At 33.5% G+C, this 72,089-nt stretch overlaps 3 protein-coding genes, 2 long non-coding RNA genes and 1 pseudogene across 5 annotated transcripts; 2 read left to right on the top strand and 4 right to left on the bottom strand.

The window, feature by feature from the left end:
• Positions 1 to 12,451: 12,451 nt before the first annotated feature.
• LOC136062280 (protein NIM1-INTERACTING 1-like) lies at positions 12,452 to 12,790 on the bottom strand. Its single transcript, XM_065761145.1, has one exon. The coding sequence runs from the start codon at positions 12,788 to 12,790 to the stop codon at positions 12,452 to 12,454; it is 339 nt and encodes a 112-aa protein (XP_065617217.1).
• A 1,380-nt stretch (positions 12,791 to 14,170) lies between these two features.
• Positions 14,171 to 14,509, bottom strand: LOC112012586 (protein NIM1-INTERACTING 1). The gene has a single exon (XM_065761142.1). It carries the CDS (start codon positions 14,507 to 14,509, stop codon positions 14,171 to 14,173), a length of 339 nt encoding a protein of 112 aa, XP_065617214.1.
• A 3,134-nt stretch (positions 14,510 to 17,643) lies between these two features.
• On the top strand, positions 17,644 to 18,317 carry LOC136062369 (phytochrome A-associated F-box protein-like; annotated as a pseudogene).
• Positions 18,318 to 52,071: 33,754 nt separating this feature from the next.
• On the top strand, positions 52,072 to 53,151 carry LOC136062060 (uncharacterized). Its single transcript, XR_010623885.1, has 3 exons — positions 52,072 to 52,138; positions 52,232 to 52,298; positions 52,800 to 53,151. It is a non-coding gene; the product is annotated as an uncharacterized LOC136062060 (long non-coding RNA).
• A 92-nt stretch (positions 53,152 to 53,243) lies between these two features.
• On the bottom strand, positions 53,244 to 55,653 carry LOC111987288 (uncharacterized). Its single transcript, XR_002880267.2, has 2 exons — positions 54,952 to 55,653; positions 53,244 to 53,688 (listed from the first exon to the last, which is right to left on the bottom strand). It is a non-coding gene; the product is annotated as an uncharacterized LOC111987288 (long non-coding RNA).
• Positions 55,654 to 63,923: 8,270 nt separating this feature from the next.
• LOC111987529 (protein NIM1-INTERACTING 1) lies at positions 63,924 to 64,307 on the bottom strand. The gene has a single exon (XM_024019252.2). The coding sequence runs from the start codon at positions 64,305 to 64,307 to the stop codon at positions 63,924 to 63,926; it is 384 nt and encodes a 127-aa protein (XP_023875020.1).
• Between the last annotated feature and the right edge of the window lie 7,782 nt (positions 64,308 to 72,089).

Here is a 72,089-nt window from a genome sequence, read left to right as displayed (position 1 = left end):
AAATAATGTGATGTAAGGACTATGATTGTCTCACATTCCAACATTCACACTTTGTACACACCTACTAACAAAATGTGGACATCAGTTGGAAAACGTTGATATCTAATGTATACACATTCACACTTTGTACACACCTACTAACAAAATGTGGACATCAGTTGGAAAATGTGGATATCTAATGTATACACTTTGTGAGTGATGTACATGAGTGTGGATATTAGAGTGTGAAACAATAATATTTCCTTTGGTAATAATAATAATAATAATAATAATAATGTGGCATGTTAAGTGGTGGAAACAACTTTAACTTTTGTAGGGAACAATACCCCTAATTCCAATTTTTATTGTTAGCTTAGTGTAATCATTTTCTCCCCAAAAAAAAAAAAAAATGCTTAGCGTAATCAATTCTATTGATTTGGCACTACATGTGTTTAGCAAAGCACGTAATTAACTCCAATGATTTAACAATATAATTAATAAATAGAAAAACTTTACCTTCAAATTGGTTTGGAAGAAAATTCCTCCAACCCATTATATGGTGATTGATAAAACCGTTCACGTTTACTTTTAATTACTTGGCTTATTTAATTAGTGTAACTTATTTAAAGGCAAAAATGCAAAACTAACCCTCTAACTTTCATATTTTTTTCATTTCAATTCTCTAACTTTTAGTTTTGTAAATTCAGTCTTCTAACTTTCAATATTTGTCAATTTAAGGCTCCATTACAACTCAGTTACTACTACCGTTAAACACACTAAAACAACGCTATTTTGCATGTGGTTTTTTTTAACAAATGGTTGATAATAAAATTAAAATTTTATACTCCAAGAAAATCAACATATTGTGTAATCATCTTCAACAATTCCACCAGAACCTGGTGATTATGGGTGATGGACTCATTCTCATATTTAACCTCAATTGGATCTTCCACAATATTCTCAATAATTACCATCTCTTGATTTCTGTTATTACCTACAATCAACTCAATCTTCTTTTCTTTGACATCTTCATCAAACTTTTGGCAAGTGGCATCTTCAATCTTCAATTCAATAACTTATTGCAAGTCTTGATCTTTTTTAACTACTTCAAAATTTTCTTTAGAAATAGACAGCTTCTTCTCAGCCCTCAAACCCTTTCTTTACTTGACATGTGGACTTGACTATGATAATTTTGGTTTTATGGTTGACCTTTTATGTTTTGAACAAACTACTTTTCATATGAATATACAGATATATAATCAACACTTGTATAATCTATATTATCATAATAGTCATTAGGAAACCATAAATCAATTAATACATTTTTCATTCTTTGCCAAGAGCATATTAGATGCTTACCCTGCCACTTTCTATCGATTTGAATGTCTTCCCACCATTCCTCTGCTTCATCATCTAATTTATTAGATACAAACTGCACTTTTTCTTCATCACAAATCTTCCAAAAACTAAAATACTTTTCCAAACCAAGAAGTTAGTCAATAAAATCCAACATACACATATCTCCATCAAAGAATGAAATTTTCTTGTAATTAGGAGTGCGTCTTTGAATATATTGGTCATTGTTGTTATGAAGTGATTTCCTAGCAAGAAGAGTAGCGATCTTTTGCTCAATTTCGCCTATAATTTGTTGACTCTTTTCAAGAAATTGTCGATTCTCATCACAAGCCTTTTTACAAAACTTGAGGAACTCAGCCCTAGTGAAGACTATGTTGTCAACATTGTTGCCATTGTCATTGTTATGATGGTCACCATCTCACCAGTTAGCCATCTGTAAAGTTATGATTTACAACTATATTTTATGTAAGCTTTATTCCATGATAAAAAGTGTTGTAATTGCTTTAATTTATTTCCTTGTATTTTGTAGGATTTTATTGTATTGGGTTTAGTATTAAGTTGGTGAACAATCAAGCTTAATTGAAGATCAGTGCATTTCGCAACTAGCTCGTGAGAAGTTCGCAAGAAGAGTTCTCGCGAAAAGGGCATGTAAGGAGCACACGACTGGAAGCTGAAAAGTCGTGTCAAACTGTCGTTTTCGCAAGTGTCTCGCGGGTAAGGCCTTCCCGCGAGATAGTCACGAAACATTCTGCCTAGAGAATTTTTAATTGTGACTTTCTTACCTTTCACCCATACTATATATACTCTCATTACTCACAAATGTAAAGGAGGCCATTCAAAGAGAAAAACCATAAATAGGTTTTCTACAACACACACGCACCCATCTTTTAGAGAGAGAGCTACTAATCCTTAAGTGAGAAATCATTGTAGCCTCTTCTACTTCCCTCTCCCATTATCATACCTTGAGAGGAGATTTGTACCCAAACATAACCCACACATTTTCAAAGTGTAGAGAGTGTTTTGAACTTGAAAAGTTTTGGGGATTTACCAAAAGAAGTTGGTGAGGTTTGGCGGATGCAATCGGGAGTATTGCGAGATCAGGAGAGCTATACAAGACACGATTCCGAGAAGCCTTGCTGGAGTAGGAGCTTAGAGGGCTTAGGTGCATCGGGTAGATTAGGCTTGGAGGGTCTCTTACTAACCCATGTATCCCAACTGATTGTCTAGTGGATCAATTACCGCTTGGAGGGCGGCAGAAAGGTTTTTCGCCAAATTCTTCGGTTTCCTCTTCAGTAACACACTGGCGTGTTATCTTGTGTTTGCATTCATCTTCTCTACTCTTTTACCTTTCATTTTATTGTTGTGTTATTATGATTATGGGTTAGAGTAGTTTGTTTGTTTATCCACTCACATTTACTTTACTCCGCACTTAGTATTAAGTTAGAATAAAATCAATCGAGCCGTAATTTTAATTTTGGGAGTCTAAACAGCTCTTGTGTTTTAACACATTTTTTATCTTTCACCATTAAACCAGGGTATGTCAAAACTCTGATACCAACTGATATTGCAGAAGCTACAAAGAGATAAACTAGAATCCACTAGAAAAAAGTTTGAGAGAAATTATGCAATTTTATTAATAATAATCTATGAAAAAATGTCTACAGACTTAGGGGCCTATTCAAGGGCTCCGTAAAACTTGACTGATAAGAAAATATATTCTAAAATAACTCCTAATTAAAATATAATTATAACAAGAACTAAATTTGACCTAAAAAACATTAAAAACACCTAAGAACAAGAAAATAAATAACCTAAACCTAAAATAATGAATTTTAAATAAAAATACCAAAATTAAACCATTACAAAAATTAAAAAGTAAATTATGTCCTACATTAAAAATATAGCACTACTTACTTCCCTAGATATGATAAATAATATCACATTCTATCTTTTTTTTAAAACATCATCATTTTGAAAACATTGCAAAATAACGTAGAAGTGATTGGCTTTTACTTTATGCAAAACCCATCATACCCCACCTAATAATACCATGAACAATACAATGTAATGCCGCCGAAGAACCGTGTTAATCTTTTGTCTTTTTCTTTCCTTAATTTAAGTTTTTAAAAATACTTAATTAATGAGAAAAGCAGGAGCTTTTGCATAAAGTTACATACATAAGATACATAAATAAATCTTCTTAAAGGTTCACATATTATGATTCCTCTCTACTTTCTTGATCTACGCAAGCTTTTCTTTTCCCAGCTTTCTTTGTTAAAAAATAAATAAACAATATATATATATATATATATATATATATTATGTGTTTAATAAAGGTTGATATAGTTGGAGATTAGACAATGTAGACAAGTGGAAATGACATAAGCTAGATTCTCCTTGTCTTCCTCTTTTGATGTTTGATACTTTGATTCTCCCTTTTTCTTTTAACATAATCCCTTTCTTCAGTTTACAAGTCACTATTGAATGGGCTGAATAACCTAAGCCCAGAAACAATGGGCTGGCCGAAGCTTAGCAGTATTCTTTAATATCTTTATTGTTATTCTTCTACTTTTTTTCTTTTTTCTTTTTCTTTTTTAACTTTGAAAGCCTAGTAGCTATAGCATCATTAGATCAGGACACCAATTGATTTTTTAGTGTTCATGAAAAATTAAATCTCAAATCTCTTATTAAAAAACAAAAGATTTTATGAGTTGAGTTAACTGGAACTTACTACTTTATAGTAATAAGTTGTATTAATCTTGTGATAGTAGTAGACCACCTACTAATTGAGATTTTTTTTTTTTTTTTTGGTTCTTGGCAGTTAGCGTCGTTGAATATGCAATACGTAGAACATTATATATTCAAACATTACTTTTAAGTGTTATCAATTTATTTTTGATAATATAAATGCATTTTTAATTTACATACTCAACTAGATTTGTTAAATTTTATTGCTAAGCGGATGGAAAAAAATTTTATTATATGACATAAAATATGATACATGACACAAAAAATAAGAAATTCAATTCATAATATGATTCGTATTTTTCACAATTATATTTTAGAAATATTTAGAATATTTTTTTCTCATTATGGTGGTAAATTGTTGAATTTATTTTACTAGAATGATATAAACCACCTTCTTCCCAAAAAAAAAAAAAAACCTCATAATTAAAATATTTGACGCTTAATTAAGGTGAAAATACAATTTTAGTCTTTACATTTTAGGGTCATAATCAATTTGGTCCTTACATTTTGGCATTAGTCAATTTGATCCTTATTATTTTCAATTTGTAGTCAATTTGGTCCCTGCCTATGTGGCACACTTGAAACTAATGTAGCTAAAAAAAATAATAAAAAAAATTTAATTGACATTAAAAATTACACCTTGTCATTGAAATAAAAAAATAAAAATAAAAATCTTTTTTTTCTTTTAATCTTTCTTGCCCTTTCTTACTGTACCAAAAAGATCTTTAAATTCATTTGCTCCAATTCTTCTAACTCAGCCAAGAAACTAAGTTCATGGACCTTCACGAACTCATCCGTGCTTTCAATTTGCAATCTCAAATTTGGTCATAGAATGACATGCAAACTGGTTGGAATGGTGGAAAAGTGAAAGGATAGAAAATGATGAAAGGATAGAAAAGATTTTAATTTTCCTCCTTTTTGTTTGGTTGGGAGTGAAAAAGTGGAAGAATAAAAAAAATAAGTTTGTATAAATTTACACATATACCCTTGTTAAAAAATGATGCCCAATTAAAACCAAAAAAGGAATAAACAACCAAAAAAAAAGAATCAATCAACTAAATTTATTTAAAAAAAAATCATGTCTAAAAAAAATCAAATCTAAACAAAAACAAAATCACATAAAAAAAACAAATACAAAAAAAAAAAAACACAAAAAAAAAAAGGCAACGTCCAGGAGGAAAGAAAAAGAAAAAGATAAAAGATAAAAAATGAATAAGAGCAATGTAGAAAAGGCCATGTGCAATTGCATATTAGCATTTTTGTCTAAAAATGATGTCTAATTTTTCCCTTCAATTTTCTCTTTATTTTGAGGAGAAAATTTTTTTGGTGAGATCGGAGATAAAACACTTAGGTCAACGTCTAGGAGGAAATAAAAAGAAAAAGGAAAAAAAAATGAAAAAAAAAAAAAAATGAAGCAGAGCAACGTAGACAAGCCCATGTGCGATAACGTAGACAAGCCCATGTGCAATCGCACATGGGAATTTTTGTCCAAAAAAATGATGTCCAATTTTTCTTTTCAATTTTCTCCATTTTGGAGAGAAAACTTTTTGGTGAGCCCAGGAGGAAAACACCTGGGTTCCACCATTTATTTTTCTTCCTCTCCACTCAACCAAATACATTCAAAAAAGTTTTTCTTCTCATTTTCTCTTCATAGTTTTCCATCCACCATATTTCTCCTCCAAATAAACACACCCTAAATGTAACAAAGAATCTTCATTTCAAAAAATGCTAGATGAGATCTACTAAAAAGGAAAAAAGCGAAATTGTTTGCAACAAAAAAAATTTACTCCTCTGAAAGACATGGAAGAGAAATTTTAAAGTGCGTATAAAATACTGAAAAGAAAAGAAGAAGAAGAAATTTAATAAAATAAATCTGTTTTTCAGTGGTCTGGGATTTGGCTGGGAATCTCAAGTAATACTGGAGCTTTCAAACCAAAGCTATTCTTCCTGTGGTGATTTGTGTGATTATTTTTGTAAGAATTTGTGTGATTATTGGATCTACAGAAATATGGCAGCAAATGAATTTAGATTTGTTTGATTAGTAAGAAAGGGCAGGAAAAGAGAAGAAAATAAGTTTTTTTTTTTTTTTAGAAGAAGAAAATAAGGTTTTGAATATTTTAAAAAAAATAATGCTTTTTTTTTTACAAGGGAAAAAAAAAATAATGCTGAGGTGGAATTTAATAACATGAATTAATTATTATTTTTATAGTGATGTCATCTTCAAGTATAACACATGTGCACATTATTTGCTACGAAATCATTTTCCGTTAGTGAGTTGACAATATAGATCAAATTGATTTCAAGTTGAAAATAGCAAAAATTAAATTGACTGTGACTCCAAAATGTAGGACTAAAATGATATATTCACCTTTAATTAATTTATATATTAATAATTAATCTATTTTTAATGATGAAGAGAAAACAAGAGGAGTCCCGCGGGGTGGGCCAAACCAGAGCCGTTCCACCATACGTGTTAAAATAATGACCAATTTGAATCATGATAACAATGACCCAAACCTAATTGGATCAAATATGAACCGGACCCAATTGGACCTGTAGCTAGTTCTAACTAGACTGGCACTGCTAGGCTTATATGGGCCAATATTCAACCCAATGCACCAAGTTATGAGGTTCATGGGATGCCACCTCCTCATTGAGATTTGTCAAAAAATGACATTAGAGGGGTTCCACTAATTACTGCAAAGTTTATTGATGGTAATTTATATTTGCACTTTATTATATCTTACAAAGTGGACTATGAGATTGTCATTAGAGATTAATGTGTAATATTTTATACAAATTAAAGAAAGTTAAGTCCAATTGTCAAAGAAGAAAATTTTTATTTCAACTTTGGCTTTCGTATTTCTAATCTTTTACACACCTACCTTTCAAAAGATTATATGTGTCCCCTTCTTCTCAAAAAAAAAAAAAAAAAAAAAAAAAAAAAAAAAAAAAAAAAAAAAAAAAAAAAAAAAAAAAAAAAAAAAAAAAATTCCTTCTTTGACAAGTGGTAAAAAAAGAGAAAAGTAACCTAAATGTGAGTGTAGTGATATNCTAATTAGGACAAATTTTAAATCTCAGGGTTCAATAATATAAAATTGATAGTATAGAAATCAATTGGCAACAAACCCAAATCCTAGTGGGTCTTTTTGCATTTCACTTTTAATTATTTTTTGAAAGCTAATGATTTAATAATGTCGTTCGTACATGATTTCTGTTGCATTATACCCTTTTTTTTTGATAGAAGTCATTAATTATGGCCTTTTATGGGGAAACTCACAGTCCCAGATAGCTAGTTAGCTAGGTACTTTAGAAAACAGGAAAAGTGGTTTGGTTTGGTGGTTACGGAATCGATAGGCCCCAAAATGAAAGATATTATTATTATGAATGGTGTAGCATCATATTCCAGTTTTAATGATTTATATCATTCCAAAAACATTCCAGTCTGTCACATAGGCCCTCCAAACTTAAAAATAAGCAAACATGGCCACTTTTCTCTTTTTCTTAATTAATCTTTTGTTCTTATTATTTATTTTATTTTTTGATGGGAATCTTTTTGTTCTTATTATTTTAAATTTGACGTGTTTGACGAATTATGCAGAAAGTCTATGTTTATTGTTATGATTTTTCAACTTGCTGTACCATGGGCCATGGATTTGAACTTTGAAGTAATTTTTCCATTTCATCTGTTTACCTTATGGACCAAGATTTGGTTTGAGTATAAAGGGAAAACATGAAAAAACGGAAAAAGAGAAAATAGTGAAACTGATTGTTATTTTCTTTGTTTGGTAGAGAAGAAAACTTAGAAGAAAAAAAGAGATGTAGACGAGTATTTTTTTCCTTGCTAGGCTTACAAATTTTTTTCTCTCCAAGAATGTAAACACACACAATCAACCAAATAAAGTTAGATTCATTTTCTATCATCCAATGGGTCAAAAAAAAAGGGTATAATGCAACAGAAATCATGTACGAACGACATTATTAAATCATTAGCTTTCAAAAAATAATTAAAAGTGAAATGCAAAAAGACCCACTAGGATTTGGGTTTGTTGCCAATTGATTTCTATACTATCAATTTTATATTATTGAACCCTGAGATTTAAAATTTGTCCTAATTAGCTGCTTCATCGCAATTCCTTTAACTATAATTGATAGAAAAAATCACATAAAAAAAAATTGATAGATAAGGGTCATGAGTTAGTTATGTATTACTTTTAAAATAATTTTTTAATATAATAATATGATCACATGCTATCAGTTATTATTAACGAAAGTTGATATGGAGTGGTCAATTTGGATAATTGTTAAACCTCAAGGGTCAATAATACAAAATTAATAACTTAGGGAGTCAGTTTGCAACTGACTTAAACCCTAGGAGTTTTTTTTTTTTTTTTCATTAAAAAACACAAATAAAATGTTTGATTTGTCATAAACACTCACATCAAGATGTAATGTGACATTTGTAAAAACCATCCCTAAAAACAAAAGGCCCTAATTAGAATAAACAACTACAACACTTTTTTTATATTAAAAAAAAAAAAAATCTAAACAGGGCAGCTTAACCCTTTGTCCATTTAGGCCTAAGGCCCTAATACAATGGAATATATTATATCTATCTATCTCATAGTATAGCAAAATAATAATAATAATAATAATAATAAAAGTAAAGCCCTTTGCCTAGCAAAAAAGTATTAATCAAAGAGAAAACGTTCTATTAGGCTGTGGCGTAAAACTAGTGTTTTACGCTAGCCAATAAACTCCTGCCACGTGGACTCTCACTTAAATCCCTCTCCAAACGATGAAAGAAAACCACAGACTGAAGAAAGAAAACCACCTTCTTTCACAATCTTCATCTCCATCTCCATCACTCACTCTTCCTCTAAAGAAGACAAAGCCGGTCAACCACCCAGCACCGTCCACCCACCACACCCAAGACAAAAATTCCCACCTTTCTCAAACCCATAACCCAAATCAAAACACAAATCAAACTAGACCCACAACTCAGAACACCAAAAACCAAGCAAAATCACCAAGTCCCAAACCCAAGAGAAAACCAAAGTTAGAAGCCTTTTGTTGTGGTGGTTGATTGGCTGAACCCATGGTGTTCGGTCCTAGTGGTCTAGGCTAGGTGGGATTTAGGTTTAGAGAGCTAGAAAGAGCAGGGGTTTAATTTATGTGGTTTCTGTCTTTGTGATGGTTATGTGATGTCTGGCCATGGCCATGGAGCTCTAGCCATGGAGCTTTGGCTTTGTGATGGTGAAGAGAGAAGAGAGGTGAGAGGTGACAAATGAGAGAGAACGACTAAAAATTGCACTTGCTTACCACTAAATTGTCTCTCTCTCTCTCTCTCTCTCTCTCTCTCTCTCTCTCTCTCTCTCTCTCTCTCTCTCTCTCTCTCTCTCTCTCTCTCTCTCTCTCTCTCTCTCTCTCTCTCTCTCTCTCGACTGTAGAGTTAAAACTATGTCTCTCTCGTGCTCAGCTTTTTGATTTATACAAAAGTTCCTTTAAGCCTTTTTCATAATTCCCAAACATTGCCCCTTAAGGAGCTGTTTTTTTATTTTTAACATTTTGCTTGGTTTTTATAGGGAAGAAGATGATGGAGTAAAAAGGGAAAATGAGGGCTGTGTGAGGAATCTTTGAGGGGCTTAGAGCTTATTTAGTATCCCTAGTGGTGTGGTGAGTGAGGTACTAGGGGGAGTGTGCTGACAGGGTGAGTTTGTGGTTTTGATAAGCTTTCCCATAGTCTTTGATAGGATGGAAGACAAGTGCAAAAACCTGCATAATCTGGATCCCTACTTACCTATATATGTTTGCCTAAAATAAGCTTCCCACAGTTTTGAGAGGAGGGAAGCTATGGACTGTAAAATAATGCAAAGTTGATTTGATCACGTTAGATATAGATATAATGCATCAACTTGTATGGCTAGAATTTTCTGCTCCGGCAATCTGTGTGGCGATGGTGGAGGTTCGGCATGAAGGAAGCCGAGGAAGCACTGGTTTTATTTCTTCGTTCTCTGCTTGGAGAGGCTATGGTTTTCTTTCTTCGTTTGGAGAGGGCTTTAAGTGAGTGTCCACATGGCAGGAGTTTATTGGCTCGCATAAAACACTGGTTTTACGCCACAGCCTGATAGAACGTTTTCTCTTAATCAAATAGCTTTGTCTATCTCTCCTAAAGTTAAGAATCTTAATTAAGACACAAAATTTTTAATAATGATTAAAATTATTTTTGAAAAATTACCCTCTTTTCAAATAATGTGCACTATGTTAATACATTTTAAAATTATCTATCTTCCAAACACATGGATTGTGAATAATTTTTTTCAATGTCAAAATTAAAACCATGATTAATATTTTTATGGAAAAACTCATTATTGAACTCCAATGTTCAGTACCTGAAGTCTAATTTTCTAGAAAAACTATGATTAATAATTTTCTAGAAAAACTCATTATTCTGATGGATTTTTTTTTTTTTCTTTCTCATTTAGCCTAATTTTGCTAACTGTAGGGACTAGATTTGGGACACTTCTTCAGGTTGAGAGAGTAGACCCAAGCCCAGCTTGCCCTTCAATGAATTTTTAGAGAGTGGGCTCAAGAACTAGGCCCTAGTAAGGGATGCAACTGCCTTGCATGGTTGCATGTGGGCTTATCAACTTAAACGCGAATTGGGATGCACAAGGATACTCCTCGGGCATGTCTTCCGAGGCTTAGCGTTCTTATCATTTCTTTTAAAACTGATTATAAAGGTCCAGAGAACACAAGTCGCTACAGTATTCCCTCATGCAGATCTCTTGTCCTCCTTTCAGGAGAGACTCCTTACGTTATATACCTCTCTAAACTGATCATAATCCTCCATTTGTTGATCAGTCAGGCCACCACTTGAGAGCCTGCCCCATCAGCCGCATCCTCATTCCCACTGTGGGTTGCAGCACCCAAGGCAACACTGTTCAGGAGTCCTATCCTCATTAATGCGGCCAGGACTTTAGTTGAGAGCATTCAATATGGAGGTGACAGCTCGCCCAAGACTTGCTCCTTCACCGTGCTCCTGTCGCCAACGCGTGGCACTTGCCCTTCCCCTCCTCGGATATTCAAGAAGACCCCCCTTTGGTGGAGTGGTGCCCATGTACTTCCGAGGTCTCGGATGTCCGAGGATGGAGTCATCCTCGAATATGTTCCTCGGGGGGCGGACATCGCGCTTTCATCCTTGGACCCCTCATGCATCCTCTGCGCGGGCCTCTGGGCCTAGATTGAAGTGGGCCGAGGCTGCCTGATTTTTAGGCCCCACACTAACAATTTTGTGAATTGACAAGTTTTGCAATCATATTTGTTAAGCAGCATTTCGAGTCTCTAAGACTCGAGTTCTAAGGTGGCAAAATCTTTTGTTAAAAAAAAAAAAAAAACTCACATGAAACTCGAGTCTTTACCTTAAAATAAAACCAAGCCAATCATTCTTCTTCTGTCCTAATCCTTCTTCTTCTTCTCTCTAAACCTCTCTTTTTGGAACGATCTTTTCTCTTCTCTAGATCTGTATATGTGCTGCTTTGCTTTGCCCTTTGATCTAATCTCGCTTCCCATGTTTGTTTCTCTCTTCACTAGATCTGTAACTTGCTTTCGACTTTGTTCTTCTTCTCCAGATCTATAAGTCTACCTTGCTTTTTTGTGCTTTGGGCTTTTTATGGAACTCAAGTCTTAAAAACTCAATTTCCACGTGAATAAGCCTCCACCAACACTTGGAACTCGAGTTTTAAAAGCTCCAAATTTTTCACTGAACCCAAGTCTTAGAGACTCTACATGTTTAGTTTAGAATCGAGATATTAGTTTACAAAATAAATTCATAAACTAGTTTTAAAAACCTGACAACTAACGAAATTGTTAGCAAAATCGTGCTAAATAGCAAAAAAAATCCTTATTTCAATGCTCATGGTTAATATTTATTTTCAGAATTAAAAGTTTTAAAAGAAGTTTTACTTAAATGAAATACTCCACTAATTACCATCATACTAAATTATATAAATGCTAGATTCTTTTCTTTTTTTAATGCATAACTGCTACATGAGATTTCAGTAGTTGCAAGCAAGCGTAACAGAGAGTAGCCATGATGATATTGTATCCCTGGCAGAAAAGGCACTTTCGTGTGTCTCTAACTTAATAGTTTCTGATGGACAACGTCAAGTCTTTTAATAAAAAAATTTTACTGTTGTTGTACTCAAAATTAAAATCCGATCAACTATATCACAGAACTTGGATACAAAAACATAATTAGTAGGAATTATTATCTCAAAAAATAAAGAAAAAAAAATCAAAATATAAATATCATTAGACTAATATTTATATATAAGAGAAGATCACATTTAAATTGATTTGAATCTAGCTAGAGGGTGAGTCTGAGGTCTAAGCCACTGTCGTCTCGTTCTTCCTTGTCTTTCTCTTTGTTGTTGCATGGACTAGGAAAGATTAGAGGAGGCCTTACGAACTCAACTTCTTTAGTAAAATCCTCCCACTCAAATTTAGGAACCCAACTTGAGTGATCTCCACCTACCCTCTTCATCTTCTTCTTGTTATTCATCACCTGAGAATCGTTCATTAATTCCTTTCTTCTATAGTTACGTGCCTCACGAAAGCTTCGAATCAACGCGAAAAACTTCTCCATCTTAGCTTCTTCTTCTTCTTGCTCAGCTTCCCCATTTCTGAAACTCTTGTCATTTTCCATGGATGATCACAAACAAACAAAAACTAATTAAAAGGGTAGCTGGGAGAATTCAAAGAAGGGCAATTAACTCTCTTTTTCTTGAACAAATAAACAAGAGAATGACACGGAGCTGTAGTGTACAGCTTTTTCTACCCTTGATCGATGTCTTTACGAATTTTCCAAATGCTCAATTTATAGAGGTTTTCTGGGCAAGTCAAAAGACAAAACTGTCCCGCCGGTAAGCTGGCCAAAATTAGTCGAGTGTCAGGACTCAAGGGGCCCTTCGGCGTCGGCGACCAATTTATGATTTTTTTTTTTTAATGGACCAACTTATGATTTTATTACACTTCAACTATTTATTGATTTGATTTTTCTTCTTCTAAAAAAGAAAAAAGAAAACTATTTGTGATTATTAAAAAAAAAAAAAAAACTCACATGAAACTCGAGTCTTTACCTTAAAATAAAACCAAGCCAATCATTCTTCTTCTGTCCTAATCCTTCTTCTTCTTCTCTCTAAACCTCTCTTTTTGGAACGATCTTTTCTCTTCTCTAGATCTGTATATGTGCTGCTTTGCTTTGCCCTTTGATCTAATCTCGCTTCCCATGTTTGTTTCTCTCTTCACTAGATCTGTAACTTGCTTTCGACTTTGTTCTTCTTCTCCAGATCTATAAGTCTACCTTGCTTTTTTGTGCTTTGGGCTTTTTATGGAACTCAAGTCTTGAAAACTCAATTTCCACGTGAATAAGCCTCCACCAACACTTGGAACTCGAGTTTTAAAAGCTCCAAATTTTTCACTGAACCCAAGTCTTAGAGACTCTACATGTTTAGTTTAGAATCGAGATATTAGTTTACAAAATAAATTCATAAACTAGTTTTAAAAACCTGACAACTAACGAAATTGTTAGCAAAATCGTGCTAAATAGCAAAAAAAATCCTTATTTCAATGCTCATGGTTAATATTTATTTTCAGAATTAAAAGTTTTAAAAGAAGTTTTACTTAAATGAAATACTCCACTAATTACCATCATACTAAATTATATAAATGCTAGATTCTTTTCTTTTTTTAATGCATAACTGCTACATGAGATTTCAGTAGTTGCAAGCAAGCGTAACAGAGAGTAGCCATGATGATATTGTATCCCTGGCAGAAAAGGCACTTTCGTGTGTCTCTAACTTAATAGTTTCTGATGGACAACGTCAAGTCTTTTAATAAAAAAATTTTACTGTTGTTGTACTCAAAATTAAAATCCGATCAACTATATCACAGAACTTGGATACAAAAACATAATTAGTAGGAATTATTATCTCAAAAAATAAAGAAAAAAAAATCAAAATATAAATATCATTAGACTAATATTTATATATAAGAGAAGATCACATTTAAATTGATTTGAATCTAGCTAGAGGGTGAGTCTGAGGTCTAAGCCACTGTCGTCTCGTTCTTCCTTGTCTTTCTCTTTGTTGTTGCATGGACTAGGAAAGATTAGAGGAGGCCTTACGAACTCAACTTCTTTAGTAAAATCCTCCCACTCAAATTTAGGAACCCAACTTGAGTGATCTCCACCTACCCTCTTCATCTTCTTCTTGTTATTCATCACCTGAGAATCGTTCATTAATTCCTTTCTTCTATAGTTACGTGCCTCACGAAAGCTTCGAATCAACGCGAAAAACTTCTCCATCTTAGCTTCTTCTTCTTCTTGCTCAGCTTCCCCATTTCTGAAACTCTTGTCATTTTCCATGGATGATCACAAACAAACAAAAACTAATTAAAAGGGTAGCTGGGAGAATTCAAAGAAGGGCAATTAACTCTCTTTTTCTTGAACAAATAAACAAGAGAATGACACGGAGCTGTAGTGTACAGCTTTTTCTACCCTTGATCGATGTCTTTACGAATTTTCCAAATGCTCAATTTATAGAGGTTTTCTGGGCAAGTCAAAAGACAAAACTGTCCCGCCGGTAAGCTGGCCAAAATTAGTCGAGTGTCAGGACTCAAGGGGCCCTTCGGCGTCGGCGACCAATTTATGATTTTTTTTTTTTAATGGACCAACTTATGATTTTATTACACTTCAACTATTTATTGATTTGATTTTTCTTCTTCTAAAAAAGAAAAAAGAAAACTATTTGTGATTATTTGTACTGAATTTGATTTATTGATTTGTAGTTTAGAATGTTACATTTTATCTGCTTGATATTTACCTTCTTGGCTTAAAATAAGCTCAATATTATAAAACAAATCGCATGTTTAAATCATATTATTAAAAAATTTGATGAAAGTATATTAAAAATATACCTGCATTTTAAAAAGGTAAAAAAAAAAAAAAAAAGTAAGAAAAAGTAAGATTTTAAAAAGTTATACATAAAAATTAAAAAACTAAAACTTGGCTCCTAACAATATTCCTCACATGTGACCGTAAATTTCTCTTTAATGTCAAATAGGAGAGTAAACTATTTAGACAATATTCATACTCATACTCATTACCATCTACTCTAATATTATATCTATCTCAATAACTTAAACAATTAAAAGATGATACACTTAAGACACAGCTTTTGTTAGTGCACTGATACACTTTCAGACACATGTCCTAATCTCAATGTGTCCAATGCATTAATGCGCAAGACACAAGCTTAACCCATAAACTCAATCATTTATTATTTCTTTCTTAGGGGCATCATTTATTCATTATTGTAACAAAAAAAGTACTCATAATCAATCATAGAATAGGTAAAGCAAGATTGTTTAAATCACAAATGGATTCAACAAATTTAATACAAAGATTATGTAATAATATGTTAGCTTTGTATAACTTATTTTATTGATTTATTTAGTTTTAAAATAAAATCAGTTGAAAATTACATTTATGCCTAAACAACACAATTTTAAAAATTTAAATGTAATAAAATAATAAAAAATTTTCAGACACTTATTAATAAAAAGTCATGGTAATTGGTACCTTTAGAACAATTATTAATAAATTATTTTTGAAAAAATTTGACATTATTTTTTTTAATAAACTAATCACTTTTTTTTTCATGAAATGTTTAGGTAAATTTTGACACTTTCTTTAAAAAAAAAAAAAAAGTATTCTTTAACTTTTTTTTTCAATTTTTTTCATGAAATATTTAGGTAAATTTTGACACTTTCTTTTAAAAAAAAAAAAAGAAGTATTCTTTAACTTTTTTTTTCATTAATAAAAGTCATAACAAAAAAATGTAACTAAAAATTGTTAAAAAATGTAAAGGCCAGTTTAGTAAAGGAATATGAATAATATTATTTGTAAATTTTTTAAAACACGTGTGAGGTAAAAAAAAAAAATACGTGTAATGTTTTAAAAATTAAAACAGGGCCTAAAATTCTTAAAAGGTAAAATGTGACGTGCGGAAAGGGGAGGGACAAAAATGTAAATTAGCAGAGAGGGGGTGCGGAGCCTGGCGTTATTATTAATGCGTGTACTATAGTCCATTAACAAACGTAAAAGGTAAGGCTGTCAGTGACGCCAGTACCATGACGTAGTGAAATTGACTCCCTTACGTCTCTTGCTGATGCCAGCTCCTATTCACCCACCACCTCATATACCCAAAAAATCAGATATACTGGACACGTGTTGCGACCGCTTCCCCCTCTCTACATCGTAACACGGGAACCATTAAAAACTTCCAGCAGCACACTTGATTGGAATCCGGTGGAATAAATATCTCTCACATCAATTTTTGTTTTAAATTTTTTATTCCTTTTTAACTTCCTTCATTTAATGATTGGTATCAAAAGTTAATTTGAGATATTAAGAAGGTATCGCATGGTTACAATATTAGCCCTGCATCAATTCTCAATGCCTTTTTAACATGGAAAAATTTTAAGAACATAATAAATATCATAATTTTTTCTACAATTTATGACATGGTAAATTATGAATGGTATAGGGCAAATAGTGAGTTCACAACTATACCACTAACAACTTACCATATAATGAGTTGTAAAATTTGTTGTGTCACTATCATTGCTCTTTTAAACTATGTTGTCTTTTGCCATCACATTGACCCATCAATTTTTATCCTCAAGACCATGTCACTCAATTAATAACGTACAACATTTGTAACAAAATAGGTGTGAAAAATGTGTAGGAGTAAGATTTTAGCGAGTTTGATGTATCATTTTACTCTTTGAATAATTCTAACATGCTACCCAATTACAAAGCAATTCTTAAGAACAATAATATAATTGTACAAGCGAATATAATAGGAATCATAGTATTTTCATAACATTCCTATGTAGTAGATTGTGACTAATTGGTTGTCATTTTTACATAAACCTACTACTCTTTCCTTATCATTCATGATTTGTCATATCAAAATTATTGCAAAGGTGTAACACAAAAATGTATGATCCTAAATATTTTATTGTGCAAGATAGAGTATGCCAATAATTGAATAATACTAGGTACAAACCTTAATCAACACCTAAATTCACACATTGTTTAGTTTATGTGTGAACTCATAATTTGATTTCAAAAGTTTCACATGGGGTGTGTCTACTTGTATGAGCTAAAAGCCAAATAAATGGTAATTCTAATTCGTACACTACTGTCGGAGAATAACGAAAGGTACTAGGTTCACATGAAACAAGAGGCCAAAGCATAATATCAACTGTGGTAAAAATAAAAAGGGTAAATTCCACAAACCACCCCTGAGGTTTGTGATAATACCAACTTAATCCAAAACGTTTTAAAGCCTACCAATTTCGTCTTAAAAGACAATTTTGTCCTTGAACTTAAAAAAAAAAAAGAAACTCTTCTTCCTCTGTCTTTTGTCTCTTTCCTCTCCCCCTCTCTTCTCTGAGTTCTCCGACATTTTCACACCAAACCTATTTCACAGCTCTCTCTCTCTCTCAAATATGGAGGACAAGGTTTTCGCTAAGCTTTTAGACGATGTCGTTCTGAACATATTCTTCAAGCTCGAAGATGACCCACGAAACTGGGCTCAAGTTGCTTGTGTTTCCATCAAGTTCTCGTCTCTGATTCACTGTTTGCTGGCACAACAAGTGCACCACCACCATCCCCTCCATCGTCTCCAACCTCCTCTCCTCCGCCACTGCCACCTCTCCGCCTGGTGGCTAGGCCGCCCTTCACAAACTTGCCGTGTGCTGCCCTGGCCTCCTCCACTTCAGTGTCCTCGAAAACTCCGATTTCGGTCTCGAACGTGAGCTCAGCCCCGACGAAACTTTCCGAAACTCTTTCACCCTCAACAACAACAAAAATACTGATATTAATACTAATAATACATCTCAAACCCATGAAGCTAGTTTATCTAGCAATAGTTGTTCCTGGTCTCTCTTTAATGATCTTTACTTTGACACAGTTTACAATGTCTCAGGTTCGACAGAAGGTACGATGAATCCAGTTGATGCGGTTGACAATAGTAACAGCGTTGGTGTTAGGGTTGGGGTTGGGATTGTTAAGGTTGGGATTGAATATTCGGTGGTGTCGAAGAGGAGGAAGATATGTCCTTGAACTTATAAAAAATTAAAAATAAAAAAAAAATAATAAAAAAGAGTTCTGAGATTGAGAACTCAGAGAAGAAAGGGGGAGGGGAAAGAGAGAGAAGAGAGAGGAAGAAGAGAATAATAATAATAAAAAGTAACAGCGTATTTTTATTTTTTATTTTTTTTTTAAGTTCAAGGACAAAATTGTCTTTTAGGATGAATTTAATTGGTTTTAAAATGTTTTGGACTTAGTTGGTATTATCACAAATCTCAGGAGTGATTTGTGGAATTTACCCAAATAAAAATGCAAGCCAATGAATTCACAACATCCATTCATCTCCATAGCATTCCAACCTCCACAACACCAATTTACATAATCTCAACCAATGCCCACATACAGGGACAGACCCAGGTGGGGGTCCAAGGAAGCCCAGGCTCCTCGATTCCTCTTTTTTCTTTTTTAGTTATTATATATTTCATTTTTGTAGTTGGGTCTCTCCCTTTCAAAACCTTAGACCCCTTCTCCTCAATAATTCTAGCTAGTCTCATCCAAATAGTCACTATCCAACCTAATAACTTAACAAAAATAATAAAAATATTCACAATGGTGATTGTATTTTAGCCAAAAAAAAAAAAAATTACCCCCCCCCCCCCCCAACAGCTTGTTTTTTCAAATCGAGGACACAATTAGTAGTTAAGGACCATATTGAATTTTTTCCAATAATTGAAGCATAGAGGATTAGATTCGCACTTTAACCAATATTTTATTTGTATTTTATTTTAATTAATGTTTAAAAAATTGAATCACGATGATGTGCATATGATAATAATGAAATTTCAAAATTATTGATAATACAATAGAAATCATGTATGAATGACATTATTAAATCATTTTCAATTATTAGCTTTCAAAAAATAATTAAAGGTAAAATGCAAAAAGAGCCACTGGGATTTGGGTTTGTTGCCAATTGACTCCTATACCATCAAATTTCATCTTCATTTAAATTTTCATAAAATTAATCAATTTGGATAATTGAGCACATGTTAAAATGTTATGATGATGCTTATAAAAAAAATGTTATTATGAAAAGTGAAAACTTTCAAAATTAAATCAATTCCAACCATTAATTTCATTAAAATTTAAACAAAAAGAAGAACCAAGGATAACGATAACTTGTTTTTTAAAATCGAGGACACAATTAGTAGTTAAGGACCATATTGAATTTTTTCCAATAATTGAAGCATGGAGGAACAGATGTGTACTTTAACCAATATTTTATTTGTATTTTATTTTAATTAATGTTTAACAAATTGAGTCATGATGATATGCATATGATAATAATGAAATTTCAAAATTATTGATAATACAATAGAAATCATGTACGAACGACATTATTAAATCATTTTCAATTATTAGCTTTCAAAAAATAATTAAAGGTAAAATGCAAAAAGACCCACTGGGATTTGGGTTTGTTGCCAATCGATTCCTATACTATCAATTTTATATTATTGAACCCTGAGATTTAAAATTTGTCCTAATTAGCTACTTCAGCGCAATTCCTTTAACTATAATTGATTGAAAAAATCACATAAAATAATAATTGATAGATAATGGTTGTAAGGACCAAAAGATCTTGCGGTTCAAGCCCACTCAGAACAGTGAGTTGTATAGTTCAACCTAGACCCAAATCAATAATATTTGTAAGAGGGGGAAACGAACAACAAGAGGGGGCTCTGCCCAAGGATGGAGATAAAGAAGAAAAAGTTAATTTCATAGAATAGAAGAGCATATATCCCTCCACAAGCTTGCCCGAGGAGGCTAAGATTGTATAAAAAGTTACACTATTCATTCTCCTCTCTCCATCTTCTTCTTGTTTCTCTCTAGTACTTCTGTTAATTTAGTTTTTTTTTTTTTAAATCAATTAAAAATTACATTTATGCCGAAACAAAAAAATCATAAAATTATAAATGTAATAAAATAATAAAAATTTTCCAAACTCTTATTAATAAGAAGTCATGTTAATCGATGCCTTTAGAGCAATTGTTAATAAACTATTTATGAAAAATTTTGACATTATTTTTGTTAATAAACTAATTACTTTTTTTTCCATAAAAATGTTTAGGTAAATTTTGACACTTATTAAAAATATATTGATTAATATTTCTTAAAAGAAAAAAAAGTATTCGTTAACTTTTTTTCATTAATAAAAATCATTGAAAAAAAAAATGTAACTAAAAATCGTTGAAAAATGTAAAATTCTTAGAAGGAAAAATGTGATGTGAGGAGCGTGAGGGACAAAAATGTAAATTAGCAGTGAGTGTGGGGTGCGGGGGGGGTGTTGCGGGGCCTGGCGTTGCCATTAATGCGTGTACTGTTGTGTAGAATAAACGTAAAAGGTTTAACAACGCTGTCAGTGACGCTAGTACCATGACGTAGTGAAAGTGACTCCCTTACGTCTCTTGCTGATGCTAGCTACTCACCGATTCCTCATATTGTCATATACCCAAAAGATCAGATATACTAGACACGTGTTGCGACCGCTTCTCCTTCTCTACATCGTAACAGAGGAACCATTAAAACTTCCAGCGTCACACTTGATTGGAATCCGGTGGAATAAATATCTCTCACCTCATTTTTATTTTTTAAAATTTTAATTTTATTTTTAATTCTCAATTTTTTTACCTATTTAACTTTCTTAATTTATTGGTTGATGTCAAGAGTTAACTTCTTAAATTTTAATCTGAACTATTGAGAAGGTGTTGCATGGTTCAATATTCATCAATTCTCAATCTCTTTTTAACATAGTAAAATTTTAAGGATATAACAAATATCACAATTTTTACTACAATTTACCACATGGTAAATTATGAATAGTGTAGGGTAAATGGTGAGTTCACAACTATACCACTTACAACTTACTATATGATGAGTTGTGGAATTTGTTGTGTTCCTATCATTGCTCCTTTAACATATGTTGTCTTTCGCTATCACATTGTCATATACGACAGTTGTAACAAAATAGGTGTTAAAATGTGTAGGAATAGATTTTAGTGAGTTTAATGTATCATTGTACTCTTTGAATAATTATAATATGCTACCCAATCACAAAGTAATTCTTAAGAACAATAATACAATTGTACAAGGGGAAATTACAGGAATCATACTTTTTTCCATAACAATTCTACGTAGTAGATTGTGACTAGTTGTTTATCATTTTTACAAAAAAAACCTAGTATTCTTTCTTTATCATTCACAATTTGTCATATCAAAATTATTGCAAAGGTGTAGCACAAAAAAGTGTAGTCCTAAATATTTTATATATGCCAATAATTGAATAATGCTCGATACACACCTCAATCTACATCCAAATTCACGCATTGTTTAGTTTATGTGTGAACTTATAATTTGATTTCAAAAGTTTCACATGGGGTGTGTCTACTTGTATAGTTGTATGAGCTAAAAGCCAAATAAATGGTAATTCTAATTCTACACCACTGTCGGAGAATAACAAAAGGTACTAGGTTCACATGAAACAAGAAACAAAAGTGTAAAGTTTTTAGACCTCTTAACACAACCGGATTAACCTAGTTAATTAGCCAAGTGATTAACTTAATCAAATTATACAAATCTAGGTTATCACAATCAAACAATCATATCAAGTATATAGCAGCGGAAATATAAATAACACAAAGATATGATGACCTAGGAAAACCAAACCAATAAAAAACCTGGGGAGGATTTAACCTAGCTATCCTCAAGGTAAACTTGAATCCACTATCTTGAAAGAATCGAAGTTCATACAATAAGACTTACAAGCCCTCACGCTCGACTTCTTATTACTATCCACCAGTAGAACTTACTGACACGACCACGTGTAAGCTCCGAGACCACGGATTTCTTCTTTCTTGGATTCTCCAGCAAGTACAAGCACCCCCGCTTATGTATCTTTAAGCTCTTATGACAGCAACTGAATGATCATCAAGTTCTTGAAGAAATCTCCTCTTGATAATCCTAAACTTGTGTGAAGGAAAGCTCCTCACAGATCTCACAAGAGATTCACACAAACAGTAATATGAGCAATCTCTTAAACGTGGCTAGGGTTTGCCTTATATACCTAAGGAAAAAATATAAAACCCTAAACGTTTTAGGAGTTAAGGCTGAGTTGGAAATTCTACAGAAAAAACGCATCTGCCTGATTTTCGATTGATCGAGCCAGGCTAAGATGCACAGTGAATTCTGCATCAGCTCGATTCCAACTTTACATAAACAACACTACTTTGAGCAAGTCTAAACAAGACTAAAATAACTTGTTTTGATCATGGTTTGCCAACAATACATATTAGAGTTCTAAATACATTAAATCCTAAGTCTTTAAAACTTAACAAAAAGCATAATATCAACAACTGTGGTAAAAATAAAAAGGCAAACCAATGAATTCACAACATGTATTCATCTCCATAGCATTCCAACCTCCACAACACCAATTACATAATCTCAACCAATGCCAACATACAGGGATGAACCCAGGTGGAGGTCCAAGGGGCCCGAGCTCCTCAGGTCCTTTTCTTCTTCTTTTTTTTTTTTTTTTTTTTTTTTTTTTTCCGTTTTTAGATATTATATATTTCATTTTTGTAGTTGGGCCTCCCTTCCAAAACCTTAGACCCTTTCTCATCAAGAAGTCTAGCTAATCTGCCCAAATAGCCACTATCCAACCCAAAAACTTAACAAAAACAATAAAAATTTTCACAATGGTGATTGTATTTTAGCCAAAAAAAAAACACTATTTTACCACAAAAAAAAAAAAAAAATCATGTGTTATTGGAGAAACTAAAACTAAACTTTTTGCAACTACAGTAAACTGGTATTACTATAGCAAATTATTACAAATAAAATACAATATTTTATTAAATTACATCTCTTCCTTCAATTAAAAACTCAAATTCTCTCTCTTTCTTTATTATTTTAATGAGTTGTTTTTATTATTTTAAATGAAGTGATAAAAAAAAATAGAATATTTGATATTTGGTGTATTGTAAAATGAGGTGGTAAAATAAATAAAGTAGTTTTTTGAGGAATAAAAAAACTAAAATTTTTAGTATCATCATTGTGAATGCTCTAACTTCAAAACAATATATATATATATATATATAATTAAAAAAAAATTCTAGCTAGCCTAGATTAAAAAAAAAAAAATTATTTGTTTTTTTTTTGGTAAATGATTGCATCTTAATATATTTAAAAAATGATTTTGTGTATTTATAATTTTTTAATACTATATGGATGCCTATTTGGATATATATATATATATATATTTTTTTTTTATCCTCCGGCCCCCGCTACGTTAAAATCTTGGGTCTGTCTCTACACAAATATCACCCCCATGGGCAAAGTCACTAAAATTATTTCATGGAAAAGGTACAATTAAAGTTGCATAAAAATGCAATCAAATTTTCTCCTTTTTTTTTTTTTTTTTGAATATTGTAATTGAAGTTTTAAGATCACTCTTCTGCTAGGATTTTTGTTTTATTTTCAGGATCCTGAAATTTTTTGGCCCATAATATAGCTTTTTGGGCATCCTTATATAATTGGGATGGGCCTAACCATCTCCAACCTCCCTGCTTGGGTTTTCTGCTCAGATGGTAGAGAATGATGGCTTAGAGCATCCACACTGGAACTTCTAAATGGCATATGTAGGATAACATTACAATTTTTACACAAAAACCATGCTTCATCCGGAATTCTAAAACTCAACTATTGCAAAAAAATTTCCAATAGTGCTACAGTACAATTCTACCTTTAGAATTGTACTGTAACTCAATTCTAAAACGAAATATTAGTTCTTTATTCCATCAGTCCTCTCTCCCTCACTCCCACTCTGTCTCTCCGTCTTCCACTCCCTATTTCTCTCGGTGTGTAGTGGTGGCCTGTTTATGGTGGATCTTGGCGTGGCAAGGTCATGGCGGTGGTATTTTTTATTCTACAAAGTCCCTCTTCCTTTCAGTCCTCACTCTTTCTCGTTCAAGGCTTGCACCGGAGCTGGGTTGGGTTCGTGGTTTGATTTGGGCATGGTGGTGGGCTAGGATCGGTTGATGGTGAGTTTGGATCGGCATGGATCGGAGCTCTGATAGTGGGTTTGATGGTGGATCAGCCTGGATCGGTTGATGGTGGGTTTGACAAAGGTTTGAATCGAAGCTCCGATGTCTCCACTAGTGATTTTTTTTTACTAGGTTTGACCGCGGGTTGCTGTGTGTGTGTGTGTGTTTATTTATTTATTATTATTATTTTTTTTTTTTGGTGTTGACTGTAGATTATGGATTGCTGGTGGTGTTAGTGCTGGTGCTGGTGTCAGGTGTGTGTAGTGCAGCGGTGGTGGGCTTGTGTTGTATTGTAAATGAGGATGATTGTGAGATATATTATTTTATTGTGTAGAAATATTATTTTAATGAGTAGAATAGGAAAATAAAAGTTGAGATGCTGGGAGTATTGTAAAATTGATAAAGTGACTTTTTGGGATGGTAAAATGGGATAGAGTAGCAAATACTCTTAAGTCTTAAATATAAATGCAAATACTCTTAAGTCTTAATTATAAATAATTAAATAAATAATCAAATAAATTTCACAAACGCATGGCTCAAAGATATAAGAATGAAATACAAGATGAAAAAGACCTGTGCATTAATGGTATAATATGTAAAGGGAACGCCAATGAGCTGAGATACTCAAGAAAACTTCATAATTTTTATATGAAGTTTTAATAATGGTCTCCATGTGTCATATAAAATCTCTTGCTACGTTTGGTTGCTTTCTTTTTTCTTTTTTTCTTTTTTTGAGATGAATTTGGTTGCTTTCTATATTAGCTAGTTTACCAGCAATTGCATTGGCCTCTTGATAAATATGTTTAAGCAAGAGGGTCTATGTTGGTTGGCGCATTAGGTACCTAATTGTCTAAAGTTCCGCCACAATACTGATAGTAATCCCAACTTTAAGAGAGATTTTTATAAGAAGTTGAATGATACGTGATAATTTTTTAGATATTTTTATTAATATATTAAAGACAATGCAATACACAATCCTAAAAACAAATAAATACCATCTTGTTAAACTTCATCTCACGAAAGTTTTTTCAATTTATTTTTGTTCGTAAATAAAAATTGTAAGATGAAATTTGGGTATTCCTCCATAAGTACTTTAGTACTTTACCTTAAGTTGCCTAATTAAATTCAATCACACAATTGAATTAATCAATACAACACAAAATGTATTACCTTTTTTTTAAGAAATAAAAAATTAAGGTGTTATCCTCCATAAAAACAATCACATTATTGCAACCATAATTGAATTTAATCAAGGAACATAAGATATTACATATCCATCATTTGTCTAGTTGCGCTTGTGTATACTGCGAAGTTCTTGTGAGTTGTGTTTCAAACTTTCTATCTTCGAGTTTGGGGTAAAAAAACCACCTTTGAACTTTGAGCTAATACTAGATACTATCAAAAATTTAAAAAAATATTAAATCTGCTCCTAAGCACAAATGACCCATAACACAGTTTGAAAGTTTTTTTTGCTCCTCCAAGTTATTTGTTTCTTTCCAATAACTTGCCTTGAATTTCTTGACTGTATAAGCCTTACAATGATTACATATAAATAAATAGCAATTAGAGCATCTCCAGCAGATTCATCAAATTTCTGTACTGTTTGGAGAATGAACAGTGACTTTTACCTTTATCTACCCATTTTTTCAAATACATTTTCCAACAGATTCTCTATCTTATTCTCTATCTCATTTAAATATTATTTTTTCATTCATTATTTATTCTTTTTTTAACAACTACACATCTTCCAACATTTTTTTATTCAACACCAAATTATTATAATAGAAAAAAATGATTTGAATAATGAACAATGGCCCATCAGACTTGATGGACTACTGTTCATTAGCAAAAAAAAATTTTCGGATATAGAGAAGTTGCTGAAGCATGAACAGTAGTATATTCTCTATATTTTGGTTATGCAAGTAGGTAGAACCATGGTTCTCAGAACCGGATCGGACCGGGAGGTCGAACCGTGAGAATCGAGAACCGGGATGAAAACCGGTTTTTTAAGCCTAAAGACCCAGATTTTTTGTTAATTCTGTGAACCGTTAAAACCAGGGTTGGACCGCACGAATCGGTGAGAACCGTACGGTCCAACCCCTTAGTATTTTTTTTTTTTTTTTTTATAAAAATAACTGTGGGGCCAGAAAATCGGGTAGCGTTGGCCCACTCCAAGCCAGGCTCAAATGGCCCACGCCGAGAATGCATGATGGGTCCGAGGATGACCTTGTCCTCGGGCGTCCGAGACCTCAGAAAAATACGAGGACCACCCTACCAAAGGATTCCTGGAATATCCGAGGAGAAGAGGGCCCAACGCCACACGTTGGCAACAAAAGTACGGAGAAGGGGGAAGCCCTGGGCGAACTGTCACCTCGGCATTGAATACGCTCACCTAACCCTTTTGGCCGCATTAATGGGGATGTAACCCCTTAACAGGGCAACATCGATCAGGGTGAGCCACCTGAACACGGATATGACCTCTGACGGGACAGACGGTCAGAAGGGATGCCAATAGATGATCAATAGGAGGGGGAAAAGAGGGATATATAAGAAAGGAGAGCAAAGTGTGAAAAGAGTTTTTGGAGGGTTTTTGGAGAGGAAAAACCTCCTCGGCCATGGTCCGAGGAGCATCTCCCAGTTGTAAATTGGTCTTAGTATCTTTCAATAAAAAGAAAAGCAGTTTATGCCTAATGCACGCCGGTGAGCGCCTAAACCTTTAATCCACTCTCTACAAATTTATTGTTCTGGGTTCGTTGGGCCTGGGGGAACCCATATCTTTTGGGCTACGACAAAAACCGACCCTACAATTGGCGCCATCTGTGGGAAGGATTAGTGCGCTGACCGGCGCAACAGGCGATCGTTCCAAGTAATCATTCTACGGAAGATTGGTGGTGATTCAAAAAAAAAAAAAAAACCAAACAAACATTGCAGAAAAATAAAAGTTCGAAACAGAAGATTCGACAGAAACGGAAAGAAACTGCACATCACTTTATTGAACAAAAAGTTACAACGTACAAACAGAGGCTTAGGCAGGCGTGTTTTAAAACTACTCCTACAAGCTAACCCTACAAACAGAGGCCTAGGTGGACCCGTCCTAAGACTAGCTAGAGGGAAGTATCAACCCGTGCTTCTATTGGCATCAAGAGAATGGGAGAGCTTGACAATAGAAGGAGGGAAGGAGGCTGGCTTGCTTCAAGGCCACCAACAACTCCTTTCTCGGTGCAGTGGAGCTTGAACAAAGCGAGGAGCAGATGCAGGGGCATCGGGACGCCCTCCCCCGTGATATTCCCTTGTTTCTCTCCAATCCTCACGAGCGTTGGCCGTTGGAGACAGTAACACTCGAGCACCAGCCATGACATGAGTTCGCGCGTCTCCTCCGTCGGAGGTACGCTCCAGGGAGAGACATTAGGTACTTTAGCGACATCCCTCCTGGCCACCGTGCACGACACTGTCAGTGTTACGCCTAGACTCTGCCGTGCCGGAAGCCCAGTGGGGGCTGCGATTACAACGGCTCTTTTCACGAATGTCCTCACACCCGCCCAAAGCCGCCCCATATCTGCCAACTCCGGTCACAATTCTGGCGGGGTTATTAAAGGGGCTTGGGGAGCTGAAAGGGCGTGTTTCTGTTTGTGTTGGGAAGTTCATGGAGTATGGGGAAACCATCCCCCCGGAAAGTCTTATATAAAGGATGAAGGTTGGTGAGAATTAATCCACACAGAATTCGAAAGGAGAATTATCAGCAGTGCTAATCACGAAGCTACCAAATTCTAAGGGGGCCGTAGACCGCTGGATTTGTGTTAATTCACGAGGACATTAATAAAGGCGCGTCTCGCACACCGAAACGTCAAGCGCGGAGCGCGAACGGCCAAGGGACGCCTCGAAAATGAAAAAGACAGGGACTCGAGCTGGAGGCGAGGTTAACACCACGTGTAAGATCATAGTCTGACCCAAGGAGGAATCGTCTCCAATAAAGCGGTCCGAGGACAAACCCCTTCATACAGAGAAATAGAAGCGTTAGACAGAACCAAGGCATTGCATAGTCCTCGGACTCAAGCCTATGGGGAAACTAACTGCTCAGCTATGCCTGGGTACTAGACAGAACCAAGGTATTACATGGTCCTCGGACTCAAACCTATAGGGAAACTAGATACTTACAAAGAAATGGAGGCGTTAAACAGAACCAAGGCATTGCATGGTCCTCGGACTCAAGCCTATGGGGAAACTAACCGCTCAGCTATATCTGGGTACTAGACAGAACCAAGGTATTGCATGGTCCTCGGACTCAAACCTATGGGGAAACTGGATACTTACAGAGAAATGGAAGCGTTAGACAGAACTAAGGCATTGCATGGTCCTCGGACTCAAGCCTATGGGGAAACTAACTGCTCAGTTATGCTTGGGTACTAAACAGAACCAAGGTATTGCATGGTCCTCAGATTCAAACCTATGGGGAAACTAGATACTTAAAGAGAAATGGAGGCGTTAGACAGAACCAAGGCATTACATGGTCCTCGGACTCAAGCCTATGGGGAAACTAACCGCTTAGCTATGCCTAGGTACTAGACAGAACCAAGGTATTGCATGGTCCTCGGACTCAAACTGATGGGGAAACTAGATACTTACAGAGAAATGGAAGCGTTAGACAGAACCAAGGCATTGCGTGGTCCTCGGACTCAAGCCTATGGGGAAACTAACTGCTCAGCTATACCTGGGTATTAGACAGAACCAAGGTATTGCATGGTCCTCGGACACAACCTATAGAGAAACTAGATACTTACAGAGAAATGGAAGCGTTAGACAGAACCAAGGCATTGCATGGTCCTCGGACTCAAACGTATGGGGAAACTAACCGCTCAGCTATGCCTGGGTACTAGATAGAACCAAGGTATTGCATAGTCCTCGGACTCAAACCTATGGGGAAACTAGATACTTACAGAGAAATGAAAGCGTTAGACAGAACCAAGGCATTGCATGGTCCTCGGACTCAAGCCTATGGGGAAACTAACCGCTCAGCTATGCCTGGGTACTAGACAGAACCAAGGTATTGCATGGTCCTCAGACTCAAACCTATGGGAAAACTAGATACTTACAGAGAAATGGAAGCGTTAGACAGAACCAAGGCATTGCATGATCCTCGGACTCAAGCCTGTGGGAAAACTAACTGCTCAGCTATACCTAGATACTAGACAGAACCAAGGTATTGCATGGTCCTCGGACTCAAACCTCTGGGGAAACTAGATACTTACAGAGAAATGGAAGCGTTAGACAAAACCAAGGCATTGCATGGTCCTCGGACTCAAGCCTATGGGGAAACTAGCCGCTCAGCTATACTTGGGTACTAGACAGAACCAAGGTATTGCATGGTCCTCGGACTCAGGCCTACAGGGAGACTAACTATAAAATATCCTAAGTTAGGAAAGGATCAAGCCCCACCTAGCCCTTGAGACGTAAGAGCGCTGCCCATACATACGTTCTCTCTCCTTATCATCGTTACTGGCGCAATTGGCCAACATACAATTCAAGCTAAAATCGTGCAGACCAAAGGAAAAGAGGAAAATCAGGCAGCGTGCACACAAGTAAGCAATTGAAATAAATATAAAGAAAAATTAAATTCGCATTACAATAATGAGTCCGTAAAAGTTGCATGGCAAGAGCCACAGTACATAGAGGAGAAGCACAATAAAATAAAATGAAACAACGTGAAAGTAGGACGAGCCGAGACGCCGGGGAGTCTACTCCCTTTGCTCAGGCTGGACAGGGGCAACCCCTGACCCCCTCGAGCCCTGGCTTGAGGGGACGGCCTGTAAGGGTGCGGCGGGAGCAGTTGTTTCCTCGGTAGCGGGGGTTTGATCATCGGACGGGATCTCCACTATCTCTTAGGGCACCTCCTCGCTCGAATGCTCCCCTAGTTCAGCAGCCCCCACCGCTTCAGCAATCTCCCCAACCTTAGGGTCATCAGGGGCTACCTCGCGGATAGCAGGGGGGTAGTACACGTTCTCCGCCTTCCACAGGTCAGACGAAGCTTCCACCCCAACCTATTTGAGGGCCTCAACCCAGACCTGGGAGCAGTATCGCCTACATACCCCCGGGACTTGAACTTTGTAGAGGGCCTCTACCGTAGCCACCCTATCGGCGTAGGCTGCGGCCTCAGCGTCCTCCTTGGCAGTCTGGGCCATCTCCCTGCTTAGTCCTCCTCATTCTTAGCCCGCAGGGCCTGGTCTCTAGCCCATTCTGCCTCCCTCTAGGCCCCCTCGGGCTTTGTCACCTTAGCCTACAGATCTACGATCAGATCCCTCGAGGTCTGCAATTGCTCCTCCGCCTCGCCCAGGCGCCTTGTCTGCTCCTTGGCTTGGTTCTGGGCACCCTCAAGACCAGACAGGGCACTGTCCCACTCCCTGGTCACCGCCTTCAAATCCTCTCGGGCCTTGGCAAGGTCAGCCTCGGAATTCGTCAGAGCCCGGGTAGCCTGAAAGCGCCAATCACGCTCCTTGTTGAGAGCTTTCCTCTGGTCGTTCGCCGCCCCCTCCAACCTAAAGATAGCCTGGACAGCCTGCCAGAATGACCAATACACTATAAGCCCGATAAAAGAAAAAGAGTGGGCGAAAAGTCGAAGTTATAGCCCCTACCATCCCCACATATCGCTTGAGGCTGAGGAAAACTTGCTCGCTCGTCAAAGAGTTAAGCTCAGCCATGTCCGCCGAGAGCAGCAGGCTCTTCTCCAGTGTGTCAGCCACGCGCGCACCTTCGCCCTCACTGAAGTCCCTTAGGGAGGTGTTATCCCTCAAGGGCTCCCTACGGAGCATCGAGGCTGGGAGCCAAGCCTGAGCCTCGGAAGAGGTGGTGTCGACTACCTGTCTCTCTTGGCTCTTGTCGCCTATTTTGAGCTGCTTGAACGGCCGCAGAGTGGTGTCTTCCTCCTGCGAGGACACCGTCTTATCCTCCACAGGCCTTTTACCCTTATCCTTCTTCTTCTTGGGACCGTCAGGCACGAACCCAGAAGGTGAGCGCGTCTGAGAGGGAGAAGGAGGGAGCTTCTGCTGAGCGGAAGTCGACCTAGTCTTCAGAGGTGGAGTGGGAAGTTTCTACTGGGACTCCCCCGGTTGGCCCTCAATCAGGTCCAACAAGGTGGTGGTGGGCTTCCTCTTGTAACCCATTCTCGACCGAGGAGGGGCTTGTGAAGCAAGGAGGTCCGCTTCGGTCAAATTAGGATCACCCAAGTCCCCAGGAGGGTCCTCGGACTGATCAAGCTGAGCAAAAACGTCAAACTCGTCCCCTTCCCTCTCTAGATCTTCCTCGGCGGCCTCGGCGAGTGGTTGGGAAGAGGAGGGGACGGCTAGTGTGACAGCTTCCTGGTCGGAGGGCTCCTCGGGGAACGAAAATCCGTCCTCGGTCACAGTAATCCTCTGAAGCCGAGGATCGTTGGCTCAAATGACGTGCTTCGGAACCGGGAACGATTTATGGGTAGTTTTATACCCCAAAATTATGTGGGCGTCCCTAACTTGATTGTCGTCCTCGTTTATATACACCGACGCCCTCAGCGCCTTCTGCAAATCTTCCCGGTTGACCAGATGGAAGTGACGCTCAAAAGCGTGCGGGTCTGCAAATGGAAAGCACCACCGCGTTAGTAAAAAAAAAAAAAAAGGAGGGAGAAGAAAAAAGACGAGAACTTGAAACCCCTCTTGTTTCCCACTGCCCCACCTGGTATTCCCTCTGTTGTTGGGCAGTGAAGGCCATCGTCCCACTCCCCTGACATGATGAAGAAATCCTCGTTGAACCCCTTGCTGGACTCGGGGAGGCACTGAATGAGCCGCACCCTGTCGTCTTTCGTCTTCAGGTAATACGACTTGCCCTTAAGAAGCTGAAGGTTGTAACACCAGTTCACGTCGTGGTGGGTCAACCTCAACCCCATCTTCTCATTCAGGGCGTCCACACAGCCTAGAATCCTAAAGACGTTTATCCCACACTAGATGGGGGCCAACCGAAAGTGCATGAGGTAATCCCTCATCACCGGCCCCATGGGGATCATCATCCCCCCTTCAAGGAAGGCGACAATGGGAATTACCACCTCGCCCTCTTGTCTGTGTATGCGCCAACCCCCGTCCTCACAATATCTCAGACCTACATTGCCGAGAATTCGGTAGTCGGTGATGAATTTCTCCATCGCCTCCTCAGTATCGACGTATTTCTTAATCCTACCCATCCCGGTTGACGCCTAAAAGAACTAAGAAAGAACAGGCGAAGTAGAAGAAAGAGTAGAGAGAGAGCTCAGAGAGGAATAGAGCGACTTACTGAAAAGAGGAGGAGCTCCTCGGACAGGCTTTTTGTGCTGGAGGTGCTAGTGAGAGTGTGGCTGAACTCAGGAGGGGCGCACGAGGATTCTTGATTACAAATGGGAAACAGGAAGAAGCGGTTTGTACGGGTATTTATACCCTAAATCGAGGAACCGTGCGGGTTTTCCCGCCCATAAATGCGAGACGAACCTCCACCGTTGGATGGATAACGCCTCATTAGACGTGGGGAGCACAGAGCCGCCTGAATTTAATGATGGGCACGTTACGTGCCCCGAAACGTCAGCGACGTGCCCTGAGCAGATGAATAGACCCCAGTACTGACCGGGGGGGGGGGTAAGGCCGAGGATGTCAAAATCCTTCTCCCCGCCCGAGGATGCGTGCAGCAAGATTTTGAGGGGCTATTGTGGGGCCAGAAAATCAGGTAGCGTTGGCCCACTCCAAGCCAGGCCCAAATGGCCCACGCCGAGGATGCATGATGGGTCCGAGGATGACCTTGTCCTCGGGCGTCCGAGACCTCAGAAAAACACGAGGACCACCCTACCAAAGGATTCCTGGAATATTCGAGGAGAAGAGGGCCCAGCGCCACACGTTGGCAACAGAAGTACGGAGAAGGGGGAAGCCCTGGGCGAACTGTCACCTCGGCATTGAATACGCTCACCTAACCCTTTTGGCCGCATTAATGGGGATGTAACCCCTTGATAGGGCAACATCGATCAGGGTGAGCCACCTGAGCACGGATATGACCTCTGACGGGACAGACGATCAGAAGGGAGGCCAATAGATGATCAACAGGAGGGGGAAAAGAGGGATATATAAGAAAGGAGAGCAAAGTGTGAAAAGAGTTTTTGGAGGGTTTTTGGAGAGGAAAAACCTCCTTGGCCATGGTCCGAGGAGCATCCCCCAGTTGTAAATTGGTCTTAGTATCTTTCAATAAAAAGAAAAGTAGTTTATGCCTCATGCACGGCGGTGAGCGCCTAAACCTTCGATCCACTCTCTACAAATTTATTGTTCTGGGTTCATTGAGCCTGGGGGAACCCATATCTTTGGGCTACGACAAAAACCAACCCTACTATAACTTAACACAATTTTATTCTACTTAATTAAATTATCCATCTTTTTTACAAGGAATAAAAAAAAATTATAATTAAAATCCTTTAAAGATATTCAACTTTACTTCAAAAATTAATCATAAATTTTAATGTTTTCATGGTTATTATTTTATTTTGTTAACTTTCTTATTTAATTATTAAATATATGCTTGAAAATCATTAAATTTTTCTTACATATATAGATATATTAGTTAATTTTGCTAGTTTTATAAATTTAATATCTATATTTAGACTTTAAAATAATTATTAAATTAATTATGATGTCATCACGGTTCAACCCCAGTTCGACTTCAGTTCGACCTCAAAAATTTTAAACCTCTCCTTTTTACAGTTCAATGAACGGTCCAAGTCTGAAAACTTTAGGTAGAACTAGAAAACTTTCAAACAGTGTTAACTTTTAAAGTTACTTTTTTCTTTAGAGAACCAATTGGATATTTTTTGAGAAATTCTAATTGTACCTGCCACTTGGCAAGCATCACCCAATGGATTAATTTTTGGGTTTTACCCTTTGAGTTTTTATGTGGAGTCGGCAGTGGGGGCGAGTGACTTGAAAGAACACCTTACCTAAAGGTGATGAGAACCTATTAGAGCAAAAAGTTATGAAAAGCCAATTCAGAAGGAGAAGAAAACAAAAAAAAAAAGTCGCTTGCCTAATGAAAGGTCGGAATAATTGAGTAAATAGCTTTGCTGAATGATTTTGATTGGATAGTTAAACAAAATTTTCCATTTTTTTTAATATTAATAAACAAAAGTTTGGCATGGATTTAACGTCTCAGGAATCAGGACTGTAGTACCCCCATAAAAATGAAAAAACGTCTTAGGACTTTTTAGTTTTTAAGGTAAACTTATAGCCGAAGTTTAGATAGGACCCTCTAGCTAGGCTTATTCTTTTCTTTTAGAATTAGGCTATCCATCAAAATTCTCTGAAGTCTAAAGTAATTTATTATATCCACGTACGGTTGGTTTGGCAAAAGGTTAGAAAAGCATCATTGGATTATAACATCAGATTAGGTAAGGAAGTGAAAAATAGACCGTAATAATTTGGAGTTTGAACTGTTATTGTGAGTTTGGTATGAATTATTTTTATCAATTTATTTTATTATTCAGCTTATTTTTACTATTATTTATAAATTTTATTGTACTTTTTGATACTATTTATAAGTTTTATTGTACTATTTTATCTAATTTTTATCTTTATTTACAGTACTTTTAACAAAAAGTTCTCAGTTTTAGCAAAATAAGCAGACCCCAAACATAACCTTCTCCTTAAAAAAAAAAAGAAAAAATAAGAAGATTACTTCACTTATTCGGTGTGCCAAAACCATGTATATGTTTGGTATAACTTTTCTTTAGCGGTTTGTTTTACTTCAAAAAAGTTAAACAAAATTATTATTATTATTTATAGGTTTTATTGCACTTTTTGATACTATTCATAAGTTTTATTGTACTATTTTATCTAATTTTTACCTTTATCTATAGTACTTTTAACAAAAAGTTCTCAGTTTCAGCAAAATAAACAGACCCCAAACGTAACATTCTCCTTAAAAAAAAAGAAAAAAAATAAGAAGATTACTTCACTTATTCGGTGTGCCAAAACCATGTATATGTTTGGTATAACTTTTCTTTAGCGGTTTGTTTTACTTCAAAAAAGTTAAACAAAATTATTATTATAACTTTAAGAAAAAGATTTAAAAAAAAGATATATAAATAAATAAAATAAAATAAAATAAACCAATTAAGGCAAAACTTATTTAGCAAAAATAAGAAGATTACTTCACTTATTCGGTGTGCCAAAACCATGTATATGTTTGGTATAACTTTTCTTTAGCGGTTTGTTTTACTTCAAAAAAGTTAAACAAAATTATTATTATTATTTATAGGTTTTATTGCACTTTTTGATACTATTCATAAGTTTTATTGTACTATTTTATCTAATTTTTACCTTTATCTATAGTACTTTTAACAAAAAGTTCTCAGTTTCAGCAAAATAAGCAGACCCCAAACATAACATTCTCCTTAAAAAAAAAAGAAAAAAAATAAGAAGATTACTTCACTTATTCGGTGTGCCAAAACCATGTATATGTTTGGTATAACTTTTCTTTAGCGGTTTGTTTTACTTCAAAAAAGTTAAACAAAATTATTATTATTATAACTTTAAGAAAAAGATTTTAAAAAAAGATATATAAATAAATAAAATAAAATAAAATAAACCAATTAAGGCAAAACTTATTTAGCAGCACTTTCTCAAAAAACTACTATAGCAAAAACAAAAAACACACTCTCAAACTAAGGGTATATTTGGTAACTGTTTTTTCTCCTTATTTTTTGTTTTCAAAAACAATTTTTTATTTTTAAGACTAAAAAACTTGTTTGGCAACCCAAAATGAGTAGAAAACAAAATCTATTCTCAAAACTCAATTTGTGAAGGAAATTGAAAACATGCAAAAAACTATTTTCAGTTTTTAGTTTCCAAAAGTCAATGAAAACATACATTTGATTTAATAAACCTGTCTCATTTAATGACTTAGCATTAGACTCCAAATCCTAGTAACAACATATTTTAGTATTTTCTATTTTTTTCTTCAAAAAACTTTTTTTTTTAATTTTTTTTTATTTCAACTAACCAAACATGTTTTTGATTTTAAAAATACAAAAAAAAAAAAAAATCTTTATATTACCAAAAACAAGTTTTTGAAAATAGAAAATAAAAATTGTTACCAAATATAACCTTAAGTTGGTAAAGGCATTTAGTGAGAGAGATTTAAAAATAAATAAATAAATAAACAATTTGTTTAGAATGCATTTCAATTTTCCAGTTCACAAGTGTTTGATTTTAGATATTGACTGTGAACTCTTTTATCTGATATTGACTGTGAACTCATTTCAATAGCAGTCTTCTTCTAAGATATTTCCTGGTTTACTGTGAACTCTTTTATCTGAAACTTATCCTTAAAAGCATGATACCCTCTTGTACGATATTCTCTAGGCAACCAAGCTCCAAGGCATAGGGGGGGGCGATTCTCTTGCCAATGTGGAACACTTGCACAAAGCATGCCTATGTCACTTGAGGACAAAGCCGTGCATGGGATAGAAGCCTGGGACGTTGCGCTCTAAGCATGCCCGTGGCCTGCCCTCTAAAGCAGACAAATAAATTGCGGGATTGAACAAAAATTCTCCCTATAGATACCATATCTAATTAAGGCAAAACTTATTTAGCAGCATTTTCTCAAAAAACTACTATAGCAAAAACAAAAAACACACTATCAAACTAAGGGTATGTTTGGTAACTATTTTTTCTTTTTATTTTCTATTTCCAAAATCAATCTTCTATTTTTGAGACTAAAAAACTTGTTTGACAACCCAAAATGAATAGAAAACCAAAACTGTTCCCAAAACTCAATTTGTGAAGAAAACTAATGGTCCGTTTGGATTAAGGGCGAGGAAGAGGGAATCGAGTAGAGTTGAGAAGATTTAGCACAAAATTAGCTTATTTTTAGCCAACTTTACTCTACTCCCCCTCCTTCTCCCCTGCATCCAAACAGGCCATAAAAACATGCAAACGTCTGTTTTCAATTTTTAGTTTTCAAAAGTCAATGAAAACACACATTGGATTTAATAAACCTGCATTTAATGAGTTAGCATTAGAGTCCAAATTTTAGTAACAACATATTTTAGTATTTTCTATTTTTTTCTTCAAAAAACTTTTTTTTTTTTTTTTATTTCAACTAACCAAACATGTTTTTGATTTCAAAAATACAAGAAATTTGTTTTTTTCTTTATATTACCAAAAACAAGTTTTTGAAAATAGAAAACAAAAATTATTACCAAACATAACCTTAAGTTTGTAAGGGCATTCAGTGAGAGAGATTTTTTTTTAAAAAAAATAGATTGTTTAGAATGCATTTCAATTTTCCAGTTCACAAGTGTTTGATTTTAGATATTGACTAATTTAATGTGACAAAACTATAGTATACATTTTTTTTTTGTATTTGAGTTAGGATAGAATTTTGTCTAGCTGCTGATTCAAGATTTTGAGTTCAAAAATTTTGCTTGAGAAATTTAAATTTGTTTGAGCGAAACATTAAGGTAGACAAAGACTTTGCAAGACACTCACTCGAGAGAAGTTGTGCAAATACTTATTGTAAGCACTAGATTTTGATCCTGAGCCCACTAGAAATGGATGATGGCCCAATGAGCCCAAAACAATATATTTGTTAGAGAGTGGATCTTACAGATAAGACTTAGTAAATCATATATGGGGCACAAGAGATTGGATTCATGCCAGAAAGATAAGAAAACACAGTTTGAAGGAAATAACACTCCTTGGTCAAGTCCAAGGATGAAGTGATCTTATATTCTCTCAAGTTTCTTTAAGTACAAGTTATCCTCTCTATTTTGTTTTTTTTTTCTTAGTGATTCCCCCCTATTTCTCACGGGGGTTCTTTTCTTTATATAGTCCAATTCCTTTTCAATCCCAGCCTTCCATTTGTTGATTGTATAAGTGATCTTCTGGATGCTTGTCCCATCAAAGCCCTCCTAGAACTTTTGTGTGTAACTGTAAGGCTTAATATCACTATTCAAGCATCATTTCCACATAAATGTGGCCAATTGGTTTGGTGCAGAACATTTAATGCAGTGGAAGTAGCCTTCTTCTTAAATATTTCCTGGTTCACTGTGGACTCTTTTATCTGAAACTTATCTTTAGAAGCATGGTACCCTCTTGCACGGTATTCTCTAGGCAAACAGGCTCTAATCTCCCACAACGTTTCTCAAGAAAGTTTGGATCCTCAAGAGACAACCTGTGTTTGTCATTACTTGTCCTTACCCTCGTCCCTTTGCCCGACAAGCTTATCTTACTGTTCAACCCTCCTTGGGCTACCCTACATCCTCAGGCATAGCCCACAGCCCAATACTCCTACTCAACTCATTTATCCCCACACTTATTAATATGAGTTTTGATAAAAGAGAAATTCCTACTAGTCATTTACCTTACTTTGTGCACCTAAATAAATCAAATGTTGTACGAATTTTTGGCAAAAAGGAAGGGCTCTATACCATAGATATACAGATCCGCACATTGATCCCTTCCGCTCTTATGCCTAACTAAAATTGCTTGTGTACTACACAACTACTCATCTTGTGATCCCAAAGAACGAGTGTGGGATTTGTTTGAAACCACATATATCATTTCTAGTGAATTTGCTGTTATGCAAATCTTTTAGGAGTTGCTTTGAGTGTTGAAGTTCTAGTTGGTGTGGAGGAGGTCCATTTGTGGGGAATATCTATATAAAAAGATTTTAGAGGATATGAATATATATATATATATATATATTTTACTCTATTCTTTCACATAATAGTGGATTCTAGTAAGTATCTTTATGGTGAGATCCATGTTGTTCATGTGAGAGGAGTGTGTACACATTTATTATATTTCCAAAATATTCTATAATGTTCCATTATTTACTATTTGATTCATAATTTTTTTAAATATGATTTTAAAATACAAAAACTTTACATTTGAATACTTTATGAACAGTTTTAAACCCCTTAAAACAATCAGATTAACCTAGTTAATTAGCCAAGTGATTAACTTAGTCAATTTAAGCAATTCTAGGTTATCACAAACATACAATCATATGAAAAGTATAAAGCAGCGGAAATATAAAAGACACAATGATATGATCACCCAGGAAACCACGCGGTAAAAACCTGGGGAGGATTTGACCTAGCTATCCTTAAGGTAAACCTGAATCCACTATGCGAAAGAATCGAAGTTCATACAAAAGGACTTATAAGCTCCCCGCTTGACTTCTTAATGCTACCCACCAGTTGAACTTACTGACATGACCACGTGCAAGTTCCGAATCCACGGATTCCTTCTTTCTTCAAATCTCCAATCAACTACAAACACCCACGCTTGATATTTTTTAAGCTTCAATGGTAGCAACCGAGTTGATCATCAAGATGTTGAAGTAATCTCTACCTTGAAAACCCTAAGTTTTGTGTAAAGGAAAACTCCTCTAGATCTCACAAGAGATTTACACAAAACAGCAAAAGTATGAGTAACAATACAACTGGAGCAACTCTAAAAACGTGGCTAGGGTTTTTCTTTATATGCCTAGGGTAAAAACAGAAAACCCAAAACGTTTAATGAGTTAGGGCTGAGCTGGAAAATTCAGCAGAAAAACATTCTGTCCGAGATTCGATCGATCGAGTCTTTCTTTCGATCGATCGAGCCAGGCCGAAATGCACCAATGCATCTGCAGCCTCTTGATTCCAACTTTACATGAAAGAACCAACTTTGAGCAAGCCTAAACAAGACTAAACAACCTATTTTGATCATGGTTTGCCAACAATACAAATTAGAGTTCTAAATACATAAAATCCTAAATCTTTAGAACCTAACACTTTATGGAAGAGATAGCAACTGATCACTAACCATTTAAAAAATTTCCAAACCTGAAGGATATAAGAAGAAAATATAATTCAATGATCGATTTATCCAAAACTTCATCCAATAGAAAGATATTAACTTGTCTAACATTAGCCAACGGGGGCTTGGCTGAGAGGGTAAGGTTCGAACGCTTCGTGCACCACACCTAGGTTCGAGTCCCGCTGCCTGCAGGAGTCCGTTGGTGGGCATCGCATCGCTAAGTCTGTGTGCTCTACCCAGGGGCGTAATATAACCATAAAATCTCCCATTTTTTATTCTCAAAAAAAAAAAAAAGTTGTATAACATTAATAAATGCTTACAACATGTAGGTTAAAATATTGTTGAAGTCCCTAAAGTTTGCATAAATTTCTTTTTTTTACCCTTAATTCTAAAAAGTTCATTTTTCATGTCTAAATTATTTTTTTACCAAAAGTTTATTGGCGAAAATATGGACGAAAAGAATTTTTTTTTTTTTTTTTTAATAATGTAGGAATGTAAAAAGATTTTTTTTTTTCTTTTAATGACATTGAATCTCACCAAAAATCCCAAATACATGAGTCGCCTCTACGATTCGAAACTAAGATGTTTGGGTTTGCAACTCATCATCACGCATCCCTTGACCACTAAGATAACCTATTATCTCTTTAAAGTTAAAAAAATAAATTAAATAAATAAATAAAACATTTTCACTAATTTACATCGAGTATATAGATTAATTATGTGAGGTTGGGTTGGAGGAAGTTTGGTGTGTCCATTCCCGTAATTAATCTGCAACACAGGAGTGTCTGGCGAGTAACAAATCATACGCTACCATGTTTTCTGCACCGCTCACAAATTAAAGGAAATGCTTAAAATGCTTTTTGGAGTTTTGCTCATGATCTAACATTACATTGAACTAGATCAGATTTCCGAGTACTGAGGTTATGGTTATGTCTTGCCTCTATATATCATTTATTACCTAGTGTACAAATATTTATGCCGTCTCTATTACGACGTCCATGTTTCTTGTGATTGTGGGGTTTTTGCTCGCTTCATACAAAGACCTCATTTCCATTACTTTGTCTGTCATCCATGAGAAATTTCTTCAACGTACGCCCCCTCAAATATCTCCTCTGCATTTCTGATGAAAGTGAAGGTCGTTGAATATTAGTGACAAAATAATGGATGAAAGAGTGAAACTGATAAATTTGCCCAAAGGTAGTGAAGGATTAGGTACAAATAATATCGCCCACCAGTTCCTTAGCAACATAATAAATTTTCTAGAGATAGTTGTTGTGGCAATCGTTTATGCTAACAATGTTCATGTTAAGCCCGTGCAATACTTCCTGTCTATTTTAACATTTTTTTTTAAAAAAAAAAATTCTAGCTAACCACTTTTCATGTCAAATTATTTATTCTAAACTCTATTTTATCCAAAAAAAATATAAAAATTAAAAACTATTATTTTTTAATTTTCTCTCTCTTCATGCATTACAACTATCGTTCATTTTCTTCCTTCATCTTTGAGAAACACCAAGAAAGAATAAAAAACTAAAATGCACAACTCATGCAAAAAATTCCTGTCAATTTTAAAATAAGAACCTATTTTTTTTACTTTACTTACATACTTACTTTTCCAAACACTCTACATCAGATTGTCTATTTTACGTTACATTTCATTAAAATATTAATTTTTCTTGAATTTATTAATTATTTCTTTTTCTTTACACAGTTACTATAGCAATCATGTATTTTTACACAACTTTGCATGACTTAATGTGTGTGAATTTTAAACTTACCAGGTAGCTAAAATGTGGAACTTTTTCTCTTAATCAAGCACAAATTCAAGTGCTTTAAAATTTATTTTATACAATTGATGCATCTGCTGATGTGGGCAATTTTTTTTAGATTGTTTAGACAAAATTTAGCCCCTATGCATTTGTGCACAAGCTGATGCGAGTGCTATAAGGGGCTTAAGGCAACCGAATGCATAAGCTGATGTGAGTTATATTTTAGATCGGTAGGATAAAATTTAGTACTTGTGCCTTTTTGCATAAGCTGATGCTTATGTCTTTTTGCAATGCTAGTGCTATAAAGCTTAAGGCAACCGAATCAAAATCAATTCACATAAGATTTCTCTGATTTCTTAATGCCGACAAAACATATTACACTGGACAAGAGATGAGCTCTTTTTGTAAATTAAATAAGATGCAAAAGAACTTTGGTTTAGATGATATCTAACTATAGTTAGTTAAGTTAGTTAGTTACTATACACAGCAATTACAGTTCTTAACAAATCTTGAGTGTCTTTTTATGGTGTAATTGTAAATAATGGTTATAAAGAAGGTCAAAAGTCGAATACCTCCGACCTTCACATCTTATTTCAAGTTAAAAAGCTAGTTTTAGTGTATTTCATCATATCACACCACAAACATAGCCGCAAATTGTACTCTTATGAACTACTCTATATAATAACAAAAGAAAACTTTCTTTCAATTATTATAATCATCCTTTTTCTAATGTTGCTTTTCACGCGGCTTCTCTAAGAAAGCCCAATTTAGAACCGCTAATCATTTTTATTTTCAATGAACAAAGATTGAAGATTTATTCAGGATTTAATTTTGAGTTGGCACGTAAAACCCTAGAGAAATTATTCATTCTTATCAGAGGAGTCTTTTTTCTCTTATAGGAGGTGTGACTCCACCAGAGGTCCCACACAGAGATCCACATCTCCTGTGAGGCGAGGGAAAATGAAAATCGTCTCTAATGGAAGTGAATAAATTCTCGCTAAGACTTTGGTGATATATTTTCTAAGTCGCGCGCATCAATTTAAACTCTAGTAGAGGAAGATATTCAACAACGAGGAATATAATAATATTCGTGTGATAGTCATGATACTCCACATTCAACTTCAATGAGGTAATTGCCAAAAGATAAATTACATTTAATTAAAAGTCTTGGGAGGAAAGCTACCAGAAACTCGAATCAAAGTAAAAAAAGACACCCAAATCTAATTCCTAGGCATGGAAATTAAGGGAAGCTTTCTTTCCACCTCCGCGCCATTCCTTTTTCGACCGTATAAATTAATTGGGACCCCTATTACGCGTTCTTAGATTATATCTTTAAGTAGTTTTCCAAAAAAAAAAAGATTATATCTTTAAGTACAAGTGCTTTTTGTGAATCGTAATCTTCAACTTTGAAAAAAAAAAAGGCTATAAACATATGTTAAAATGTCAATCGCCCTTGAAAAATTGATTCCGTGCAATAACATGGCTATTGATCTGTGATCATCTTTAAATTTTGTAAGTTTAAAGAATATATGAAGATAATGTAATCAAACAGAGGATTTATCAAAATTCACATCTAATTAAAAAATATTGAATGATGATATGGCTATTGATCTTTGATCATCTTTAAATTTTGTAAGTATGGAGAATATACAAGGATAATGTAATCCAACAGTGAATTTATCAAAATTCACATCTAGTTAAAAAAATTGGATGGTGTAACATTATTTAAAATTACACCATATATATATATATATATAAGACTAAAGTCTACTTTTTGCTCTTAATGTTTGAGATTGTTTCATTTTGGCCTTTCATGTTTAATTTTGTTTCGTATTGGTCTTGCTATCCATTCTCATTAATAATCTCACTGTTTATATTATATTTTTCTACCTACAACAATGAAATTTATGCATTAATTCTACAACATTTTAGAGTTAGTATTTCATAAAATAGTTAAGCATGAACAACACTTGACGGTCAAATTATTAATAAAAATGAGCGGCATGATTAATATGAAACAGAACCAAACATAGATAGCTAAAATTTAAATATATATATATATATATATGTATAACCAAAATGAAAATAACCCAAAACTTAGGTGTCAAAAAAGAAGAAAAGACTTAATTGTTACTAATAAAGTAAAAATTCTTAGAAAATAAGAAGGATTTCAAAGACCTTAATTCCTTGTTAGCGAACATAGATTGTCAACAACTACTACACGAGTACATGGTACATTAATAAAAGGGCTGAGAAATTAGCACAGCTAGGCTTGAAACTTCTTACTTTGATACGTACAGCCAACTACTTCAACGGTTAGCCCTTTATATTTGATTTTGTTTTCATATTAGTCTAGTTATCTATTTTAGTAAAGAGTAGTTTTAAAACCATAAATTATTTCACAATTTTTTATCACAACTTTAATATTTATCAAACTGTGAATAATTGTCTATTATTTATACATAAACCCACCAATTTTTCTTTACCACCCACATTCTATCTCGTCACTGTTATGGCAAACAAGTTATACAAAAGTTTGTAATACTAGATTTTTTCTTCCACCGGTAATCCAACAGTTCATATATAGTTTTTTTTTTTTTCCACAACGATGAAATTTCTGCGTTCTAGAGTATTTTAATGCTAGTATTTTATAAAATAATTAAACATAAATGATATCTAACGGTCATACTACTAATGAAAATGAGTGACAAAACCAATATGAAAATAGAACCAAATATGAATGGAAAAAATAAGATTTTTGAAATGTAAGTGGTTAAAATAAAAATAATTCAAAGAAAGTGTCAAACGCGTATTTTAGTAAGTAGAAGAAAAAAGAAGAAGATGAAGATAAAAGGATTTAATTGCTATATATAGGGCACAAATACTTACAAAATAAGAAGGATTTCACAGACCTTAAATCCTTGTCAGCAAACACAGATAATAGATTGTCAGTAACTACTACATGTTACATTAAAAAAAAGCTAAGAAGCTAGCACAGCAAAGCTTGAAACTTCTTACCATGATACATACAGCAAATTAAGCATACTACATTAGCATGGACACTAGGATTCCTCACAACTCTTCTACAATTGTTGTAAGTTTTAACACTAAAGTGAAAGCCCTAAGTCTAATTCTTCTTTATCCTCTTCTTTCTTACTTCCTTCTTGTCTTGGAGAAGAACCCACTACGGTTTTCAACTGAGCTTCATCTTCCATGAAATCTTCACGTTCAAACGAGGGCTTCCAAACTTCAACTTGCTTGTTCTCTTCCTCAACTTTCTTCTTCTTCCTCTTGCTCTCTACTCCTTCCATTACATCTGAGCCATTCATCAAGCGGAAGCGAGCCTCTCGAATATTCTTGATAAGAGCAAAAAACTTCTCTATCTTTTGTTCATCATCATCATCTTCTTCTTCCTCAGGATTATCATGGCAAATTTTTCTCTTCTTGCTTGCACCCTCCATGTGATGTCTGTAAGACGCTGCAAAAGCCAAAAGGACACAGAAATAGTGTGTAGAATGCAATTTCTAGGTTGCTTCTGCGCTACAAGTTGGAGAGACCTTCAATTATATAAGGTCACCGTCATGGTGTACCAATTACCATCATGAGCATATTCGTTTTCTTGCTATTCGGAAATGACCAAATGACCATCTACTTCTAGCTTCTACCCTATTTTTTTTATGCTAGCTCACAGGAAAAAGTCTACAATATTTACCATTTCTTTATCATTGTAAAATAATTAATTCCAATTTTATTAAAACGAAGGGTATGATTCATGTACCCTCAAAATTATGTCAATTCCCTTATCCCATTTGAAAGTATGTTAAACTAATTAAAATTTATCACCTCAAAAACGTAAAAATAAATAAATAAATAAATTTATTATTTCTATAACATTATTGGTATAAAGTATAATTAGGTGAGATTAAAAGCTCTTAATTTTTTTTTTTCTGTTAATTCTTTCAACTAACATTTTTACCTTTCAAACTGTTACATTTTACAACTCCGTGGTACCTAATTATTTACAATATAATTATTATATGAAATTCAAATCTAAATTTTCCAAAGTTTAAAGGAAGAAAATATCTCATAATAAAAAAAAGATATCATTGTCTCGTAAGTTAATTTTCCATAGAGGGGCAAAGCAGACCAAGTCAAAAGGGTGGGTATTTCGATAAATTTTACCAACTTATAGTTGAGATCCGAATCTATTCATGCGTCATTTGCAACTATAATATGACGCAATACTGATGACATCATCAATGGAATTTCTTTAGTCTCCTTCCTTTTTCTTTTTCTTTTTTCCACATGTAAAAAAGTTTTCTCCATACAATTTTTGGAGTTTTAATTGACTTTTTGTATTTGGTCTCTTTGTTTTTTCTCCTTAGTTTTCACCCTAATTTTTGTTTGACTGAACCTTCTACAAGTTGGCATGTTCCACACATGTACACTCACACTACATGATGAAACTTTTCATTAATTATTTTTTGTCACTTTGTTTATTCCATTTTTTTTTTTTCCTCTTCCCGGTTTTTTTTTTTTTTTGGGTCCGTGACTCTGCGTACGTATGTGGCAGTAGAATTGCCACTTTTAATGGGAATCCCATTTTGTGACCCCTTCTGCAAAATATAATTAGCTGGACTCCTTTTTCTTTTTTCTTTTTTTTTTTGATAATTTGATAATTTGGAATTATAAGGTTCAAAACTTGTACCATTTTATTAAAATTATTCGAAAGTGTTAATTAAATTATAAAACTTTTTAGAGGCTTTCAATTCATTTTATTCAATAAAATATGTGGTTGGCCAATTGCAATTTTTTTTTTAAGGAACAGTTGCAATTTTAGTTTTAGAACCATTTATGGGCATGTGGTTTCTGCTAAGGAAATACAAGAGATTATTAGTAGGAGAGAGTTTCTAAACACAAAATTGACAAAAAATTTGATATCTATTAATATGATAGATTTTTAGTAATTAATAAAAAAGTAATATTAATAATAAATTTAAGTAAAAACTAGTATAAGCTTATCACACCAACAAGCATTAAAAATATTGTCAATTTTGTTTTTTTATGCACTATTACTTTTATTAGTATAGTTAATGACTTCAATGAACTAGTACTAATATTATTAAATTATAATAGTATTCACGAGAACCCCTTGTGAAGTTATAATTGGACTTCACTAAATGCTTTGCAAGTGGCAACATGTGTTAGGTGAATACATCATTGGGTAACGTCAAGGTCAGTGCGCATGCAGTGCTAGTGTGCTACCCACTTCCCAATCAAGCCGGAAGAAGAAAAGCCTATGGCCCTAGAGTCATACAAGCTTAATTAATTAATTGAAGAGTTGTTACGCGGATATAACAAATTATTACAATATTTTCAGAGTTTAAAATAAAATAAAATATGAATATTACAAAAATTTTGTGAAATTTTATTATATTTATAGATTTCTCATCATTGATATATGCTGTAAAAATTTATATTTATTTTATATTATTTCAATAATCTACTACAATTTTAATTTTAACAAAAATTCAGTCTGACAAAATAAACTTTCAGTATATAACTTAATGTAGAACAAAATTTCTCTCCAAATTAGTTTAGAGAGGAATTTTTCAAATTTTTTATATATATCTTTTTTTTTTTGTGAATTTTGAAAATCTAACCATTGAATTTCATGTTCCTTAAGTTCTTAACATGCATATCAAATTTCATTCAAATTGGATATTATTTACTATTCGATTAATAAACTTATTTTTTTATACACAATTTTAGATTATAAAAATTTGAAAATTTATCATTTGTTTGATGAGATAGCAATTGATCTTTGATCTTTTTGAAATTTTACGTAAATAAAGAATATAATAAGAACATGCAATCTAACGGTTAGATTTTCAAAATTTACACTCAATATAGAGATATATGAGAAGCTTGTAGAGTATCTCTCCAAACTAACTTAGAGAGAAACTTTGTTCCTTAATGTATTTTTTTTTTTTACTTTATTAACTATTTTATTTGTCAATTTTAATGATATTTATGAAATATTTTATGTACTTTATATATAAATTTTAACTGGTCCATGCACAAGCATACTAGTATACTACCAATAACTCCCAAACACATCATGCCATGCAATACACCCATTATATATATATATATATATATATACACACATATATATATTCTTCTAGCTTTATTAACAATTGAAACTAATAGTTCCATTGTTACAATATCCTTGGATAAAGCAAAGTTAATAATTCAACAACTCAAGTTTTATACTATTATAATAAGTGACACATAATTTCTGTTTGTGGGAATTCAAAATCTTGGAATATCTTAAATTTTACAGCATGCTGGATTTTAAAATCCCCTTTACGAGTTTTGATTTCTTGTGTCTTGACACTTGAATGGAAATTTGTTAAAAATTACAACTAGAAGACTGAAACATAGATCCCAAGTCTAGTTCTAAACACATGTACATCGAGCAAGCTATAAAACCTTTCTCCCTGCAATGGGAAAAGTTTCATTAAGCTACAAGTTTATTGGTGCAATAACTAATTCAGATGGTAAAATTTCATACCATTACAGTGCTACAACCCGAAAAAAGTGTTGGCTAACTAGTATACTACCAATAACTCCCAAACACATCATGCCATGCAATACACCCATTATATATATATATATATATATATATACACACATATATATATTCTTCTAGCTTTATTAACAATTGAAACTAATAGTTCCATTGTTACAATATCCTTGGATAAAGCAAAGTTAATAATTCAACAACTCAAGTTTTATACTATTATAATAAGTGACACATAATTTCTGTTTGTGGGAATTCAAAATCTTGGAATATCTTAAATTTTACAGCATGCTGGATTTTAAAATCCCCTTTACGAGTTTTGATTTCTTGTGTCTTGACACTTGAATGGAAATTTGTTAAAAATTACAACTAGAAGACTGAAACATAGATCCCAAGTCTAGTTCTAAACACATGTACATCGAGCAAGCTATAAAACCTTTCTCCCTGCAATGGGAAAAGTTTCATTAAGCTACAAGTTTATTGGTGCAATAACTAATTCAGATGGTAAAATTTCATACCATTACAGTGCTACAACCCGAAAAAAGTGTTGGCTACAACACTACAAGAAATTTGATCTTTAGTGACGGCATATAGTCGTCACTAATGATTTAGATATCGTCGCTAATTATATTGGTGACGAAAAATGTCGTCGCTCACTTTCGTTAAACGAAAATGGTAACAAAAAAGCTTTTTAGTGACAATATTAAAGTCGTCGCAAATACAATACTATTAACGACGACAAAGTCGTTGCTAATAATGACAATTGTCATCATAAATAACTCGAGAATCCAAGACGAAATGTCTTCGCTGCTAGCTCATTAGTAGTGACGAACTCTTTTGTTGTCACTAGTAGATTATTATTAACGACGACATTTTTTGTTGTCGCTAATATGTCATTACTAGCGACAACGCTTGCTGTCGTCACTAATAATGATATATAAGTGACCACAAACATGTCATCACTAAAAATTGCATATTAGCGATGATATTTTTTGTCGTCACTAATGATATGATAAAATATTAGCCATGACATTGTCGTCGCTAATAATATTTTACATTTTTTTTCCTTTAAAATTTACATTCTAAATTTTAGATGGGTACCTGTTGGGAAATAACAAAGCACAATCCTATGCACATAATAAGAAATAATAAACTACAATTCCACACATCACAGATACTCATAGAAGCATAACAATTGCTCAATCAATAACTACTAATAAGGAAAAACAATACCCAAGTTCAATATCATATACATAATTTAAATTTAAATCTAGTGTCTCAAATACGAATCAAATAATAATACATTTTTCAAGAAGATATACAACCAAGCTTGCAATGAAATGTATCTCCCCTCAATATCATCAGTAACCCAAGGCATGCGACATTTTAACTTGAAATAAAAAAAAAATATATATATATATATATATATACTAATGTAAAAGTCAACAAGAGATAGAGAGAGAATTAGTGTTTTCCCTACAATGTACAATACACAATTCAAAATACAATTTAAGTTATTTATTGTTCATAGTATGCCACAAAAAAAGTGAAATCAATTATAACATGAGTTAGATATGTTTGAAAAAGCAAGAAATAATATAAAATTAGATTCTATACCATATTTTTATCTATAAATGGAGAAATTGACAAGAAACTCAAAGTAATTCTCCATTAGTTCTACACACTCATACTAAAAAAGATGGAAATTTTGTGAGAGATGAATGACATAGGAAGTGGTTACATTTAGATCTCAGGAGTCAAAGAATAAAACTAATCCACTTTTTTCGAGTGATCTGTGTTTTTTATTTGTTCCCTCCCTCCCCCCCCCCCAAAAAAAAGATATAAAAAATTAAACTACTTCCCTCATCCCTTGGTACATTTTGGCCACAGAGGAAATTATTGAAATACTCTAATGGAAGTGGTTTGCAGTTTTAATGAAGATATACGGATATAGTTAAATGCATGTCTTTTTAGCCTATGAATTCTCTTTATTTGTCACTTCAACAGCCTATTGAACTACATCAAATTTAAATATTATTCTAATAGCATATTGAGTATATTAGTATTAAAGAAAGAGCAATGTTAGAAACACAACTTATTGTCCAATTTTTGCCACAACTCACACAAGTTGTGAGTTGTGGTAGTGTTGGCTCACAAGTTTTTTCTACCACTTACAACTTGCCATTTGATAAATTGTGGCAAAATTTTTGCAATAAATTGTGGTGCTAACATTTTTCTTTAAAGAACTAGCTGATAAATATTGTGAATTCACTATGGTTATCACTTCAACAGCCTACAGCGCCACCATCAAATTTAAACATTATACTATTAGCATATTTAGTACATCAATATTAAAGAACTAGTTGGTGAATACTGTGAACATGATAATTAAATAAAACATGTAGCATTACAAACTAATAGACTCTTACACTTAGAAATTGAATAAATCCATTATGTAATGTGCAGTACACAATAGTTTTTTTTTCTTTTTTCTTTTTTGAAAGCAAACAATTGTTTTGAAAACAAACAATTATTTGTTTCAGTATGGCATTTGGTGCCCATAAAAAAAAAACATATATGTTCAAGTAAACTATATCCTTTAAGCATTTCTTAAGTATTGAGAATCTATTTCAATATATCCTAATTACGAAAATAATATTAAAAAATCAAACATAAAAAACTATTCAATTTCCATTAGATGTTTAACCTTACTTAAAAGAATCAATGAAAACATATTAGATTGCAACTGTGTTTTAACTTTTAAGGGGTTCTGAATCTTAGTATAAAGAAATGCAGTACCTGTAGCTACAGTTTATCATATTACATATTTATTAATTTATCATATTGTATATTTATTAATTTAATGACAAAAACAGAGAAGAAAAGTCATACCTAGGGCCCAGTTGTAGGACTTGGAGCAGACCTTAATATTAAATCTGTAAAAATTGCAAAACAAACCAACCTGATGAACTGATAAACACGAAGAAGAAGCAAAGAAAGAAAAAACATAACCAACTTAATAAACATAAAGAAGTAAAGAAAATTTTACATATTTATTAATGAGATAGGTTCAAGTTACACCTAGTGTAACTCTAAAGAGTCACACCTTTTTTAAACCATTGGATTTAAGTAGATCCAACGGTTAAAAAAATGCCCTAATTATTACAAATATTTTTATACATCTCATTAATTACCCTCATTTATTACCTGCTAAACCTATCTCTAAACCCAAAAAAAAAAAATACACGACTGACTCTCTCTCTCACACTCTACGTTAGTCTCTCTCTCTCTCTATTTTCTAAACTTGCGTTTCTCTCTCTCTATCTCCTCCTCCATTGCTATTCTACCATTGTTCCACCTCCACAGGTTGCCAGCAAAAAAAAAAAAAAAAAAAAAAAAAACCAAGCTGAACTGTTTCTATTTGTGAGTAGTCTGTTTCTATTTTTCCTTTCTTTTCTGTTGTGAGTGCTTTGTTTTTTTTTTCTTTTTTTCTTTTTTTTCTGGTCTAACTCTATGTGCTCTATGTAAATGCATTTAGAAGTTCTGACTCTATGTGAAGCCGAACTAAATGGTCTTGAATGCGTTCTATGTGAAGCCGAACTGTTGTGAGTGCTCTGTTTTTTTCCCCTTTCTTTTATGTTAGGAGTGCTTTGTTTCTGTTTCTTTTTTGGTTTGTGAGTGCTCTATTTCATTTGCAGGCAACCTTTTGTCGATGCTGTTGTAACCAAGTGCAAGCACTATTTCTGTGAGCATTGCGCATTAAAGGTATACCTTTTATTTCTGTGAGCAAGTACTACTTCAGTCAACTGTTTGTGGATTTTTAGGATGGAATTTTTTTACATTCATTTATAGAAGAAAATCATATGACACATTTAAAAATTAACCCTTTTAAATTTAAAAAAAGAAGCTGGCAACTGAGTTATAGAAAATCAGATCACACATTCATTTATGGAAGTAATTCTTATGGGACAAGCTAGAATTCTTATAGCTGTGCTAAGTTAGTAAGTCCTACTTTCTGAATTAGCTTAATCCCCTCACCCCTCCTTTTTCCCTAATATTTTCTATTTATCCAAATACTTTAGATACTATTGATCAGATGTTCTTGGGTATTGGTGACTTGGACATTATGTTTGAAGTCTTATTTATTATAGAATTGAGTTACGCTTGTTTTTTTTTTTTTCTTTGTTGTTTCAATTTGGAGCCTAATATTGGTAAAATTTTTGCATATTTTTTATTTGTGTTCATTATTTGTATTGGTTCTTATAGTTACTAAATCACAAATGGAACGTGAAGAGTTATATGATGCCCCAAACAATTTAGGACCATCAGAGCAAGAGTTACCGCTTGAAGATATTGGTGATTGTGAGTTGAAATCCAAGCCATATGTCAGAATGCAATTTGACTCCCTAACAGACCAGCAAGACTTGAGAGGAAAGCCTGTGCCACCCTTATGAAAAAGTTGACAGATCCATATCTTTTCAAATAAGCCTTAAGAGTGTTTTTTTTTTTGATGAGAAGATTTAAAAGAATTGATTCACATAAAATGCACAAGTTCAATTTGCTTTCCTTAGCCAAATTTGACACGACTTCCAATAATTGAAGGGTCCCTTCATTATAACCATGTTAATCATGAGAAGATGTACCTATATCAATGGCATTGTGACTGTCATTTAGTCTCCATCAATCCAGGGAATTCAATTGGGATGACTATAAAACCAAACCAAACCAGTAAATTTGATGCATTTAACTATAATCAAGTGTGCTTATACAAAACTTAGACATATAATTACAGATAGTTCAAGAAGTGCTGTAACCCCATGTTTGAACGACTATAGACTAGTTCAAAAGTGAATTAATGTGGAACTAGTTTTTACAAACAATCAAATCATTACACGTGTATATAAATCACAGCTAACAATTAAAAACTAATCCTAAAACTACAGGTATAGCTACTTTAAGTTACTACACTGTCTGCTCTGTTCACTACACTTTTTACTGCAATGTCTACACTGTTGTTTAGGTAGTCTTGGCTTGAACTCTTCCAATGCATTGTTATGGCATTCTGCCTCTTTGCCTGAGTCTTTGTCTTGATACACTCCAATACCATGAGCAAAAAGCCTTTCCCCATATGTATAAGACCTTGCACAATTCGCACCTGTAAAAGAGGCAAAGGAAATCCATCATTTTCATAGTACATATAAAAAAATACTCCATGAAATAATGTCTAGAAAAGTATAAGGAATTCAATAGAAGCATTACACAGAATTGACTATTATTGTTATTGGAAGATTAGTTCCAGAACCATATATTTCTTTTATGCTAGAAATAGTTGAGTTCTCATCAATCCATTCAGGAACAATGTACCCAAGATTGTAGTGTGGGCAGGGTTAGTCATTTTACATTGCTCCATTGCTAAATATGTATGGTTGAGCACTACCCAAAAATACACTCTTGAATCCAATTCCTATAAAGCATAAAATAAGCTAATTAGAGCCACAACATCACATATCCTGCCCAACCAATAGCTTAAAGGAAAACAAAAAAAATCAGTTTTATCTAAATTCTAATAGGTTCATACTTCCAACAGCTTACTTGAATATTATTATTAACTAGTAATCATCATTAAAATTGTGCATAAATGATATAACCATAGTAAGGTTGGCATAGAAGTGATTTGAGTAGAAACATAGTAAAATTGAAGCTAAGACATAAGAGAGGTTAACTGCTGCAAAATCAAATTCCAAGCAACATAAGAGAGGTTAACTAAGTGGCCCTCATGTCCAAGTGGCAATAATTGTGGATGGGCAAAAATACTACATCTATAAATATAAAGAACACTTCGAAATACAATAATAAACAGCCACCAATCACACATTTACCACCTCTCTAACATCAAAATAAGCCTAAAAAAAAAAAAACACAAAATCATCTAACCAAATGTTGTCCTCACCACATATATCTCAAATTCACTTTGCACATTGTAGTGCATGTATACGCAGGTGCCAAAATGATCATACCACTAATCTTGATCATATCTAAGCAAAAAATATAACTTCTAGCATGATCTAGAAATAGGCAAGTTTCATGAAAAGACCATACCCAAATTTTTTAAAATGGAAAAAAAAAAAAAATTCATTGGGGCATTTTATCAAACAGTTGGAGCACAAAAGGAATGAACTGAAGTTGTGTAATCAATTGGCCATGAATTCCTAATTACCCTACAAAAATCACTCAAGATACACCATTTTATCAAGGACTTAAGTGTAATTATCAAATAGATCAACATGATTATCAAAGGGAATCAAAGAAAAGCAAATAATTAAAAAATAAAGAACATCTATGGTAGAACATTTTATTTTATGGGGCAAGAAAATCCTAGAATTTCATTTGGCCAAAAAGATGGGGAAAGTGGACTCACCTCGGACGGCGATGAGTGGGTAGTGCCCAAGTCTCCATTGCTGCTGAGTGGGAAGTCAGAAATGATGACCCAACTTCGGCAGAAAAACATCTTGTTTGGCATTGGGGGAAAATGACCCAAAACCCATTGAAGACAATTGTGAATTTTCTCTCAACAGTGTTCGGCTTGTTTTTTTTTTTTATTTTCTTTCTTCTTTTATTGCCGGCAACCTGTGGAGGTGGAAGTGGAGGAGCAATGGAGGAGGAGATAAAGAGAGAGAAAGGCAGGTTTAGAAAAGAGAGAAAGTGTGTACCGGGAAAAAAAACAAAGAGAGAGAGAGAAACTAACGGAGAGACAAACGGAGAGAGACTGATGTAGAGTGTGAGAGAGAGTCAGACGTGTATTTTCTTTTTTGGGTTTAGAGATTGGTTTAGCAGGTAATAAATGTGGGTAATTAATGAGATGTTATTAAAAATATTTGTAATAATTAGGACATTTTTTTAACCGTTGGATCTACTTAAATCCAATAGTTTAAAAAATGTGTAACTTGAACCTATCTCTTTATTAATTTATCATATTTTATATATATATTTATATATATTAATTTAATGACAAAAATAAAGAAGAAAAGTCATACCTAAGGGCTAGGGCCTACTAATAGGACTTTCAGCAAACCTTCGTATCAAAATGTTGAAAATTTGGAAAGCAAAACTTGATAAACGTGAAGAAGAATTAAAGAGCAAAGAAAAACTGAAAAGCAAACCCAAGAGATAATACTAGCTGAGAAAACAACCAACTGAGTGATTGAGAAAAATATGGGGATAATGCACTTTAGATCCGTTACGTTCGGTTGTGCTCTCTTCTTCTTTTTTTTTCTTTTTCTTTTTTTCTTTTTTAAACTACATCTCATGAGTTATTTTGACAGAAACTATATAATAATGCTAGTAATACAAACTATTTTATAAAAAAAATTTACAAACTGTTGATGTGGTAAGTGATTATTGGTAAATACAAAAATGATATTAATAGTAAATCTAGATGAAAACCAATAAAAAATTAACTATATTAATATTTTGTTACAGTATTATAAAATAGTTTATAACTGTAGCATTTAATAAAGTAAAAATATTATAAAATAGTTTTCTTTTGACTTTTAATGGTAAAAAGCTAAAAGTAAATGAGGTTTGCTTTTTGTACGTAACTTGTGGCAGTGTGCCTTCTGACACACCCACATGAATTGTTATAAAATTTTGAGATTTCATTTTTGTTTTTTTTTTTCCTAATTCAAAGAAGTTTCAAACGGCATTTTAACTTTTAATAAGTGAAAAAAAGTTTTTGTACTGTCAAACTTTTTTTTTTTTTTTGGGGTTAACACTGTCAAACTTTATTGACTATGATATTATTATTATTAAATAAGTAGGAACATCAATTCTCTAATATTATTAATATTACCTAGTTGAAATTTTAACTAGAGATTAACATTTTAAATGAGATAAAGATTTATAAATTTAAATTTTTTAATAAATTATATGAATTTTGGTTATATATATATATATATATAATAGCGGTATATCCAAAGTAGTACACCAGTATTGAAATATCTCGTTCCTTTGGCTAAACCAGTATGGCCTCTGGTACGAGATTAACTCCCTTGGTAGCATTACTCAAAACTATATCTATTGTGGCATTTGTTTGTCACAATAGGCCATATATTATGAAAGATTACATTGCCTTCATAGAAACACAATATTGTGACAACTATTATGCTTCATCACAATAAGGTTTTTATTTTTTTATTTTTGCTAATAAATTTTATTGGTGAGGATATAATAATTTGTGAATTGACAAATTTCATTATTTTGGCTCATATATCATGTATTATCACTTCTGGGTTTAATCAATTTGAATATGTATGTTATAAATATATGTTAATTTGATTTATTTAGTTAGTTTTTCTAAATATTATTGCATAGTTGATGATTAAATTGGTTATTAGTTGAATATATTATGATTTTATAATGAATATACCATTCATATATGTCTATCCATAATTTTATTAAGTATTTGTGTATCTTACGATACATGATATAGGTACACAACACATTTCCATCACGTGCCATACTTAGATTTGGAATCTAACTATTGGATTTGAAGAGTGTAATGAAAGGTTAATTCTAGTGAATTATGGTTACAATCGAACGGTTGGATTTAGAGAAATGCGTGGTCAAAGTTTAGTTAAAGTTAGTCAAACCCGGTCAAACTTAATAGATGGTCTCGAGACCACTGGACTTGGTGAAATTCATATTATTCAAATCTTGGTTATTGGGATTGAAGAGTATTGTGACATATTTGTGTTGATGAAATTTAAGACCAATTAGATGGTCATATTGAGAGAACATAGCCATATAGGCACATAACACATGTCCATAACACACCATACTTAGATTTGAAATCTAACCGTTGGATTTAAAGAGTGCAATGAAAGTTTAATTATCGTAAATTATGGTTACAATCAAACGGTTGGATTTAGAGAAAGATGTGATCAAAGTTTAGTTAAAGTTGATCAAATCCAATCAAACTTAATAAATCGTCCCGAGACCAATGGACTTGGTGAAATTCATATTCAAATCTGGATCATTAAGATTGAAGAGTATGGTGACATATTGGTATTGGTGAAATTTGAGACCAATTGGATGGTAGAATGAGATAACATAAACGTACAAATACACAACACATGTCCATCACAACCATACTTAGATTTGAAATATAACCATTGGATTCGAAGAGTGTAATGAAAGGTCAATTCTGGTGAATTATGGTCACAATCAAACGGTTGGATTTAGAGAAATGCGTGGTCAAAGTTTAGTTAAAGTTGGTCAAACCCGGTCAAACTTAATGGATGGTCCCGAGACCACTAGACTTGGTGAAATTCATATTCAAATCTTGGTTATTGGGATTGAAGAGTATTGCAACATATTGGTGTTGATGAAATTTAAGACCAATTAGATGGTTAGATTGAGAGAACATAGACATATAGGCACACAACACATCTCCATAGCACACCATACTTAGGTTTGAAATCTAACCATTAGATTTGAAGAGTGCAATGAAAGTTTAATTCTCGTAAATTATGGTTACAATTAAACAATTGGATTTAGAGAAAGATGCGATCAAAGTTTAGTTAAAGTTGATCAAACTCAGTCAAACTTAAAAAATAGTCCCGAGACCACTGGACTTAGTGAAATTCATATTCAAATCTGGATCATTGAGATTGAAGCGTATGGTGACATATTGGTGTTGGTGAAATTTGAGACCAATTGGATGGTTAGATTGAGATAACATAAACATACAGGTACATGTCCATCAAAACCATACTTAGATTTGAAATATAATTGTTGGATTCGAAGAGTGTAATGAAATGTCAATTCTGGTGAATTATGGTCACAATCAAACGGTTGGATTTAGAGAAAAGCACGGTCAAAGTTTAATTAAAGTTGGTCAAACTCAGTCAAACTTAATAGATAGTCCCGAGACCATTGGACTTGATGATATTCAAATTCAAATCTTGATCATTGAGATAGAAGAGTATGGTGACATATTGATGTTGGTGAAATTTTAAATCAAATGGATGGTCAGATTGAGAGAACATAGTCATACAAGTACACAACATATGTCCATCACGCGCTATACTTAGATTTGAAATTTAACAGCCGGATTTGAAGAGTGTAATGAAAGGTTAATTCTCATAAATTACGATCACAATCAAACGGTTGGATTTAGAGAAAGGTACGGTCAAAGTTTAGTTAAAATTGGTCAAATCCGGTCAAACTTAATAGATATTCTTAAGACCATTAGACTTGGTGAAATTCATTTTCAAATCTCAATCATTGGGATTGAAGAGTATGGTGACATATTGGTGTTGGTGAAATTTAAGACCAATTTGATGGTCAGGTTGAGAGAACATAGCCATACAGGTACACGATACATGTCCATCACGCGTCATACTTAGATTTGAAATCTTACTGTTGGATTTGAAGAGTGTAATGAAAGGTTAATTTTCATAAATTATGGTCACAATCAAACGGTTGGATTTAGAGAAAGGCGCGGTCAAAATTTAGTTAAAATTGGCCAAACCTAATCAAACTTAATAGATGGTCCCGAGACCACTAGACTTGATGATATTCAAATTCAAATCTTAATCATCGAGATAGAAGAGTATGGTGACATATTGATGTTGGTGAAATTTAAAACCAAATGGATGGTCAGATTGAGAGAACATAGTCATACAGTTACACAATATATGTCCATCACGCGCCATACTTAGATTTGAAATCTAACAGTTGGATTTGAAGAGTGTAATGAAAGGTTAATTCTTATAAATTATGGTCACAATCAAACGGTTGGATTTAGAGAAAGGTATGGTTAAAGTTTAGTTAAAGTTGGTCAAATCCGGTCAAACTTAATAGATGTTACTAAGACCACTAGACTTGGTGAAATTTATTTTCAAATCTCGATCATTGGGATTGAAGAGTATGGTGACATATTGATGTTGATGAAATTTAAGACCAATTGGATGGTTAGATTGAGAGAACATAGTCATACAGGTACACAATACATGTCCATCACGCGTCAGACTTAGATTTGAAATCTAACCGTTGGATTTGAAGAGTGTAATAAAAGGTTCATTCTGGTGAATTATGGTTACAATCAAATGGTTGGATTTAGAGAAAGGCACGGTCAAAGTTTAGTTAAAGTTGGTCAAATTCGGTCAAACTTAATAGATGGTCCTGAGACCACTGGACTTGGTGAAACTAGGTTCATGGGAAGGTTTTTAGTGGATTATTGGGTATTGGAATTGTTGATAGAAAATGTCAATGAAGAAATAATTTTGAAATATGATGAACATCATGTTAACATTGACTTAGGTAAAGTTGATTGGGCAAAATGATGAAAAAAATTATTATTTTGGCTCATATATCATGTATTATTACTTCTGATTTTAAATAATTTGAATATGTATGTTATAAATATATTTTAATTTGATTTATTTAGTTACTTTTGGTAAATATTATTGCATAACTAATGATTGAATTGGCTATTAGTTGAATATATTATGAATTTATAAATTCATAATATTTATAATGAATTTATTAGTTTGGTAAATATTGACTAATACCTTTCTTATGACATATGATACAAAAAAATCAAAAATTGATTCACGATACGATTTTCATTTTGATAATTATAGGTGTTAGTCAGTATTTTGAATGGAATCAGAACCTTCTTAATTTTTGTTATTTTATTGGTTTCGAGTTTCAAAATTTTTGTTATTTTATTGGTTTCGAGTTTCAAATGGATAACATTATGGTTTGAGAGTATTCTGAAGCAATAAAACCTCCCTTCTCTCTCTCTCTCTCTCTCTTTACGAATTTGAGAATTTTAAATTACTTTGTAGGTTTCAAGGTTATTTTGGTCATTATTTAAGTTTGGGGGTATTTTGGTCATTTTGATGAGGCTAATGGTATTTTAATCATTTCAAATATACTAAAGGAATTTATGTCATTTTAAATATTTTAAGAGGCATTTGGAGGATTTGATAAATAAAAAATATGTCAAAATTATTTTAGCCACATATTAGTGACAACAATCTTTGTCTTCATTAAAGATCCCATATAGCGACGACTTGATTCGTTGCTAATATATAATCTACTTCCCTCCAATAATTCACACCACTTTTTGATAGTGAAAAATTTTCCCTCCATTATATTTTGGTATATATATTTGTAACAACATGTTGTGTCGTTGCTACAAGGTGATTATCAGAAACGACAAATTATATCGTCACTAATAGCCTTCTACTAGCAACGACCAATGTGTCATCACTAATAAATAAAGTATATATATAATATATATTTACTATATATTTTTGGCCACATATCTGGGACAATACACAAGGTCATCACTAAAGATGATTATTAGTGACGATAGATGTTGTCGTTAAAATAAACCTTATTTTAGCGACGTAAATGTCATCGCTACAAAATTTATTGTCATTGCTAAAAGTTTCCCTCCATTTTCGAAAAGTAAATAAAATTCCCTCCATGGCGTTAGCGACGACTTATTAGCAACTACCTTTGTGTCATCGCTACTATGCACTTATTAGCGATGACCATATATTATCGTCACTAATGTGTGCCTAATAGTGACGATTTTTTGGTTGTCGCTAAAACATTGGTTGCAAAAGACCAAAATTCTTGTAGTGCAATTTAATTCATCCCAAACAATCCAAAGGTATAGGAATCTTCCTTACTCAATCCTTGATGTCCTCTTCAAGATTTGTCATGATTTGAGTAAGAGCTAGTTACATTTGCGCTATAACCTAAAAGGACTAGACAAGTTAATATTAATTAATATTTTTCATAATCGTTTATATAGTCTAGATCTATCTAGTAAACACTCGCTATAAGACTTAGTATTTGCTCGCACATCACACATTGATACAATCAAATCAAATCTACACAATCTACGATATCACAAAGTCAGGTTGGTAATGCCATGTGACCTAAGGATACCACAATGCAACGTGAGTTCTAAAAAATGTTAGAGATTTAAACAAGGCAAATTGTGATACCCAAATAGAATAGATTATATTAGTGATAAATTTTATATTGGATATTTATTATGTCAATCCAATTATATATATAACCAATTATACCAAGCCCTAGTTAAAGCTGTTAGGACATATGTGATTTGATGTTAGGAACATATGTCAATATTTTATGTAAGTGGCTAATCCTTTGACAAAACGCACTTTACTTGTAATCTGGTAGATCTAGGACATGGTTAATGCTTCAAGAAACAAGGTTTCAAGTTCAAGTGTTAAACCATGTAAGTTTGTCTAAGAAACAAGTAAAGAAGTGTTGGATTTTAAAACTCAACAGCTAGCTCAATAGATACCCTATCTGTTGAGATTTTTGAAAAACAGATTTTCAGTTCTATTTTGCATCCAATCCATGAGTATATGTTTAGGCTTTCTTTTCTCTTTCTCACAATCCTAAACATATATAAGGATTGTTTTAAGGGCCGTTAAAGGTTGCTCAAGTGTGAAGCAAAGTTGTGTTCATGCAAATTGTGACTGGAGACAGAATTTGTCCTAGTTTATCATTCTCTTGAAGAAGCTGCTATGTTTGTACACCTTAGAGTTTTGTGACCAAGGAACTTGATCTTCATCGTGTGATGAACTGAAAAATTTTGCAGTCAACATCTTTATTAAGTTGGTGATTAAGTCGCGTACTGGAATCCACGCATATATTGGTTAGTCACGTACTGAGAGTTGTGCATTAAAAATGAGAGATTGTCACTACAGAACAAGTCCAATTAGGTATTGGGGTAAGAGTTCAACTATAGGTTGGTATAAGATACTGGAATTCCTTTACTTGTAACCGCTTGTTTTGATAATAATGGATTTTCGGGAGTAATGACCTTAAAATCACCCGGTGGGATTTTTGTCGTATATGTTTTTCCCATTCGTAAACAAATCATCGTGTCAATTTATTTTTCGCTGCATTTAGTTAATTGGTGATTTGTTTATGCTACCAGGCATTTTGCATATTAATTAAATTAATTAATTAACTTGACTAAATCAATTGATTAATTTATCACAATGGGTCAATACATTCTTGGCCTATCAAAATTTTTACTAATCATTTTGGACTATAGCATAAATGTGACTAGTGCTTCTTCAAGAAGTCAGGAGAGAGAGAGAGAGAGAGAGAGAGAGAGAGAGAGAGAGAGAGAGAGAGAGAGAGAGAGAGAGAGAGGAGAGAGAGAGAGAGAGAGGAGTGTCCATGTAGTTTATAGTGTCATTATATCTCCAAGGGACCAAGACGCAGTAGAGAGAAAATATGACAACTAATTCATTGAGTAAAATTTCTTACCATTATAAAATAGAGAGTTGTCCACATAGGATCAATTGTGACTCCAAGACCCAAAAGAGAGAGAATCACGCACACACTATGTTTATAACATAATTGTTAAATAATGAATCTCAAAAGATGAAAGAGTTGAAACATAGAAAAAGAAGTAAAATAATCACACGTGTTTATCATACCAAATAAATCTCAAAGGAAAAAGAATTAAAACAAGTAAAGAAAAGAGAAAAAAAAAACATGTGTTTGTTATGTAACTAAATTAGTCTTTGAAAGAAAAAGAGGTCAAGCACACACCCAAAAGAAACGCCACAGAGAGAGAGAGAGAGAGAGAGAGAGAGAGAGAGAGAGAGAGAGAGAGAGAGAGAGAGAGAGAGAGAGAGAGAGAGAGAGAGAGAGAGAGACTTTTGTCGTCGAATAAAAAATGTAGAGTTCAATTCCAATTATACCAAAAATCAATTGATATCTTAATTTGATGAAAAATAGCAATCATTAAAAGTAAACATTATATGAAAAAAAAAAATAATATATATATATATATATATATATTAACTTTACACATTGGCCCCTAGGAAAATAGTCCGGCTTTGCCATTGGCTATAGGTTGAAATTATATTTAGAAAAGTTAATTTGTTATATAATTAAGTGGACACATATTCCATTAATTTCACTGAAGTAGTTGATAAGCAAGTAATTTGCTTATTTGGTGTTCTTACTTTTTTGTAAATTAAGAAGAATTTTATGCAACAAAAAAATTTGATGGTTGTCCAAAAAAGAAATAAATATATAAATAAAAGGACCTAGACGTCGATTTCATACATTTATCAATTCTACAAACGTAATTGATTGTGGGACAAAAGTAAAATGTCACCAAATGCATATACTGCATAATGATTGTGTTTCTACAAGGCACATGATCAAATGGTAAGTGCTGCAAGCAATACAGTATTTTAAAATACCCTTCTCACCTTCAAAATATGGTTGATTGGAATTGGAACAAAGCCACTTCCAGTTTCAACATGTAATCATCACCACCCTGTATTCCAAACTTTGGTCCAACATAGACTAGAGTGAAAGCCTTAGGTCTAAGCTTTCTTTGTCATTTCCTTTCTGATCATCAGCTCCTCCTCCTCTTTGAGAAGAACCCACTAAGGTCACGGTCACAGGAGGTTTCTTGAACTCAGCTGCTACACCCTCTTCCAGGAAATCTTCATGTTGGAACGAGGGCTTCCAAACTGCAATTTGCTTCTTATCTTCCTCAGCAACATTTCTCTTCTTTCTCTGGCTGTTCATTGCAATATTATTCGAGCTATTTATTAAATGCTCACGTGCCTCACGAATACTTTTGATAAGAGCAAAGAACTGGTCAATTTTTTGCTCTTCATCCTCTTCTTCTACTTCATCATCATGGCAAATCTTTCTCTTCTTGCTTGAAGTTGCACCCTCCATGATATGATATGATTGGGTATGTGGTCTGCGAAGCACTGCAGCGAAAGGAATAATCCCAGAAAGAGACTACAACGTGCTCTTTCTCGGTTGCTTCTACGCTACTTCTAGGACATATTGCCCAATTATATATAGGGGTCACGGTCACGGTTTTCAATGATTACGCGTACAATGTGATGCACAACTTAACACTGTGATTAGATAAGGAATTCAAAGATTAACCTGGTCACTAAACCCTCTAAACGAGATTAAAAACCAAATTGATCAATTTTTAAAAAATTTGGACATATTAGCCCAAGTGAATGTTAATTGTACTTTATATTTTTCTCTTTTTCTTTTGGGGGATTTGTTTGGTTCCTCTCTCTTGCGTATGTAACTTCACCTTTAACGTGATGCACACCTTATGACATGGTAGTTACAGTAACTAGTAGGTAAGAGAGTTGTTCACTTTTTTTTGTTTGAATTACTTTTCCCTACAATGCATGTGTTTTGCTTGCACTTGGCCTTGGGCACTTCACAAAAAGCTGATTTTATTCTTTCTTTGTTCAGTTTCTTAAAAACAATAATTGATGCGTCCCTTTGTAAATTATATTAAAAGACTCAAGTCTTTGACCGGTTCTGTGAGTCGCATAATTACTCCGGTTCCTGAGCTCAACTTCGGTTCTGTCTGTGGTTCCGACTTCAGTTTAAACGTTTCCTCATGTGTCGCAATAGTTGTACATAGGAAATTTTTAGTATTTTTTCTACTGGTTAAACAGAATTGGGTAACTTTCTCTTGCTTCTCAAAAAAAAGGGTAACTTTCTCTTTAACCTAAGCTGGAGATATTCAATCCTTGGAGTGATGGAGTTTATTTTTAAATCATGGATTTCCTTATGAGATCAATTAAAGACTAAAGAGCCAGACATACCACTTAATTATTGAAGGAAATAGTTTTTTTTTTTTTTTTTTAGGTAGATTGACTGTTGAGAGAAATAGTTGATAAGGATATAAAGTTAAGAAATTGTGATTCCAAGTTAGCCTATAAAGCTTTCTCAAAAAAAGAAAGAGAGAGGTTAGCCTATAAAGGTAGTGCTAAGCAGATTTTAGAGCATATAAGCCCAAAGGCCAGGGTGTGGCCCATGAAATTTTGAAATTTTTTTTTTTTTTTGAGAAATTTTTGAAAATATTTTTATTGCATTAGTAATAAATAAAGTATGAGGTTTTGGTTTAAAAAAAAAAAATTCATACTTGGCCTTCCAAAATTGAAATCTAGTTCAAAATTTTTCTAATATTAAAGTAGCGGAACCTGTAGGATGAATGTCTGCCTCCTGTTAAAACAAAAACAAAAACCCTTTTCTATTAAGCAATTAATAACAACCTATGAAATATGGGTTGCGGACATATGGATTTCACTAAATCGTTAAATATTTTTTAATTGTGCCAACAGTGGGGACCAAAAATCAATTGTCTACCAGTTGTTTTATTGAGAGGTTGTATTTCTACCTACTCTTTTAATTTCTATTTCTATTGTGTAACGACCATTCACATATCATTATTGAAGGAGATGCAAAGAGATGTTTTGACCCCCTGTCCCTGTCCATTGAAGATGTTACTGCAAAATTATCTCTTGCTACTAGTGAGTTTTTTTGTTTGAATAAGGATAATCTCCCTAGAGTTGTCCACTATGCCTATTTGGGAGATTGTCTCTCTGCACTTTCCGTTTGAATAAAATTTGAAGTTTATCAATAACAAAAAAATTGTGTAAAGACCATTTTTAACCTATGAGTATTACTATTAAAAAAAAAATGTATGGTACAATTATTGTGTGGGGTCATAAGGCCCAATGATATGCATCCACCTTCTATACTGGGTTTGAAACCCATGACGAAACCCATAGTCGCATATGAAGAAAACAATAGTGATCATGGCAACCCAGGAAATTGTGCCGAGGACAAAAGCTAACCAAGGCCGAGGTTGACGTGAAGAAACTTACTGACAAAAATAATCTTCCAAAGTACTCCAGGAAAAAAGACAAATATAGCAAGTAAGCACGTTAGAGCATGGCGGTAGAGCAATTCCAGGAAAAGCTGCAGCCTCCACATTAAATGCTCCACCATTAACACTCTGGCCACATTAAATGTGGAAGTGATATCTAAACAGTGACTTTTTAGACTCACAGTTACTACCTAAGAGCTTTGGGAGGAAGGTTGATGGGACAAAGATCAATAACAGCAGATCTGACATGCACGTGTATGGTGGAGATGAAGGAGGAAAGTAGTATATAAGGGGGAAGGAGCTCTGAGAAAAGAAGATCGGAATTTTTACCAGAGAAAATACTGTAGCAATCTGAGCTAACTTTGTAACCATTGTCACTGTCACTCAAGAAATAATAAGTAAAAACTCCTTGGACTAGTGCCGAGGACTGAATCACTTGCCTAAGTTCATATTCGTTTTACTTATTCTTCCTCTAAATCATCTTCATCCCCTGTTACACTCATCAAAATCCAATTCCTCTACTCACTATCTACAAATTTATTGTAGTGGGCCTGTTGGGCTTGAATTCACTTATCCATTACCTATAGTGCTCAAACCTAGGACCCTACATATTGTGTGTAATTTTTTTTTTTTGTATTTTTGAATAAATGTTAATTTTATTTTCTTGTGTTAGTCCAATGTTGAATTTTAAAATATTTCTTATCCTAATATATATAAAGATAAAATACTATTTTTATCTCTATTTTAAAGGAAACAGTTTAGATCCAAACTCAGTGAACCACCCATTAGAATGTGAACATATGTTAAACACTTGTCACATAATTCAAATATTAACATCTCAATAGGTCCAATGCACATCAGCAACATTGGATCCATCATTTATCACTGGATAAGGCTCTAAAGTTTGACTAGATTTGCTCTCTAGTTTGAGTCCTAGCAACTACAACACCTTATGACCAGCGGCAAGCTCCCATAGCGACCAAAAATTAGTCGGAGTGTGCGGCCCAAACAATCCATGGAAAACCAAAAAATTACATTGGATCCACCCACTCCTCACCCTGATTTAAATCTTTATTCTAACATGAGCACCAACTTTAGGGAATGGACTAACAAGTTCAAATCCCAAGTGAATTTTGGTGAATCGTGCTAACCAAACTTTAAACCAGCAGAAAGGCCGACATAAATTAGTGGGTTAGTTTGTCTTGTTAATGGAAGTAGCACAAGAGACAAAAGAGATCCCAGAAAAGTACGGGTCTTTTTTTTAATTTTTTAATTAAGGCACGTCATATTAGACCAATATTTTCTTATTATTATTTGATCATGTATGTTCATAATGTATATGTTTATTATAGTGAATGCATCAATGTTCTCTGTTCTTCCCCAGAGTTATGCTAGGCTTAGTTACACCAACTCCATGCTACTTAATAGCCGCGGATTGAGGAATAATCATGACAAACATGTCATTTCAAAAGTCACATTATAAAACTACCAGCAATTTAAAGAAAATAAATGTAACACATTCGAAATTTCATCTTCAAAATATTACAGCTACGTGTGATTGGCAGGGAATTGGAAGTTGTAACTTCTAAGTGACCAGACACTGACAGTGGGGTCGACGGAATTTGGATTTGATCCGATTGAGTTCTGGTTATATTGGATTTAAATCATAAACTAGTGTCGGGTCAATTTTTTTTTTTTTTGAAAGCCAGGTCAACTTAATATGACTTGTATTTTTACAGCAAATAATAATAATTTTTTTTGATACCTTAGTATCCTTCCATCAATCATATTCAGCATTTACCGAACAATAAAAAAAAAAAAAAAAGTTACTTTTTACCCAAGGAAAATTCTTTCAGTACAGACAAATCTTTAAAAAATGTCAGCTTTTTGAAAGAATTTTCCTTGGGTAAAAAGTAACTTTTTAAATTTTTTTTTTAATTGTAATCTTAAAAAAATGTCAGCTTTTTGAAAGAAAAACTAAAAAGACATTATTCTGTAATGTCATCATCTTCAGCTATTACTTATGACTTATGAGTTCATATTGGCATAATGACTTGAAGATGCAATCTACTAAGGCGTATGAAATTTCCAGTTGAATTGGTTTCAATGTTCGATGAAATCACACATTCAATATGTGATTTTGTCGTGAAATGCCATCTTGAATCTGCTAATACACTGTTGTAAATTGTAATTTTATTTNATGCGTATGAAATTTCCAGTTGAATTGGTTTCAATGTTCGATGAAATCACACATTCAATATGTGATTTTGTCGTGAAATGCCATCTTGAATCTGCTAATTCACTGTTGTAAATTGTAATTTTATTTTTTGCTAAAATACAAAAACTGTCCTAGAAGTTTAGGCTAATACTAGGTACCATTAAAACTTTTCAAAAGTATTCAATTTACTCCTCAAGTATTAACATCACTTAATAGTTAATACATATTAGCCCAAACTTCGACAGCAGTTTTTGTATCTTACATTTTTTTTTTTTTTTAAAGAAAAAATTGTGGGGCAACTTCTCTCTATCTCTCTCTCTCTCTGAACTGGACAGGGTAAAATTGGATCAAGGCGAGTTATTATTGATCAAAATCCAACTTGCTAAAATTATGTCTTGGGCTCTGTCAACCCATGGGTCACATGTCTTAACTTCTTTTTGTTCAATAGGATTTTTTATTTTTTATTTTTATTTTTTGGTGCTTGCTTTGGCTTTCTATCTCATGTAAAAATGACTAATGCTTTAATTTCTTAATATATATATTTTTTCCATTTTGTTTCCTAGTTATTTTCATCTTACAAACACTTATAAATTATTTAACGAGTTCAAGGCCTGAAGGCTTTAGTTTAGTAAACATTGGATTATGCAAACTTAAGATTTTATGTATTATTTAAATTTTTTTAGTGTTTTATTTATATATTTTATTATTTATATTTGAAAGAAGACAAAAACAATATTAAAAAAAAAAAAAAAAAGCAGTTAAATATATTATGTTTGGGCTTTGCATGCGATGAATTGTGTGGGAACTTGACAGTGTCTTTGTAAGACATAGTTTAAGCCCAAAAGTGACTTACACAACATGTTAGGCCCAAAAATATGCAATTATCCAATATATATTGCAGTCTACAGAGCCCGACATTAGCATTTGAGGCTGCTGAGAGCTCCTTTAAAATTCTTTGATTTTTTCACATTGCAGTTTATAAAAAGACCAAAATCATCAAAATATAGTGCATTTCAAACCAGGGACTGATGGGCTTTGAAACAAGGCCCCTTCCATGTAGTTTTCACTTTCAAATCATCAACTGAAACGGTTGTCTACTTCTCTTTCTTAAGCAAAAAGCCTTCATGTTGGAACAAACGTAGCTGTTTTTATCTAATGGTACGTTTGGTAGATTGTAATAATAATTATATAGAAATAAGAATAGGTATTACAAGAAATAAAAAATGATGTAACGTAATACTTATTACTATTCATATGTTTGGTAACAACAGAATAATAGAATCTTGAAGACAATAGAATGAAAGTATTTTAAATCAAATTTAAGATATATTTTAGAAAATATCTTGCTCATATAATTATATTTCCTAATATATATATATATATATATATTTATTTATTTGAAAGAGAGATTAGTTATTTTTTTATGATTTTTTATTTTCATAATTGTTATGTGCATATAAAATGTTTGTTTATTCGGATATATATATATATATATTAATTTTAGAAATTAATATACCTTTTAAGGAATAGCTATTACAACCCTTTAGATATGAATAGTTATTCCTCATTTTAAAGAATGACTATTTATAAGGAATGAATATTCCCTATAATAAAAATATAACCAAACTACAGAATAGCTAAATCATAGAAATAACTATTACATTACAGTATATATTACAGTCTACCAAACGTACTTTAAGTATTTGAATTATAAACGTTGAAAATCCAATTACTTATAGAATCTTTTTGAGCCATGATTCTAAGTTTATTACAGCATTATGCTTAGTCCTAATCGTTTTGAGAGTTCTTTTTTCCGCACCATTTCATATGTTAAAGAATCATTGGTACAACTCCAAGTAAAATCAAATTAAAGTCATGTTTATTATTGAGAAATAGAGTGTGTTAAATCAAAAAGAAGACAAATAAAGACTAAAATTCACTTTAATCTTAAAGTTTTCAATTGTTTTTGGCCATTTACGTTTCAAAAATCTTTTTTTTTTTTTTTTTATAGTAAATTTTAAAAAATCTTGGCCTTTCATGTTTGATCCCATTTTCATATTAGCTGATGATAATGCAAAATGTCATATTTTTCTCCCTTAATATTTAGTCTTTTATACTTATTTGGTGTCTAAATGTACTCATTATTCTTATATTTTGATTTATGTTGCAAATGGAGGCATTAAGTGCAAAACGTAGCTAATTGTGCGATTTTGGACAATTTTGATATTGCTTCATAATCTGGGCATAACTCTTTCATTAGAGCTCTGATTGAGATGATTCAAGATGCTATGGAACACCAAGAAAAATCTCTACAACTTTCATGTTTTGAGTTTTGAGAGACACTAGTTGCATCAAGGTCGAAATCGGGTATGAAGTCGTTGCACCTGCACTGCTGACGTTCTGGAATGTTCCTTTGCCTGAAATTCTAATACTTGATGCGATTTATTTTTAGAAGCTTCCAGATCTGATGCATGAAAATTCCAGCTGAAAAACACTACTTTCCTAGTTATATTAGGACTATGTTTTATTTTTAATATTTTCCTTAATTAGTCAGATTTGGATATTATTATTTAGAATATTTTAAAGAGATTTTGTAAGCTTGAGAAAGGAGAAATTAACGTGTAAAAGAGGGGAGAAATCAGATTAGACACACACCTCTCTCTCTCCTCTTCTTAACTTCTCCTTTGAGTTTTCATCATGGCCCTGCTTGGCTAAACTTTTATACTTGGTCGAAGGAAACTGAAGCCTCATAATAAATAAAACTGTGAGATCTAATTTGTTTTTATTATTCAATTTATGCTTTGAATATCGGATGTTCTTCTGTGCCTATTTTCATGATTGTTTCGTTTAATTACTAAGAGACCTTCTAGTTTATTATTCGTTGCAATCTACTGCTAGGTTATATAGCAAATTCGTAATTATTTGATCTCTCTAATTTGTAAAGCAACCAAGATTTAATGATTTGTTGCGTCAGAAACTATTAGATCTTAGGAAGAATGCTCAATTAAATTAAATACAACCGCTTGTGCTTGTGTTGTTTAATTTCATCGATCTCTCTAATTCTTAAGACTGCTACTAGATTAAACTTTTAGCGCTTGTCTTGGGTTGTTTAGTAATTAGAGTTTATTAGATCGCTTGTTTTCTAATTAATTGTGACTAAGGAAAGATAAGAAAATAATTCCAACGGTGAATATTCAAAGTGTGAATAGATATATACTTGCATCAATGATCAGTTGTAAAATTCCGATGGTGGATGTTGACTTAGACCAAAGTTTGTTCTTTTGATTGATTTCAATATTTTAATTTGAATTGTTCATTAGTTGTTTTTCTTAAAATTGTTTTCGTTATACTCAAACCCCCCCCCCCTTCATCCTTGTTCATGTAGCAAAAAACTAGTCTAGATACTCTTCATGGGAACGATCCTTACTCACACCACTACATATATTTTTAAGAGTATAGGTTTTATTTTATGTTGTCTGCGACGACACACCATTAGCTTTACTATCTACTTTTATTAGTAATATCACTATTAAGTTTTTGATAAAAGTAGTGCTTATTATGAAATGTCACCGTATTATTGAAGGAAATGGAT

This window comes from Quercus suber, unplaced genomic scaffold, assembly GCF_002906115.3.
Source record: "Quercus suber isolate HL8 unplaced genomic scaffold, Cork oak 2.0 scaffold_18, whole genome shotgun sequence".
NCBI classification, from domain to species: Eukaryota; Viridiplantae; Streptophyta; class Magnoliopsida; order Fagales; family Fagaceae; genus Quercus; species Quercus suber.
This window is presented reverse-complemented; position numbering and strand designations above follow the sequence as displayed.

What these genes read in the sequence shown, in the direction of transcription:
- LOC136062280 (XM_065761145.1), bottom strand. Translation starts at nt 12,790, where the DNA reads ATGGAAAATGACAAGAGTTTCAGAAATGGGGAAGCTGAGCAAGAAGAA.
- LOC112012586 (XM_065761142.1), bottom strand. Translation starts at nt 14,509, where the DNA reads ATGGAAAATGACAAGAGTTTCAGAAATGGGGAAGCTGAGCAAGAAGAA.
- LOC111987529 (XM_024019252.2), bottom strand. Translation starts at nt 64,307, where the DNA reads ATGGAGGGTGCAACTTCAAGCAAGAAGAGAAAGATTTGCCATGATGAT.